The 72,089-nt window shown below is 46.4% G+C and overlaps 1 protein-coding gene across 3 annotated transcripts; it reads right to left on the minus strand.

Annotated features, from left to right (window-relative positions):
* Positions 1 to 4,089: 4,089 nt before the first annotated feature.
* On the minus strand, positions 4,090 to 48,665 carry LOC144597922 (ubiquitin-conjugating enzyme E2 D3-like). Of its 3 annotated transcripts, XM_078407731.1 has the most exons (8): positions 48,278 to 48,665; positions 39,600 to 39,663; positions 31,097 to 31,128; positions 30,922 to 30,999; positions 29,744 to 29,849; positions 27,498 to 27,591; positions 19,706 to 19,740; positions 4,090 to 4,717 (listed from the first exon to the last, which is right to left on the minus strand). In XM_078407731.1, the coding sequence occupies exons 1-8, from the start codon at positions 48,299 to 48,301 to the stop codon at positions 4,704 to 4,706; spliced, it is 447 nt and encodes a 148-aa protein (XP_078263857.1). In that variant the 5' UTR covers positions 48,302 to 48,665; the 3' UTR covers positions 4,090 to 4,703. The 3 variants fall into 3 exon arrangements, with proteins under 3 accessions (XP_078263857.1, XP_078263876.1, XP_078263867.1); XM_078407750.1 differs by lacking the exon at positions 30,922 to 30,999; XM_078407741.1 differs by lacking the exon at positions 19,706 to 19,740 and having other exon boundaries at positions 48,278 to 48,662.
* Between the last annotated feature and the right edge of the window lie 23,424 nt (positions 48,666 to 72,089).

Below are 72,089 nucleotides of genomic sequence, written 5' to 3' on the forward strand. Positions count from 1 at the left end.
GTTAAATATGTTAAACCAGCGCGTCCCCGTCACCAGCGCGTCCCCCACACCAGCGCGTCCCCCACACCAGCGCGTCCCCGTCACCAGCACGCCCCCCACACAAACGCGTCCCCCACACCGGCGCGTCCCCCACACCAACGTGTCCCCCACACCGGCGTGAAAAAGTTTCTTCTCACCTCGGTTTTAAATGGCCTCCCCCTTATTCTAAGACTGTGTGGCCCCTGGTTCTGGACTCCCCCAACATTGAACTGATGGCTTTGGGTCTCCGCTTATGCTGTGTGCCCTGGGGATTCTCACACGCCGCTGTGGTGGCTGTTTAACTCTATGTTTAATTTCATGTGGTTATGTATCTTGTTGCTTTTTTGTAAGACTGTTGGCAAATCAAGTTCCTTGTATGTTTACATACTTGCCTAATAAATTAATTACAATTACTAGAAACATCCTTTGCACATCTTCACTGTGAGAGGATTTGAGTTTAGTAGCAAGGTGGTCCTACTGCAGTTGTACAGGGCCCTGGTGAGACCGCACCTGGAGTATTGTGTGCAGTTTTGGTCTCCTAATTTGAGGAAGGACATTCTTGGTATTTCGGGGGTACAGCGTAGGTTCACCAGGTTAATTTCCGGGAAGGCGGGACTGACATATGAAAGAATGGGTCGACTGGGCTTGTATTCACTGGAATTTAGGATGAAAGGGGATCTTATAGAAATACAAGACCAAGTGGACCCGTTGGGACCAAGTGGACCCGTTGGGCCCAAACCTCTCCTGCATTGGTGCAGCACCCTCTCCTCTCCCCCCCCCCCCCCCCCATCCTTTCCCCCTTCCTCCCAAGGAGATAGATTTAAACTTTAAAAAGTGAATAACTTTGGCCTATTTTATCACTTGCATCTAAGTAACTCTAAAATCGTACCACCACTAAAGTCAGACTAATCGACCTGTAATTTCCTTTCTTTTGCCTTGCTCCCCTCTTACACATTTGTGATTTTCCGGCCCTCTGGAACTATTCCTGACTAGTGATTCTTAAAAGATCACTACTAATGCCTCCATAAAGCCCACAGCTACCTCTTTCAGAACTCTGGTGTGGTCCATCTGGCCTATCTTCAAATCTTTCTATCTTCAAATTAATTCAAGACTTATCTATCGTCAAATCTTTCAGCTTCCCCACCACCTTCTCATTAGGCAGTGACTGCACTCACTTCTGTCCCGAGTTGAATGTCTACAATTGCCAGGCCACTCCAACCCAAATAGGTTCTTGGCCAAGCAATGTTACACTTGCAAAGAGAAGGACTGTGACATTATGAAACCTTATTGATTTGAGTGTAGGAGTAGAGGTCCTTCTGCAGTTGAATAGAGCCCTGGTGAGACAACATCTGGAGTATTGTGTGCAGTTTTGGTCTCCTAATTTGAGGAAGGATATCCTTGCTATGGAGGCAGTGCAGCGTAGGTTCACGAGGTTAATCCCCGGGATGGCGGGACAGTCATACGAGGAAAGATTGGAAAGACTGGGCTTGTATTCACTGGAGTTTAGAAGGATGAGGGGGGATCTTATAGAGACGTATAAAATTATAAAAGGACTGGACAAGCTAGATGCAGGAAAAATGTTCCCAATGTTGCGGAGTCCAGAACCAGGGGCCACAGTCTAAGAATAAATGGGAGGCCATTTGAAACCGAGGTGAGAAGAAACATTTTCACCCAGAGTTGTGAATTTGTGGAATTCTCTGCCACAGAAGGCAGTGGAGGCCAAATCACTGGATGAATTTAAGAGTTAGAGCTCTAGGGGCTAGTGGAATCAAGGGATATGGGGAGAAGGCAGGCACGGGTTACTGATTGTGGATGATCAGCCATGATCACAATAAATGGTGGTGCTGGCTCGAAGGGCCAAATGGCCTCCTCCTGCACCTATTTTCTGTGATCTGGACCCTTCCCTACCTCTGCCATTGTAAAGTTTGCCTCCAGTTGTTCCAATCAATGTCAGTGTCTGAACAATTGCAACCAGAAAATGTACAGAATACTGACATGAGAGGAGGTGGGAGTGTTGGTGCTCCAGAAGAGGATGGTCCTCAAGACCTGGAGCATTTATCCCAGTTTATTGAGAGATTTGCAGGCGCCTTGTCAAATATCTTTGTGTCTTCTCTAGCCTCACAAGGCCGGACATTGTCACAAGGCCGGGCAGTAACTAATGTTACCTAAAGGGAAGTATTAAAATCCAGGGAATTATAAGCCAGGTAGCCTCACACCATAATGGAAGGGAAACTAATGGAAAGGACTCACTCTGGATAGGATAGAATTTATTCTCATTTGGAAGAGAATGGGTTAATTAAGGACAATTGGCATGGCTTTGTGCACAGCAGATCATGTCTTACTAACATGATCAAGTTTTTGGAGGTGATTGATGACAGTTAGGTGGATGTTATCTACATGGATTTTAGTGAGGAAAAAGTCCCCCGTGCTCAGGTGACACAGATTAAGATGCACATGATTAATAGTGACTTGGTCGTAAGGATGCAGAAGTGGCTTACAGATAGAAGACAGAGGATTGTGGTGGAAGGATAATATTCAGGCTGGAGGTCTGTAATCTTTGTATCATCTGCAAACTTATGTTTCAGGTTGAGACCCTTCTTCAGACCGATGAAGGGTCTCGACCCGAAAATCACCCATTCCTTCTCTCCAGAGATGCTGCCTGCCCCGCTGAGGTGTCCACCTTCGATTTAACCCAGCATCTACAGTTCTTTCCTACTCAAGATTGCTGGCGTCGCGGGCTGCGGGGAAGATTGAAGCATACAGCAGGATATAGATCAGCTGCAGAAATGGCAGATGGGGTTTAATCTGAGCATGAGGCGTTGCACTTTTGGGAGGTCCCCCCAAAGTGTTTTCCATAGGTTACAATATCTACAGATATCTGTGTACGATTAAATAAAGTTGAAAGCAAGAACTGTAGACTAAGTTTACATTAAACCATAACTGCCAGGAAAGAAATGAAATTAGCAATGCAAATTAAAGCTCCAGAAATTAAGGCTAAATATTTTAAATGTTTGAAAGTAAAATCCAATTTTGCTACAGTCCAGAATACATTTCTAGATAGCTTTGAAACCCTTGCTGCATCTTTATTATAGTAACATTTTAATTACTGCCTTGAGATTTACAGTTTATATAAAAAATCATGTTCCAAATTCTTATACCAATAATATCTACACACCAAAAAGATTTAAAATTGAAGCACAAGTACTGATTTTCATAATTCTCTTCCTTCTTCCTCGTAGACAAAATTAAATCACAGATTCTTTCGAGATTGTAAACACAAATGTGGAGAAAGTGAGCGACTGTTGAAGATGGGAACAGATTCATTTCAGGTTACAGCTTCTGGCTTCCAATAATCAAATCATTATTTAATAATAACGAGCCAGTCTCTCAACAAGACTAACTGTAAACATCATCATCAATCCCACAATATAGCTTTGAGCAAGTATATAAAATATAGCAGCAGAAGACTGCATGTTACATATTGTTCAATCTACACCTGAATCCAAACTATGCTTGCAGATGACAATTTCTGGAACTACATTTTTGCTTAAATTTTCAACTAAAAAAAGTATTGTGGCCCGATGTAGGCATGAACACAATGTATAATAGGATACTCCAAGAACCGAGAGAGGGCATTAAAGCATTTAAAAATTACTGGCTTGCATTGTTTGGCAAAACTGTTCCAATACACCATGACAAGCCGTTCAAGGTCGCACCCAGTTTTCATAAATAACCTTAAAAGCTGTCAAGTAAAGATATTATCATAGCTGTACCTTACAAGGTTGTACCCCATTCATCCAGGCTGCTCAAACAACGGTTAATGCAACTTTATTGAACAAAAAACCCAATGAATACAAGCTATGAGTTGATCAGTCTACCGAAAGATGAGAACCGTAACTCAGTGCCATGTAAAAGTGTTGTGGAAAACAGATCAACTGATAGTTGTATTTATATATTTTAAAAGCAGTACTGTAAATGAAATTTACAAAATGATTTGAGTTTGTTCGCTTGAGGAGGAAGATTAAGAGACAGTAACTTCCATTTCCATTCTGCGCAAAACCAACAAAAACCTTCAGTCATTCCTTTTATTAACATGCATAAAATACAGCATATATTTTAATTAATGCCGACATTATAACATTCTGAACCAATCCACCATCCATAACAAAAGTTATGAGCATGAAGTAAATAGACTCAAATACCATTTTATTCGGGGAAAATGAAAGATGCTGATCCATTAATGCAGCAATCCCTTAATAATGAGGATGACTCATTTAACTTCACATATAAATCAGGACTGTTATTTCAATGAGAATGCTTTAAAACTCATAACCAGGTTATTATGAAGGTATTGGCCACTTAACACATGCTCCATATATAAAGGAGGTCAAAATTTCAGATGATTGATGAAACTACATTAGAAGTCCAGAGTGGTCGCTCCAAGCACAAAGTACTGAACTGCCTTCTCACAAGAGCATGTGAATGGGGTGGAGCAGGAAGGGCAAGGGGGGCCGGGGGGATTAAGACGTGGAACGAGGAGCATGAAAGATGTGACCTTACAAGGGGGCAGCCAAATAGGAAAATCATAAATCAGTAATTTAAAAGTTTATTGCAGCTATGATGCAAGATATTTGAACTCCAAGGTATCAGGTATCACATTGCATATTTCTGAGTCCATTCTCGCGCTAGTCTGTTGTACCTGTAAGTAAAAAAGAGAGAGGCATCAGTTTACATTTTGCTGGATTTGAATGAAAGACAAACACTTAACATCAAGTTGAACCTCTGAATTTGACCATAAATACAAGCACATCGAGGCAATAGAATATATTTAAGCACCAACATATAAAGGGGGTGGTGGCTGGGGGAGGGGAGAGGGGGGCTGGGAAGGAAAAGATTCAATCATCTATTAACCAAAAGTGAAGGAAAATGTTCTTCAGCCTTTGTTGCTGCCTCAAGCTGTAGCTCAAAGTCTGAACCACAGCCATGCAGAATGGACAAAAAAACAAAATATTATCAGGCCACCAATTACTTCATCTCAACACATTGTTTCCATTGCTGAACCTCCTTGAAGTAGGATTCCACTTTCATTCCAAGCTATTCTCCCCTCATCATTTAACGTTTAATCAACATTCGTCGTCGTCGTGGTTATCCCCCGAGGTCGAGGATGATGGTTTACATTTCGTTGTGTTTATGAACTCTCAGGTGGCTTATGAGTCCAATCCTGGCTTTGAAAGTTCTTCAGCATTCAGGGCAGGTAATTCCAGATGTCAGATCGGGCTTTGGTTGTTGCTGCCTCCCTTTCCGTTTACTTCTCTTCTAATTCTGCGCCTCTGTTGGCCTCGAAGGTCGCTGTTCCTTTTTGGATGATGGTTGGCTAGAGTTTCCTGTCCTTGACATTGGCTTGCCAGTTTTCGATGTGGATTTCACATTTCTTCATGCTGGCTTTTAAGGCATCTTTGAATCTCTTCTTTTGTCCTCCTTTTTTACGTTTGCCTTCTTTAAGCTGGGAGTAGGTTTGCTTTGCCAGACGCTCGTCTTCCATCCGAACAACATGACCGCTCCATCTTAGTTGGTTCTTGATGACGAAGGCTTCGATGCTTGATGTTTTGGCTTCATTCAGCACGCTGACATTGGTTCTTTTGTCTTCCCAGCTGATATTTAAGCTGCTTCGAAGACATCGTTGATGGAACTTTTCAAGTGCTTTCAGATGGCGTTGGTATATTGTCCAGTTTTCTGATGTATACAGGAGTGTTGGAATCACCACTCTTTGTACATGCTATTCAGACAGAGCCTCTTCATTACATAGAAGGCCCTTCAGCCCACAATATTTACCCCAAACATAATACCAAGTTAAACTGATCTCAACTGATCTAATACCCTGCTATTCCTTGCATTTCCATGTGCCGATCTAAAAGCCTCCTAAGGAATTTTAACAAGCTCAACTAATTGGAAGACCATCTCAACACTTAAATGGCAAACTTCTTCATTTTGGCCATTGAAGTCAGTTATTCACAAGTACAACTGGGTCCTCAGCTCACTTTACCCATACTGACCAAGTTGGGATTCTGGGCTAGTCCCATTTGCCTGCATTTGGCCCACTAAACCCCTCCTCTTCATATATCTGACCAAATGACGTCAACGTTGTAATTGTATCCACTTCTATGGCTTCCACTAGCAGCTCCTTTCACACCCCCCCCCCCCCAATATTTCTAAACTCCAGTGAGTACAGTGCCAGATCTGTCATCCGTTAATCATCCCCAGGATAATTCTCATAAACTTCCTCTGGACCCTGTCCAACGTCAGCACATCCCTGCTCAGATACCAGGCCCAAAAGTGCTCACAAAGTACAACATCTCCTATGTTTCAGGGTTATATTCCATTTGCATTCCTTGCCAGCTGATCTAGCGTTTGTGAACGTATTTCCACTTCTGAGATCTGTGAAACACCAAAACACAATCCCAATAGGTGACAAAGTTGCAGAGTAGTTGATGCTGACCTCTGGTGCCTTGTGTTCCCCAACAATAATGGTTTGCCCGCAGACATCAGTTTCCTGCCACATCCCAAACATTGGTCAACTGGCAGCTATAAATTATCATAGAAAATAGTGCAGGAGGAGACCATTTGGCCCTTTGAGCCATTCATTGTGATCATGGCTGGTCATCTACAATCAGTAACCCGTGCCTGCCTTCTCCCCATATCCCTTGATTCCACTAGCCCCGAGAGCTCTATCTAACTCTCTTTTAAATTCATCCAGTGAATTGGCCTCCACTGCCCTCTGTGGCAGAGAATTCCACAAATTCACAACTCTCTGGGTGAAAATGTTTTTTCTCACCTCAGTTTTAAATGGCCTCCCCTTTATTCTTAGACTGTGGCCCCTGGTTCTGGACTCCCCCAACATTGGGAACATTTTTACTGCATCTAGGTTATCCAGTCCTTTTGTGAAATCACTGTTGTGAAATCCAGGAGAAGTTAATGGTCAAATGAGAATAGGCTACATGGAAATAATAAGTTATAGGACTGATGGGAGTGCTCCAAGAGGAAGCATAGACTCAGTGGGCCGAATTACCACGACCGGCATCTTAAAACAAAACAAAAGTACATTCCAACAGCAAAAACAAAGGTAACACTAATTTATTGCAGGCCTGACTCATGGAATTTTGCAAATTGTTTTCATATCTAAAAGTTTAATTTTACAGATAGATCTCTGCTTGACTATTCAGGTTCACCACAGTGCTAGATTGCATTTGTTCAACGACTTCCACATCTGAACACCCGAACTACATTCTTAGCCCGAAAGCAGGAATGTGCCACACAGATGGTTCATTTATTCTGCAGAAAATACCCATTTGTTGTGAAGGATGAAAGGCAGCCGCAGAGATATGTGCAAAGATCAGGGGTATAACCCGAGAAAAAATGAACTGTTTATTTTGGCAGGAAAAATAAAATTAAAAGCAGCACTGATCTATCGGGCAAGAGATTGTGAAAGTGAAACACAAAGCGATGTGGATGTTCTTGGTTCTTGGTCCTCCAAAATATTCCAAATGGAATTTAAACTGGATGTGGATGTTCTAGGATACGATTCGCAAACGACTGGAACCAGAATATTGTAAGTAATAAGCTGCCATTAATTGCAAGAGATATTGAACACAATGCAGATCCTGCCCTGTTCCACTATCCATCATGATCACAGCTCACCTTCAACCCACTCGCCATATCCCTCCATTTACTTAAAATATAAAATCTGTCAACAATATCTGTCAACAACCAAGTTGCCATGCCCAGCAGGAAGAGAATTCCATGTTCTACCAGGTTCCAACGGAAGGAACGTTTCTTGATCTCTGTCCTAAAGACGCAATGTTCAGGGCAGTGGAGTCGACACCCAAAACACCCCACTCTGATTCCTTGATTTCTTGTGTATCCGACTCCAACGGCACCAAAATTGTTCCGTCTCCAACTTCACATCCCTGGGCTGGGGTCAATACCCAAAACACCCGACTCTGACTCACAGCCCTGGGCTGGGGTCGATGGCCAAAACGGGGATAGGGCCAGTGTACACCTGGAACATGGATTGTTCAACGTACCTTACAGAGAGGCAGGCATAGCTAGGGCCCATTGGATTTGGAGGAAGTGAGAGTCGTCGAAGGAGATGTTGTTGAGAGTAAGGACCAGCTGGGCAGAAGAGTGTGTTCGTAGTGGAAAATTAGCTGGTTCTGCAGTCGAGGAAGAAACGGAGGGCTCCAAGACCTTCTTGGTGGGGGGATGGAGGTGTAGAGTGACTGAACATCCACAGTAAAGATGAGGGAGTGGGGGCCTGGAAAGCGGAAGTCATTGAAGAGACGAAGGGCATACGAGGTATCTTGGACATAGGTCGGGTGGTATTGGACCAGTGATATAGGATGGAGTCAAGGTATGTGGAAATTATTAGACTACCCCAGGAATGCGTAAGATGACTTGAAGGGAAACATATTGTTTAGAAGTGTGTGACAAAGGAGGGGGTTTGCCAGGGTGAAGGTGGAGAGAATGTTTCCTGTTGTGATAGAATATAGAATTAGGGGTCACTGTTTAAAAATAAGGTAGCCATTTCCCTCCTCCATTTAAAACAAAGACTGGTTTACGCTAAGGTCTATGAGTCGTGGGAACTCTTACAAAGTGTACTGCAAGAGAGCCAAGGGCGGCACGGTGGCGCAGCGGTAGAGTTGCTGCCTTACAGCGAATGCAGCGCTGGAGACTCAAGTTCGATCCTGACTACGGGTGCTGTCTGTACGGAGTTTGTACGTTCTCCCCGTGACCTGCGTGGGTTTTCTCCGAGATCCTCGGTTTCCTCCCACACTCCAAAGACGTACAGGTACATACGTTAATTGACTGGATAAATGGTTTTTTTAAAATTGTCCCTAGTGTGTGTAGGATAGTGTTAATGTGCGGGGATCGCTGGGCGGCGCGGACTCGGTGGGCCGAAGGGCCTGTTTCCGCGCTGTATCTCTAAAAAAATCTAAAAATATATTTTTCAGGTAGACGTAATAGTTTCTTGATGGAAAGGGGGTGAAAGGTTATGGCATGCGCTGCCCTGCGTACAATCCACACTCTAGCCCGGCTCTCCTCCATTGCTGATGTACCTCTGCTACTTGGATAAAGATACTTGCAGTCATCGTGGACTTGCAGCAGCACTTGGACGCAAAATATCAAACCTGGACAAAATGTATCATTTATGAACTGCAACTCCTTTAGACCAAGTTTGGTACAGTAATTAAAACACTACCAATTTCAACCAATTCTGGCCAGCGAGTCAAACTATAGACTGCAAAATTCAAAGACGTTACATTACTTTTTAAAGTATCCCACAGTAAACAACGACTGCTTCAATTCCCTCTCCACACAAAAATAGAGTTGATACAGAAAATCCTAACAGACAAACTGGCAGATTCCAAACATAATGCAGTTAACCTTAAAATATTCATACAGAAAGCAAACGGTGAAGAAATAAAATGTAGTAGGAGACATTATGACTGGTAGAACTGGGAAGGGGGAAGGGATGGGGAGAGAGAGAGAGAGAGAGAGAGGGAAAGCAAGGGCTATTTGAAGTTAGAGAAGTCAATGTTCATACCGCTGTGGTGTAAGCTACCCAAGCGAAATATGAGGTGCTGTTCCTCCAATTTGCGCTGGGCCTCACTCACTCTGACAATGGAGGCGGCTCAGGACAGAAAGGTCAGTGTGGGAATGGGAGGGGGAGTTATAGTGCTGAACAACCGGTGAGGTTGAAGGAGGTGCAAGTGAACCTCTGCCTCACCTGAAAAGACTGTCAGGGACTAAAGAATAAATGCGTTATAGCAGGACGCGTTAAAAAGGCAATAAAAAATAAACCCATCTTTAAGATTTATTTCTAGAGGGATTGAAATGGAAATAATATCAAATGACACATAGGAACATACAAGAATTAACTGCATATCTGTCCGTTATTGACGATTACATCGAGTCTACATTTTCTTTTAAAATTACACAAGGTTTTAATGGAATTGATATTGAATATCATTTCCATTTGATGGAAGAGTAAAATAAAAGACCAAAAAAATGAGATCCAAAAGATAAAAAAGGATTCAAACAAGGAGCAATAGAATTTGCTCCTACAGCGAGTAATTGAACAGCAGAAATGCAGAAGATAGAGAAACAAGACAGAGGAAGGATCAGAAGGATAATACTGAAAGAATTAGATAAGACAGAGTGGGAAGCAGCTCCAATGACTGCATACAAACAACTGCTTGGACAAACTGGACCAAGCTGGCCTACATCGGCGCTATTTAATCTTCTTATTTACCTCACCTACAAGCCTCTAGAAATACCAAGACCAATGTCTTTTGAAAATGTGTCAAGCTTCAGAATTATGAAATAGGAGTAACTTTTACTATATTCTACTACCCATGACTGCAGTAGAAAAATATAGATCAAAATCGTTAGTCTATTACTTACAGCAAAATTATCTACAATTATAACATTTGCTTTTCACCGTGGAATAGTGTCCAATCCTTGAGCCAAACTCAGATGAAGTGTGACAAACAAAATTGTATTGGGATGTTGCATGCACCGAGCCTCAAACTGATTGTTCAATACACATTCCCAGAAAAGCCTGCTGGATCCCTTGTCTCTCCTTGCTGTCGTTCATCCCCGGTCTCTTAACGTATCATCAGTTAGCAACATTTAGCACAATAAGTCTTCCATTTATAAACCTCGGGTTTTAATATTTGCAGGCATCCCGCCCAAGAGCTTTGCATACTATGCATTCCACTGCTTAGTTTAGTTTAGAGATATGCCATAGAAAACAGGCCCTTCGGCCCACTGTCCGTCTGACCAATGATCACCCGTTTACTAGTTCTATCCAACACACGAGGGATAATGTACAGAATGCATGGTCACAGAGAGAATGTGCAAACTCCATACAGACAACATCTCAGGATGGAACCCGGGTCCCTGGGGCTGCAACTGCCTCACCCTTTTGCTAGTTTGTTACACCGATTAACGTTGAGTAGTAGTTTTTTCCGTGAGTAGTAGCTCTACTCAATAACCAAAAGTCTATAGTCTCTTTTTGCTCTGGTTTATTTCACTCACATGTTTAAACTGTATTGTTGTATTCTTAATGTTTTAATGTTTTATGCTTTATTCTTAATTGTTTACTGTATGTTCATGTTGTTACTTGCGAGTGGGGCACCAAGGCACATTCTTTGTATGTGTACATACTTGGCCAATAAACATAATCATTCATTCATTCAAGTATAAAAATCAGACCTACTAAATGTTTCATAATTTTTGGTACCAGGGATTTGGTAGTGTACTTTTAAGAACGGAGTATCAGAATGATGTGATTTGTGGCATGTGATATATTTATTTCCTGATCACTCTCGAGAATATGTGTGCGTATGCGCAGTGTACTTTTAAAAAGTAAAGACCGACACTGGCAACAGCGTACTGGAAACCTGCGCTTTGTTTCTATCTACATGCCACTGCCGTAATATCTTACAAATGGCGATGAAGATCGGATTGGAGTTTGTGAACTCAACCTTTAAATTCGATGCAGGATTGTTTAACATTTTAAACAGCAAATACGGAGCTGTGTTGCAGTTGTTTGTGAACTAGACATGATAGGCCGCAGATCCTTCTATGCATGGGACTGTAGTGTAAAACAGCAGCTGTACGAATCGTCTAGAGATCGTCAGGCTATCTTTGTGTTGTATCTACATGCCAAGATGGTGTCCTTGTGATACATCGGCCGACCAGGGACTTTCGACAAGAATAGGGTAACCTTTACTTCGTACTGTGAGCGAATGGAAATGTTTTTTTAATGCAAATTACATTATTGAAGCTGAAGAAACAGAGGATGGTGGTCAAGTGCAGGTAAGAGCACAAAGCGAGGCTATCCAGGAGCACAAAAAGGCCATTCTATTAACTGAAATTGGTCCTGAGTTTATGCAACTCTCACTAACATCCTAGCCCCACAGAAAGCAAGACATGTTTCATTTGAGACTGTTGTTTCTCCACTTGGTGCTCATTTCAACCCTAAGCCCATAGAAATTGCAGAAAGTTGCAAATTTCACCAGCAACCTGAAGTCTGGTGAGACAGTGGGTGAGTACATTCTCACATTGAAGAAGTTGTCTCCACACTGCAATTTTGGGACATTTCTGGATCGAGCTTGCACGATAGATTTGTATGTGGAATGCTGGATAAGCAAATCCAATAAAAATGACTGAACACACCAGCTCTTACCTTTGATTTGCATGCAAAACTGCCCTGGCCATGGAGATGGCATCTCAAAGTGCAGATGAGTTTCAACCAACACATTTTGGCAAAAGTCAAAAGGCAGTTCAAAATGAAAACATGACAAGGCAGGGAAAAGACCTTCACAGCAAAGTTCTAGGGAAAGCACAGATAGGTGCTATCGATCCAATGGTCAACACAAACCAAACAAGTGCCAGATGAAGAACTGCTACAACTGTCAATAGAAAGGCCATATTGTATCAGCATGCAGAGCACCACCCCAGGACAAAGCAAAACAAAAGGATCGACAAAACCAAACGCGTGGGATTCATAACCTCGAAGAACACTCAGAGAGTGATGAACTTGAATGGTACAGATCTACACTAAAATGGTGGGTCTGGAAAAAAAGACTTCCAGACAAAGGTGAAAGTGAACAATCAATGCATTACTATGCATATTGATATGGCTGCTGATTGCACGATTATAAGCAAAAATAACTATGAATCCAAGTTTAGCAATCTCTGAATCAAATGTTCAGTTGAAATCTTACTCTGGAGAAGTATTGGAGCTATGTGGAGAGATAGTTTGTGATGTACAACACAAAGGCAAGACTCTGAGGTTGCCTATAGTTGTCGTGAGCTATGTCAATAGGTCAACGTTGATGGGCAAAAATTGTCTCTGCTTACTGAAACTAGACTAGAAATTTATATTCCAAGTCGAAGCGCAAACACAACTAGATTAGTTGTTCAAGGAGAGCTATGTTCAAGGAGAGCTACGACGGCACAAAGGGTGAGCAAACACATATCACGATTCGGCCCAAAGTGGAACCTGTCTACTGTAGACTGCGACCAGTACCATATTAACTGAAAAGTAAGGTAGAAGCCAAAATCAAAAAGTTGGAACAAAACGGTGTACTGGCTAAAACAGATTGCAGTGATTGGGCCACATCAAAAGTAGTGGTTCCAGGGCATTTTCTAAGCTACATCCATCACATGCATATGCTCAGCTAAATGTTGATCGTCAGAGCCAGCAGTACCTCACAATAAACACACACGCGCCTGTATTCCTACTCCCTATGGTGTGAATTCAGCACCACAAAAATCTTCCAAGCTACAATGGACAAGATTCGGGAAGAAATACATTGTTTGAGCAATCAGGATGACTTGCTGATTGCGACTGCGACTGAGGAGAATCTGGAGATACTCAGCGGCATTGAAAGGGCTTGATGATCACAATGTAAAGATGAAAGGAAGCAAATGTGCATTCTTACAGTCCGAGGTAGTGTATCTTGCTCTGAAAGTGGATCAAGGTGGACTACAACCAGTGAAGGAAAAACCTGAGGCTATAACAAATGCCCCAACCCCCCCGAATGTGCCTCAACTTCACTCCTTCCTGAGTACGGACAGTATTACAGGCACATCTTACCCCAGTGAGCAACAAAGCCAGCTCCTCTTCACAAGCTGTTGAAAAAAGATGAAAACTGGGAATGGCCTGAAGAGCAACAAAATGCATGTAAGAAAAGCTTGACCAGTCACCGCATGACTACAGCATTACTTTTTCACTACGATACAAATCACGAGTTAAAGTTAGCTTGTGATGCGTCTAGTTGTCGGGTAGGAGCTGTGATTTCATGGAACATGGACAAGGACAGCCTATAACATTTGCATCAAGCATTTACCAAGAGCGAGTGTAATTATGCACAAATCGAGAAAGCCCTTGCTATCATCTTTGGGATCAAGAAAATTCAACATTGTGGGCCGAATCTGTTCATATAATCTTTTCAAATGTGTAACATGCTGCAGTTATATCCACACAATCAGGTTTTGCACATGATTTTAGGAAGCATCCTGAAATGATGAGCACATGAATCATGCTCTTTCCTGATGATGTTTTTTAATTTAACCAAGGTAGTTTTGACTTTATAAAAATGTTCACTTTCCAAAGCACTTAGAAAAATTAACCTTTTTAAAATAAACTCTCAGCCTCACAGGATTGCTACTGGTACTTTGTTGTTCACAAAGCACACATTTAGATGTGCAAACAGAACACAGAAGCCCCTCAGGACTTGTGGGAAGTAAAACTATTGCAGCCTTTAAAGCAAGAGTTATCATGATTGTTCAAATTGCCTTATTCACCAGAATGCAGAACAATGTAATTTTTACTTGCTGCAGGTGTACAGGTCTGCAGCAGACCCGATCTCTCTGCCCAAAACGCATTGCGGGAACACCTAGACAAGGACTCCCATGTTAGTTATCAACTGTTCTTTTTTAATCTCTCACCTCGACAGAGATGCGATCTTTCTCCGTGTCGTATCTCCGTCCCCACTACAGCCTAACATCGTGGATTGGTGCGGCCTTTCCTGGAGACCGGCCCGGCGCTTCACGCTGCGGGCGCGGCGCGGACGTTAACATTGTGGAGCTGCGATCCTTTGCCGAGGATCGACTGTGGAGAGCTCCTGTGGACATTAACATCGTGAAGCCCGCGCGCGGTCTCTGGTACGAAGAGGCCGACTCGGGAGCTCAAATGCTGAGTAGAGTGTTTCAATCCGTCCCGACGCCGGAGTTTCAATCATCCCAACGTGAGGGCCACGGACAGTTCAACAGCCCCGACCGCGGGTGAACAAAGAGGAAGGTGATTGAACTTTATTACCTTCCATCACAGTGAGGAATGTGGAATCCACTGTGGTGGATGTTTATGATAATTTTATTTTATGTGGCTGTGTCTTGTTGCTTTTTACTTAGTATGGCTGTATGGTAACTCAAATTTCATTGTACCTTAATTGGTACATGTGACAATTAAATTGAATCTTGAACTGTAGCTCTACCTTCAACATGATAATCCCATCCAAACTCATCACCAAACTCCTAGTCCTAGGAGTCAGCACTCCCCTCTGCCATAGGATCCTTAACTCACAGACCACAGTGAAGAGAGGTGACACCACTTCCTCCACCATCATTCTTAACACCTGTGCCCCACCATGCGTCCTCAGTCCCCTACAACACCCCCCAGTACACTCATGACTATACAGCCAAAATTGGCTCTAATTCTATCTACTTTGCAGATGTGGTGGGCTGGATCACAAACAATGATGAGGCCGAGCACAGAAAGGAGATAGTACTCAGAACAATATCCTATACCTCAATGCCAGCAGGATGAAGCAGCTCGTCATTGACTTCATGAAGCATGGTGAGAAACACTCCCCAATTACCATCAAGTAGAAATGGGCGAGAGCTTTGTTCCTTGGCACTATTGCCATGGACAAACCACATTGATGGTCAGCATGGAGAAAATGTTACGTCAATTCTAACCGTGTGAGGTCTGTCAGCCAAAAAATTAAGCAGCCACCTTCAGATGAAAGTGTGCACTGGGGGCATATACGTAACCAGCCTGGGAGAACTAAGGCCCTCTAGTTTTGGATTCCCTTACTTTGGGATAAAGACTGTGCATGTAGTCTATCTATCCCCCTCATAATTAAATACACCTCTAAGTTCACCTCTGAGCTTCCTCACTCCAAGGAACAAAGTCTAAGCCTGCCCAGCCTCTTCTCATAGCTCAGACCCTCGAGTCTTGCCAACATCCTCGCAAATCTTCTCTGCACTCTTTGCATCTTAATGGCATCATTCCGGTAGAATGGTGACCAAAGCTGAACACAACACTCCAGGTGCCGCCTCACCAATGAATTGTACAACTGCAAAATAATGTCCCAACTTCTATACTCAATTCCCTAACTGAAGGCCAGCGTGCCACAAGTCTTCTATCTGGAATGCCACTTTTGGGGAATTGTGTACTCCTAGGTCCCTCTACTCTACAACATTTCCTAGGGCTCTACCACTTAGTTTGTGAAAGTCTTGCCCTAGATTAATCTCAGATTAAATCTCTCAATTAAACTCTTTTAGCCATTTCTCATTCCACTTGCTGCTCATCTGATCAAGAGGTGGCACAGCGGCAGAGTTTCTGGCTCACAGCACCAGAGACAAGGGTTCCATCCTGACAAGTGCTGTCTGTATTGAGTTTTGTACTTTCTCCCTGTGACCTTCTTGGGTTTTCCCCAGGAGCTCCGGTTTCCTCCCACACTCCAAAAACATACAGGTTTGTAGGATAATTGGCTTGGTAAAATTGTAAATTATCCTCCGTGTGTGTCAGATACTATTAATGTGCGGTTATCGCTGGGCAGTACGGACTCGTTGCACCGAAGGGCCTGTTTCTGCACTGTGTCTCTAAACTAAAGTAAAGATCCCACTGTAATTCATGATAACCATCTTCACCATTTATACCACATATTTTAATGTCATCTGCAAATCTGTGAATCCTGCCAAGTACATTAGGCAGGTACATGGATAGGACAGGTTTGGAGGGATGTGGACCAAGCGCAGTGTAGCTGGGACATTGTTGGGCAGTGTGGGCAAGTTGGGCCGAAGGGCCTGTTTCCGCACTGTATCACTCTATGCCAAGCACATTTTCATCCAAAACATACAGTGCCCTCCATAATGTTTGGGACAAAGACCCATCATTTATTTATTTGCCTCTGTACTCCACAATTTGAGATTTGTAAAAGAAAAAAATCAAAACATACAATGCCCTCTCTAATGTTTGGGACAAAGACCCATCATTTATTTATTTGCCTCAATATTCCACAATTTGAGATTTGTAATAGAAAAAAAAATCAGTGGTTAAAGTGCACATTGTCAGATTTCAATAAAGGCCATTTTTATACATTTTGGTTTCACCATGTAGAAATTACAGCAGTGTTTATACATAGTCCCCCCATTTCAGGGCACCATAATGTTTGGGACACTGCAATGTCATGTAAATGAAAGTAGTCATGTTTAGTATTTTGTTGCATATCCTTTGCATGCAATGACTGCTTGAAGTCTGTGATTCATGGACATCACCAGTTGCTGGGTGTCTTCTCTGGTGATGCTCTGTCAGGCCTGTATTGCAGCCATCTTTAGCTTGTGCTTGTTTTGGGGGCTAGTCCCCTTCAGTTTTCTCTTCAGTATATAAAAGGCATGCTCAATTGGGTTCAGATCGGGTGATTGCCTTGGCCACTCAAGAATTGACCATTTTTTAGCTTTGAAATATTCCTTTGTTGCTTTGGCAGTATGTTTGGGATCATTGTCTTGCTGTAGAATGAACTGCCGGCCAATGAGTTTTGAGGCATTTGTTTGAACTTGAGCAGATAGGATGTGTCCATACACTTCAGAATTCATTATGCTACTGCCATCAGCAGTTGTATCATCAATGAAGATAAGTGAGCCAGTACCTTCAGCAGCCATACATGCCCAGGCCATAACACCCCCACCACTGTGTTTCACAGATGAGGTGGTATGGTGCTTTGGATCTTGGGCGGTTCCTTCTCTCCTCCATACTTTGCTCTGATATAAGTTAATCTTCATCTCATCTGCCCACAAGACCTTTTTCCAGAACTGTGATTGCTCTTTTAAGTACTTCTTGGCAAACTGTAACCTGGCCATCCTATTTTTGTGGCTAACCAGTGGTTTGCATCTTGCAGTGTAGCCTCTGTATTTCTGTTCATGAAGTCTTCTGCGGACAGTGGTCATTGACAAATCCACGGCTGACTCCTGAAGAGTGTTTCTGATCTGTCAGACAGGTGTTTGGGGGGTTTTCTTTATGAAAGAGAGAATTCTTCTGTCATCAGCTGTGGAGGTCTTCATTGGCCTGCCAGTCCCTTTGCGATTAGTAAGCTCACCAGTGCTCTCTTTCTTCTTAACGATGTTCCAAACAGTTGATTTTGGTAAGCCTAACGTTTGGCTGATGTCTCCAACAGTTTTATTCTTGTTTCTCAGTCTCATAATGGCTTCTTTGACTTTCATTGGCATAATTTTGGTCCTCAGCAGTAAAAGTTTCCAAAGGTGATGGAAAGACTGGAGGAAAGACTAGGTGCTGAGCGCTCTTATACCTGCATTAAGGAGGCAATTAAACACACTTGAGCAATTACAAACGCCTGTGAAGCCATGTGTCCCAAACATTATGGTGCCCTGAAATGGGGAGACTATGTATAAACACTGCTGTAATTTCCACAAGGTAAAACCAAAATGTATAAAAATGGCCTTTATTAAAATCTGACAATGTGCAGCACTTTAACCACGTGATTTTTTTCTATTACAAATCTCAAATTGTGGACTACAGAGACAAATAAATAAATGATGGGTCTTTGTCCCAAACATTATGGAGGGCACTGTAGTCAACAAATAGTATTCTGATGCAAGTGTTCTTATTCATCTACAGCTGAATGTGGTGCAAGATTTTGTTTAATTTAATTTTATTTAATTGTAACTTCTTACTTTGAATAAGTTTCTAGAAGGCAATAATTGAGGGTTTTCCAAAAGCATTGGAAATTGAAGGATTTCCATGGCCAGATTGCAGTGACAATTCAGCAAGTAAATGTTTTTTTTTACCCACATTTATAATTGGAGGGTTGTGTCAATTAGTCATACAGCTTGCAAACAGGCCCTTTGGCCCAACTTGCCCATGCTGACCAACATGCCCAATCTACACTAGTCCCAACTGTCTGCATTTGGCCCATATCCCTCCAAACCTACCCTATCCATATATACCCGTCTAAATGTTTCTTAAACATTGAGCTAGTCCCTGCCCCAACCACCTCCTCTGCCAGCCATACTCTCACTACTCTTTGTGTAAAAAAGTTCCCCCTCAGGTTCCTAATAAATCTTTCCCCCCTCCCCCACCTTGAACTTACATGCTCTGGCTCTCTATTCCCCAACTCCGGGCAAAAGACTGTGTTTACTCTATCTATTCCCCTCATGATTTTGTTCACCCCATGTCCTGCGATCCAAGGAATAAAGTCCGAGCCTGCTCAACCTCTCCCGATAGATCAGACCCTCAAGTCCTGGCAACATCCTGGTAAATCTTCTCTGAACTCTTTCAAGCTTGACAACATAGTTCCTATAACATGGTGGCCAAAATTGAACACAATACTCGGAATGTGGCCTTACCTTCTTACATAACTGTAACATGACCAAACGTCACCCATTCCTTCTCTCCTGAGATGCTGCCTAACCTGCTGAGTTACTCCAGCATTTTGTGAATAAATAACCTCTATACTCAATACCGACTGATGAAAGAAAATGTGCCAAAAGGCTTTATGACTACCCCATCCAACTGTGACATCACTTTCAAGGAACTATGTACCTGCACTCCAAGGTAGCACCATTCCACAACACTCCCCAGAGCCCTACTGTTCACTGTGTGAGTGAGTCCTGCCCATGCTAGACTCCCCAAAATGCAACACTTCACATTTCTCTGTATTACATTCCATCAACCAACTAATTTAGAAACTTTTGAGATTTTATAGTAGGGGCTATCTTGAAAACCCAGAGTACATTCTTGAAAACACAGAGCATTTAATGCAAAAGCAACAAACAAAGATTTAACCAGATTGCAACAGAATAAACAAGTATTTACCCTCAGTGCAGTGAAGACACGAGGAATTCCAAATGCTGGTTCACCAAAAAAGACAAAACAAAATTGTGGGTAAACCAGAGAAGAGATTATAGGTTGAAGGGGGCGGGAAGGAGGGGAGAAATGGGTGCGAATTTGCGAGGGGCACAGGGAAGAGGGGCAGACAGGAGGGAGGGGTGGGGATTGTTTCAATGTTATTTATCATAAAATGGAGAATTAAATGTTCATACTGCTGGTTTGGAAGCTGCCCAAGCAGATTATCAGGTGCTGTTCCTCCAGTTGTGTGTTGCCTCCCACTGCCAATGGAGGCCCAGGACAGAGAGGTTGGTACACGACACGGAGTCAGAGCGAGGCCACGAGCAAACTGAAGGGACGACACGGAGTCAGAGCGAGGCCACGAGCAAACTGAAGGGACGACACGGAGTCAGAGCGAGGCCACGAGCAAACTGAAGGGACGACACGTCATAGTCCGCTTGGGTAGCTGACATCCCAATGGTATGAACATTGAATTCTCAAACGTAAGGTAACTCAGCTACAAAAAAACAACCCACCCCACCCACCCATATTCCTTCCACTGGCTTCATAATTCACTCTTATCTCTTTATCTCACTTTTTGTTCATTCATCTCTGGCAATCTGCCAATGAAAACCTCCTCTCATCTGCATCCACCCATCCCTCACCAAGCTTCTATCTATCCCATCACTTCCAGCTTTCTGCTCCCTCCCACACCCCACCATAATCAGTATGAAGAAGGGCCCGGACACAACAAAGTTACCCATCCATGTCCTCCATGGATGCTACCAGACTCTTTGAATTTCCCAGCACTTTGTCTTTTTTGGTGCTCAGAAAGCTGACTAAGAAATAATCTCCACCCTAAAACCTCCCACAGTTCTTCAGCTCTAAATTATTATTCTTTGAAAGGAGAAATGTCAACATCAAAAGCATAATTTGAGTACTTTAAATTCCAACATCCAAGGGCAAAACAGGTTTCTCTGATCCAGTATTTCAAGAGGCATGGAAGAACCAAATTCAGCACAAACATCCAGATCTGTAAACAGTTAAACTGCAACATCATATTCAGTCCCAAGGACAAGCCTTGATAATATTCCTTGTGAATGCACCCGAGGTGTCCAAACCAATCAGGCAACCAACCACCTATTAGCACTGTATGGAAGATATAGACAACCTCCAGCTGGCTTCACGCAGGTTCTGGGAGAGAGAATTCTTAACTTATAGAAGGGTTGGCTCAAGTTGTAAATGTTGCCAGCAAATTGTCAGGATTAAGGCCAGCTTCCGTGGCAATGTATGGGCACTGTTTAAGAAATGAGTCAGTAATGCAAACTCAGAATTTTCAACGTAACCACCACATCGTATCCAGTGAGGGGGAAGAAAGGACAAAGAAGAAAAAAAATATTGGAGTGGAGTGCTTGCATATGTGCATGTGAGTCCCCTACCCCCCAACCACTATCACCTCCCCTGTCTGTAGAGTTTTTACGTTCTCCCCGTGACCTGCGTGGCTTTTCTCCGGGTACGTCTTCCCACACTCCAAAGACGTACAGGTTTGTAAGCTAATTGGCACGGTAAAATTGTACATTGTCCTTAGTGTGTAGGATAGTGTTAGTGAGCAGGGGGTGCTAGTCAGTGCGTACCCGATGGGCCGAAGGGCCCGTTTCCACGCTGTACCTCTAAACTAAACTACAAGTCTTTTGCTCCGTGGATCAGAGGGATTTTTTGCCCGTTACCACAATGGCTGCTGACTTCGGGACTTGACGGGGATTTTATGAAGTAAAACAAATTCTTCAATTGGAGAAAAAGATAAGCTAATATTTTCCTCCACGGACCGGGAATTGGTAAATTGACCTGAGATCCTCAAGAGTTCGGAAATGTCCCTTGTAACAATTCCAGATAAAAGGAATTTCAGGAGTAGCAGCTAAATGAAGCATTAACTGGGCTTTCCGTGGGAAAGACTGAACACAAATGCTGGGGACAGTGTGTACATCGATATCCTGGACCACACAATGAATCAGAAGCAGAGACTGCAGCATAGTTCAAGTACCCAGGGAAGGGGTAGGACAGTTTTAGTTTGCTAACTAATTAGGCGCAAGATTTGATGGGTCAAATTAGTCATTGCCATGTTGAACAATGGTCATGAAGTCTGCAGGCAACTTAGAAAAGCTAATTTTAATTGTTTCATGCTAATAACATAAATTCCAAATTTGTTGTAGGACCCCCATTAAAGCTCACTGGGATCTTTCACTTGTACTCGTCGAGATTTACGATGCAATTTTCCAACCCTGAGAGTGTAAAATTATGTTCAACAGAATAACTCCTTATCCACAGGCAAAAAAACTAATTCACAAAACACCCAAAAAAGCGAAGGCAGCCTTGAAGCAGGCTCTAATAATCAGAGGGTGATTAAAAATTGGCACAGGATAAAAGAGCAGACAAATGCTTTGTTACCAAAAGCAACGAGAGATAAGGCAGAATTTAAACTTTGAATCTTGATTTCCTTCAAACCCTCTTCTACTCTTTCCAACTCTGCCATTCCGTGCCAACCACACAATGATTCAGTGATCCCACCTGTTCAGAGCTGGCCACGGTGCAAGTATTAGGTCTGCTTTCTCCCTCCATTAGCACAGCCTGACCTTATGGATGTCCAATAGCCGACATTTAGAAATACTACACTATACCCTTCCCTCCTGTCCCTTAAACTGCTTACTGCCACTTCCTGCTCTCTCATTTTCAGATATTCCTTTGTCCCATGTCCCTCTGCTCACCTTCTTAGCAACTTAAAACTTTGATTTTCTTTTGACCCAAAACGTTAAGTGTTTCTTCCTCCATAGATGCTGCCTGACTTGCTCACTGCTTCAGCATGCGTGTTTATTTCAGTCATTTGTTTTCAATCTCACACATAGAAATGGCATTATTTGTAGAACTTAAAACCTATTTTATCAGCTCCGTCTTAAAAATCAATGCACGTGTCCAATCACTTTCCCCATAGTACAATGCACAATAATAATGTCTCAGTTCACACATCTCACCTGAATCTGGGTGGCATACAACCTAAAGGGGGCGACCCCCTCCGCACACCTGACTCAAGAGCAACCTCAGCTCAGTCACTTTGGGAGACGGTGGTGGTGAAGGTCTGATTTGCTGGGAAAAATTGGCTGCCTCCTTTAGTGACATGCAATTCCCAGGACAGACATACAATCTCCTCTAGCCAGCCTCAAGCAAATTAACAGGTGAATCCTGGATTGTTAGTTATTAAAGGACTCAACAAACTACAAAAGCGACCTTGCTGGAACAAGGCATCCTCACTGGAGCGCCGGAAGTTGGTCACGGCCGAAGTCCGCCGACAGGAGGAGTCGAGTAGGTGTGCCAAGGCTGTGTCGCAAGCTAAACAGGGCCAGTGGATGAGATGGAAGAGTGTGGAAAAGCGGAAGATCAGCTGGAAGGACATGTGGGAGATGGAGGCGAGCAGGATAAGCTTCCTCATTCGGGCAACCTATGATGTCCTTCCTAGCCCAAAAAATCTCAACCAATGGCTGGGCGAAGATCCATCATGCCCCCTGTGTTCAACACCAGCCACGCTTAAGCACATCCTCACTGGGTGTAAAGTAAGCATCTCCCAAGGACGGTACACCTAGAGACATAATCAAGTGCTCAAATGCCTGGCAGCGACTCTGGAAAGCAAGAGAACAACCAACAATGCCCTGCCGCCCAGAACAACCAACCCAGTTATGCCAATTGCCTTTGTTCGGGAGGGGGAACAAAAGCAACGGAAAATTCCACCAAGGACAAGGTTTGGACAGCTGGAGGCAGCCCGGGACTGGCAGATGCTGGTGGATGTGGACCAGTGGCTTACAGTTCCACCAGAGATAGCCATCACCAACTTGAGGCCTGATCTTGTCCTCTGGTCCAACTCTCAGCGCATGGTGTATTTTGTGGAGCTCACAGTCCCTTGGGAGGATGCTGTGCAGGAAGCCTTTGAAAGAAAGAAACTGCGCTACACAGAGCTTGCAGCGGAGGCAGAACAGCGGGGCTGGAGAGCAAAGATCTGCCCGGTAGAAGTTGGATGTCGAGGATTTGTGGCAACAGCTACCGTAAGACTGATGAAGGACCTGGGGATCAGCGGACAAGCCCTACACCAGGCTATCAAGGAAACATCACAGGTGGCAGAGTAGCCAGTGGTTCTGGTTGAAGAGGAAAGACCCAATCTGGTCTCCCAAATAAGCCGGCTAGGCAGATGTAGAGGGGGGTGGTTCTGGGACGCCAGAATGCACTGCTGAGCCTACTGGAGACGTCGTAGGTCCAATCAGCGAAACGTCGATGAAAGTAGGTGCCCACTTGATAACCCCAATGACGTGTCTGCCCAGCCTTTCTCAACATCGGAGGAGCATAGGTGAGTGCATAAGCCTCCCATCACCACCGGGAGCAAATTGACATTTGGCACTTTGGATTTCTAACATCTTGTCCTGTGTATTTGGAAACACTACTGGAGGGAGGTCCAGCAGGCCCTGCCCGGGAGGTCTAGACACAAGAGTCACAAGGTAGGAGAGTCTAAAACTACCTTTAAAGTAAGAGGGGAGTGTTTCCAACTTCTCCCACAGAGGATGGTGATATATAGAATGAGATGCCAGAGGAGGTGGTACGGCAGTACAAATATCACATTTAACACATTTGGACAGGTATAGATGTAGGAATGGCTAAGAGGGATATGGGCCAAACACAGGCAAAAGCAGATACAAGGAACTGCAGATACTAGTTTACAAAAAAAGACAAAGTGTTGCATTAACTCAGCGGATCAGGCAGCATTTTGGGAGAATGTGTATGGGGAGGGGGGAGATTGACATTCTGGACCTCAATTCTCTTATTCAGTAGCAGCTACCCTCTGGCTTCCAAATACGGTGCTACCATCTCCAGCTAAGTTCCGTATCAATGAGTCACAAGTGAGTCTGAAGAAGGGTCTCGACCCAAAACGTCACCATTTCTTCTATCCAGAGATGCTGCCTGTTCCACTGAGTTACTCCACCACTCTGTGTCCATGTTCTCCCGAGATGCTGCCTGTCCCGCTGAGTTACTCCAGCACTCTGTGTCCATGTTCTCCAGAGATGCTGCCTGAGCCACTGAGTTACTCCAGCACTCTGTGTCCATGTTTTCCCGAGATGCTGCCTGTCCCGCTGAGTTACTCCAGCACTCTGTGTCCATGTTCTCCAGAGATGCTGCCTGAGCCACTGAGTTACTCCAGCATTCTGTGTCCATGTTCTCCAGAGATGCTGCCTGTACCACTGAGTTACTCCAGCATTTTGTGTCTATCTTTGGTGTAAACAGCATAGTTCTTTCCCATACAATCACAGGTGTTTAATCCCAGAAGACAATAAATGAAATTACATAAACCTTGGATTTTAAAACAAATCAAAGAACAGTGAGACTATTAGATGATTGTCTGAAGAAGGGTCCTGACCCAAAATGTCACCTATCCATGTTCTCCAGAAAAGCCGCCTGACCCGCTGAGTTACTCCAGCACTCTGTGTCCATGTTCTCCAGAAAAGCTGCCTGACCCGCTGAGTTACTCCAGCACTCTGTGTCCCTGTTCTCCAGAGATGCTGCCTGGCCCGCTGAGTTACTCCAGCACTCTGTGTCCATGTTCTCCAGAGATGCTGCCTGACCCGCTGAGTTACTTCAGCACTCTGTGTCCATGTTCTCCACAGATGTTGCCTGTCCCGCTGAGTTACTCCAGCACTCTGTGTCCATGTTCTCCACAGATGCTGGAGGGGGCTGCTCAGACATTCTTTATTCCCAACTAGATCAAGTGGACCCATTGGGCCCAAACCACTCTTGCATGGTGCAGCAACCTCTCCTCTCCTCCTCCCCATCCCCCTCCCCCTCCCCGCCCCCACAACCTCCCTTATCCTCTCTCCTCCCCCCCCTTCCCTAGGAGATAGATTTAAACTTTAAAATGTGAATAACTTTAAAAATATAACACTGATTTCAATTAAACTTCATCCATTAGCACCAAGGGATGACAGCGAGTAAGGTGGGCCTAAAATTGTTGCGCTATCGTGTACCGTTTTGGCTGTAGTTCAGGAACAAACAAACAATCAAGGGTTTTAGTATATAGATGGAGGCAATAACAAGCTCAAGATTCTCCTGGATTTTCTTCAAAGGAAGAAAGGCAGAATCTCACTAACAGATCATGGGGCAACACTCGAACTACACCTCACCTCACGCCCTCACACCAATGCTAACTTCCATACGTGAACAACAGTTGTCCCTTGTAAGAAAAGTATTCAGGATATTTAGTCAATGTACCATTTAGCATTACAGCACCAAATAATTCAGACATCCAATTTTACAGGTAATGGATTCTACAATCTTTTTCTCATCCAGTTTAGTGACCAATACCCACAAAGAGAATTACTTGCCTCTCACAACAGCAGGAGTTAGAAGCAGTCCGTGACCTCTGAAGCTAGTTTTGCTATTTAAAAAAACAGGCTGATATGATCTTAGCCTCAGCTGCACATTCGCATCTGCTCTGCATAACCCTCAACTCCTGCAGTCACAAAAGTCGGTCTCTTATTCAGTAGCAGCCTCCCTCCAGCTTCTAACCGCAGTGCTACTGTACCCCACCCACTACGTTCTTCATCAGCGGTCCAGGCTCCAGTGTTTTATTCCACCAGAGGCCAAAGAATTCAACTCATTGCATAAACCTGGGATTTTAAAATAAACCAAGGAACAATGAGACGAGTAGATTATTGTAAAATCCACAAGGCTAACTAGACCATTCCAGTTCACCATCCTTACTCATTTCAGCCTTTACACAACTCTGAACCAACCTGTGCAATTGATCAGAACTACCTGCACATTTCAGGGACAATGAGTCCACTTGGTCTGAATAAATAAAAGTACTGCAGAAAATGCCACAGAGCACAAGCTGAACATTGACTTCTCTAACTTCAAGTAGTCCCTGCTTTCCCTCTCTATCCCCTCCTCCTTCCCAGTTCTCCTACTAGTCTTCCTATCTCCGACTAGATCCTTTCTTTGTCCCGCCCCCTCCCCTGACATCAGTCTGAAGAAGGGTCTTGACCCGAAACATCACCCAATCCTTCTCTCCCAAGATGCTGCCTGAACCGCTGAGTTACTCGAGCATTTTGTGTCTACCTTTGGTTTAAACCAGCATGTGCAGTTTTTTTTCCTACACAAGCTGATCAGAGCCAATCTTTGCAAGATGAGCATTTCACTGGAGATTTCAGCTGGAAAGGGTGCAGAGATTTAGAACCTTTCCACACAGAGGGCGGTAGGTATACAGAACAAGCTGCCGGAGGAGGTAGTTGAAGCAGGTACGATCACAACATTTAAAAACATTTGGACAGGTACATGGATAGAATGGATAAGGGCCAACCGCAGCCAAATGGGACTAGTGTGGATGGGGTATCTTAGTTGGCAAGGGCAAGTTAGGCCGAGCTAACATGCCATGGTGTATGACAATGACTATTATGGGAATGAACCACAACTAATTTTATGGACAATCAGTTCTCAATGCATCTTAAAGTGCCAACTTAGTGATGAACAGCGAGTGATTTCTAATACATCCTCAAAGATTACAAAGTACCAGAAAACATTTAATGAAATTAATCTCCATGTGGGGTTAACATCATATTCCTCTAAAATATTTTTTTAAATTAGAAAGATTCCTCTATGCATGTAATCATTTGATATAAAAATAGACAAACACCAGCATCAAAGACTTCATTCAAAGATAATATTGAACGGTTTTCCTTTCAAAGATACTCACTTTTCTCTATCTGATTTGTAGATACGTGCAATCTCTGGCACTAGTGGGTCATCAGGGTTTGGGTCACATAACAGCGAACAAATGGACAATAGAACTGAAATAGATATAGAAAGAAATTCAGTTTTGTTCTTCAACCAACATCTTTTGCCTTGCTCATCCAACATTATTTAAAGGTTACAGCACTATGAAATGTAACCAATTTTTCTTGGGAAATCTCCATATAGTTGCATACTATCCGGAAGGCTACTGCAGGTAAACTAATCACGGCTGAAATGAACATTTCCCAACATGTTAAAACTTGAAAAGCGTTTACTGAGATATTCATTAAATTGGTGAAACAGACAAAACACTGTGGCATCAATTGGTAACATTGTACTGTTGCCAATCCCTTCCCTTTGACCTAGACAAGAGACTGAAGCTAGAGGAAGGAATGTAGGTGGAAGGGGAGGGGGGAGATATGTGCATGTCTAGGTGGAGCACGCGGTGGGGTGATTGAGGAAAAGGGGGGTGGGGGAGAGATGGGGAGGGAGAGGAGTTTTGTAGATACCATTGGGTTGTAAGCTACCCAAGCAGAATATGAGGTGCTGTTCCTCCAGTTAGCATGTAGCCTCACTCTGGCATGGAGGCGGCCCAGGATACAGACGTCAGTATGGGTTTAAATGGTTAGCAAACGGGAGATCAGGCAAACTGCTTGGGATCCATTGATGGAGGCGAGGGCGGAGGTATAGGGACAGGTGTTAAATCATCTGCAGTTGCAAGGGAAAGTATGGGGAGGGGGTGGTTTGGGTGGGAAGGGATGAGTGGGCCAAGGAGTTGCAGAGGGAGCGGTCTCTGCGGAAGATGGAAAGGGGTGGGGATGGGAAGACATGACAGACGGTGGGATCGTGACGGAAATGCCAGAGGACGATTTATTGGATGCGGAAATTACAAGGATTAAGGGAACTCCATCCTCGCTCTAGGGCAGGGGATAATGAGAGCAGAACTACAGGACAAAGAGGAGGCACAAGTGAGGGATCCATCAATGACAAATTGGGAACGTATGGATGATGTTAAAGAGAAGGAGCGCACAGGAGAAGGTACTGAAGTCTACATCAGAGGTAAGAGGACAGAAAGTTAATAAAGGGTTAAGAATCTAGGACCAGGCAAAATGCGGGCCAATTCGAGAAGAGGGGTGGTGAACTGAAGGTGTTATATTTGAATGCATGCGGTATACGAAAGAAGTTGGAGTGCAATTAGAAATTGGTAGGTACGACGTTTGTGGGCATCACAGAGATGTGCCTGAAAGAGGATCAGAATTGAGAGATGAACATCCAAGGATACAGATCCTTATCAAAGAGAAAGACGTGAGCAGATGTGGTGGCTCTGATGGTAACAAATGAAATTCAGTCCCTGGCATGGGATGACATAATATCAGAAGATGTAGAATCCTTGTGGGTAGATCTAAAAAACTGCAAGAGTAAAAAGACCTTGATGGGAGTTATGTACAGGCCACCCTATAGTAGCCAGGATGTAGCGTGTAAACTACATCAGAAAATGCAATCGGCATGGAAAAAAGGCAATGTTACAGTGGTCATAAGGGATTTCAATATGCAGGTAGACTGGGAAAATTAAATTGGTAGGAAAAAAATTGCAGATGCTGGTTAAAATAGCATGAAGCTGCCAAGACTAGAAAATTAGAGGCGATGAAAAAAGGTCAAACGAGCTGTTATTTTTCCTGGAGCAGAAGAGGCTGAAGGTAGGCGCAGGTGAGGTGTATACAATTATGAAGGGGTGAAACAGAATACTTGGGAAGCACTCAATTCCCCGAGCAAGGACCACGAGACTTGTGTAAGAAGGAACTGTAGATGCTGGTTTAAACCGAAGATAGACACAAAAAGCTGAAGTAACTCAGCGGGACAGGCAGCATCTCTGGAGAGAAGGAATGGGTGCCATTTCAGATCGAGACCCTTCTTCAAATTCTATGAGACTTGGATTGCTATCAAAACCGCAGCAATGGACTGGAACGGTTCCACTTGTAGGTTATCATCACCATCCTTGCAAGGACAAATAGTGACGGACAATAAAATCCAGCCCTGCAGCAACAACCACACGCAATGAACCAAAACGCAGAACATAGCCAATGGCCCGGATGACTGACACGTGATCAATTTTAAATCCCAACATCTGCGAGGATCTCAGAAGACTCCCTTGATTTGGCATGTGCAAAACAGATGAAGAACTTCAAACAACTTAAAATGTCACGGTACCTTTAGAAACAGTTAACGCAGGGGACCACTGTGACCGTAGAATATCAAGGCAGATGTTGCCATTACTGTTAATATTTGGGTGATAAATTCTTGTTGTAAATGCAAGCTGAAAGCAAAAAAAAAATCAGAATAATTTTCCACTGGTAACAATGTACATCACAATGCACAAACACAAGAAAAACAAAGTAACTCAGTGAATTCAGCAGAATCTCTGGAGGCAATGTTTCGGGTCTGGATCTTTCCTCAGAACTTCATTCCAGAACTTTTCTTCAGTAAGCAGTACCTACAATTCCTTGCATCTCACGATGCACACAGGTTTACCTCATTTTATTGAAATAACTAATTGAACCTGATTCACTGTAATAGAGTACTTTAACCAGTCAAACACCAAAACCAAAACCATGCAAAATTTCAATTGCTGCAACTTCAGAAATATACATTTTTGAATCTGAGCTGACCTGATGATTCTGAAGACTTGAGCAAGTAACTGTGATGTGACAATTAACCATTAATAGAGTGAAGAGCAGAGGAGAGTTCTGGTGTCCAAACAACACACCTCAGCTCCACAACAGATTAGTCAATCACCTTACTCTTTTGTTGAGATGGCTATTGTTTGACCATGTTAAAACAAAACAATTACAACCAACAGCTGTCAACTCCAATAATCCAATATTTTGGTTGGCCAAGAAACTTAGCGGTTTGACAAACTCCCACACCCCCTTGAAACTCAACAGGTTGACTGGAAAATGTATAATACTGCAAAACATAATTAAGAGACCCTGTGTCCCAGATCCAAAGGGCGCTGGGCTCGCAGTTTTACTGCATCTAGAAATGTTTTGAAAAGGTAGATGTAAATTACCTGGGATGAATTGAAACGGTAGATGTAAATGATGTAATAGCATGCTGCCACAACGTTAGTTTTATAGGTCGTGCTGCCATGAAGGAAACAGTAACACGCAGAATGTAATTCTTACATTTATAAGAAGGTCCAAGGGGCCTTCAGGTGTGAGTCAGTGTCGAGCGGGAGGGGATTCCCATGCCCCCTCACCAGGCACCATCTCCAGAAGAACCATTAGTCCCCAAAATGCTTCAAAGTTTAATCAGTCAGTGCTTAAATAGTTTTAAAAAAGTTAACACTTTGACGATTAATTTTTATAGATGACAAATGCCATACTTGCCTTAGGTGGTTTAAAAGGATAGTCCATAGGAAAATTAATTGCCAAGAAAAAGACTCCACCCTGATACGGACTGTCATTCTAGAGAGATAAATACAATGAATTGTACAAATTCATACAATGAATTGTACCCCTGAACAAATAGCATTTGTATATCAAACTTTGAACAAATACTTACAGGTCCCATGATTGTTGCTTGCCAGTGAAATGCTAATAAAGAAAAAAATAGGGATCATCAGTATGAAATACAAAGAAGCCTGGACTACTGCAAACTCCAGATCCAGAACAGATTAACTAAAACAAATTAATGTGTTTGTACAATTGCATCCTACATTCAAAGCTTAGTCTACAGGCAGCTGGAATGAAAAAATTGCTGACGGAAATCTGAAACACACCCAACATTTGGAGAAAGTGCTGAAGAGATTTCAACCTTAAATGTTAACTCAGTTTCCCTTTCCACAAATGCTGCCTGATCTGCTGAGTGTTTCAGAGTTCCTGCTTTTATTCTGGTCTACAGCCATGCTGACAAACTGCATCCCAGACATTTCAGCAAAGTTCTACAGGATGGTCACCGCTAGCATTCTCTTCTCCACATGGCCCAACAGGGACCACCTTAAGTAACCACTCAACACAGCATCATCAATGTCGAACAAAGTAATTGCCAGAATACAGGAATGTTTTGTAATTGAATGGATAATTTTAAGACTGAAGCCTTACAATGGAACAAATTCCAAGGCCAATCCAGTAAACAAACATTGAGAAAAATATAAAAACACTTCCACGGACACCATCGACTGCCCAGGCTGACTCATTTACACAGGCTGTACAGTAAAGGAAGCACAGAGCAGTCACCAAGATAAACAATAATACCAACAGCTGCAACACTAGTTATTTAATTTCAAAGCCGCAATTTTACATATCAATCTCCACAATGTAACTCGGTGTACCATCAACGCAAATTTATGGTTGTGAAATCCATGTACAGTGAGGAAGCTTAGACCAAAGATGCCATAAATGCTTCAGGTAGTCTTTCCCAAGTCTGATCTTATGAACTGACATCACAGTTCTAAATTACCCATGTCAAGATACTATCGCTCTCTCTCTCTTGAGGATTTTAGTTAACGTTATTATGTACAAAGAATCATTGTGTTAGAAATGGAAAATGTCTTTGTTGAACATCTGAAGCACAGAAAATGCAAGACCATTTCCAAGGAACAAGGAAAACCATATCTTACAGACATAAGGTACTGTAGATGTTGGTTTACAAAAAGGTGCTGGAATAACAGCGGGTTAGACAGTATCTCTGGAGAACATAGATAGGTGACGTTTCGGGTCAGGGCCCTTCTGACTAATAATAGTAGGAGCCAAAAAGCTGGGAGAAAGGTGAGGCAGGACAAAGCCTAGCAAGTGATAGGTAGACTCATGTGAGGGGGGTTTTGATTGTTCGGTGGGTGGACAAGGGACAAACTCAATACGTCTAAAGCCTCAATGGAAAATAAGATTAAAATAAAACAAAACAATAGACAAAAGGTGCAGGAATAGGCCATTCGGCCCTTCGAGCCAGCACCACCATTCAATGTGATCATGGCTGATCATTCTCAATCAGTACCCCGTTCCTGCCTTCTCCCCATACCCCTGACTCCGCTATCCTTAAGAGCTCTATCTAGCTCTCTCTTGAAAGCATTCAGAGAATTGGCCTCCACTGCCTTCTGAGGCAGAGAATTCCACAGATTTACAACTCTCTGACTGAAAAAGTTTTTCCTCATCTCTGTTCTAAATGGCCTACCCCTTATTCTTAAACTGTGGCCCCTGGTTCTGGACTCCCCCAACATTGGGAAAATGTTTCCTGCTTCTAACGTGTCCAACCCCTTAATAATCTTATATGTTTCAGTAAGATCCCCACTCATCCTTCTAAATTCCAGTGTATACAAGCCTGGTCGCTCCGGTCTTTCAACATACGACAGTCCCGCCATTCCGGGAATTAACCTAGTGAACCCCTCAATAGCAAGAATATCCTTCCTCAAATTTGGAGACCAAAACTGCACACAGTATTCCAGGTGCGGTCTCACTAGGGCCCTGTACAACTGCAGAAGGGCCTCTTTGCTCCTATACTCAACTCCTCTTGTTATGAAGGCCAACATTCCATTGGCTTTCTTCACTGCCTGCTGTACCTGCATGCTTCCTTTCAATGACTGATGCACTAGGACACCCAGATCTCGTTGTACGTCCCCTTTTCCTAACTTGACACCATTCAGATAATAATCTAACTCCCCATTCTTACCACCAAAGTGGATAACCTCACACTTATCCACATTAAACTGCATCTGCCATGCATCCGCCCACAACCTGTCCAAGTCACCCTGCAGCCTCATAGCATCTTCCTCACAGTTCACACTACCACCCAGCTTTGTATCATCTGCAAATTTGCTAATGGTACTTTTAATCCTTTCATCTAAGTCATTAATGTATATTGTAAATAGCTGCGGTCCCAGCAACGAGCCTTGCGGTACCCCACTAGTCACTGCCTGCCATTCTGAAAAGGACCCATTTATCCCCACTCTTTGCTTTCTGTCTGTCAACCAATTTTCTATCCATGTCAGTACCCTACCTCCAATACCATGTGCTCTAATTTTGCCCACTAATCTCCTATGTGGGACCTTGTCGAAGGCTTTCTGAAAGTCGAGGTACACCACATCCACCGGCTCTCCCCTGTCAATTTTCCTAGTTACATCCTCAAAGAATTCCACAAGATTAGTCAAGCATGATTTCCCCTTCGTAAATCCATGCTGACTCGGAACGACCCTGTTACTGCTATCCAAATATCGTCTTTTAAAATTGACTCCAGCATCTTCCCCACCACTGATGTCAGACTAACTGGTCTATAATAAGCACTGGAGGAACTCAGCAGGTCAGGCAGTATCTGTGGAGGGAATGGACTGGTGACATTCAAGGGAAAGTGTCCCAACCTAAAACATCTCCTACTCATTCCCTCCACAGATGCTGCCTGACCCGCTGAGTTCCACCAATGCTTTGCTCAAGATTCCAGCACCTGCAGTTCCTTCCTTGTATATCTTCATAAAATTAATATAAACTAGGTTTGGTGGATAGGGAACAGCAGGGAGCCATGTGAATTATTCTGTCATCAAGACCAAAACACTACATTTGTACACAACGTATTGGTGCCTACAATGGAGGGAGCTATCTTCAAAGATAATATTCTGCCCCATACCACTCCTAAACAGACTGGACAAATAATGTATTCATATTTTATGCATACAATAATACAGGTAAAAGTATGCCGGACTTAATAATTCTGAACATACCCAAACAGAAATCTGCCTGTACAGTCAGAGTTGTTCAGCATGGAAACAGGCCCTTCAGCCCATCTTATCCCAAGATGGCATACCGGGCCAGTCCCATTTGCCTGCATTTGGCCCATAGCCCTCTAATCTCTTCCCATACATATATCTGTACAGATATTTTAAAAAGTCATCATTGTATCTGCTTCCATAGTTCCCTCTGGCAGCCCTTTCCAGATATGGACTGCCCTCCATAGAGTGAAAAAGCTGTTGAAGTCTCTCTTAAATTTCTCCCCTCTTACTTCAAAGGTCTCAAAGGTATTTTATTGTCACGTGCACCAATTAAGGTACAGTGATATGCGAATCACCACACAGCCATACTAAAAAAGAAGCATCAAGACACACAACTACATAAAAGTTAACATAACCATCCACCACAGCGCATTCCCCACATTCCTCACTGTGATGGAAGGCAATAAAGACCAATCTTCTTCTTTATTCTCCCGCGGTCGGAGCAGTCGACCCACCCGTCCGGGCGATCGAAGCTCCCGTGTCGGGGCGGTCGAAGTTCCTGCGGCTTGGAGTTCCTAAAGTTGGTCTCTGACCAGAGACCACGAGCTCCGTGATGTTAGTCCGCAGTGCGGATGGAAATACGATACGGAAAAAAAAATCATCAAAAAAAAGGGGGGACAATCGCATCTCCGTGAAGATAAGAGATTAGACAAAGTTGCCCCTCACATAAAACAAGCTAAATCTGTGGAATTCACTGCCTCAGAAGGCAGTGGAGGCCAATTCTCTGAATGCATTCAAGAGAGAGCTAGATAGAGCTCTTAAGGATAGCGGAGTCAGGGGGTATGGGGAGAAGGCAGGAACAGGGTACTGATTAAGAATGATCAGCCATGATCACATTGAATGATGGTGCTGGCTCGAAGGGCCGAATGGCCTCCTCCTGCACCTATTGTCTAAAGAACACTAAAACATACATTTAACACATACAAACAAACAACAAAGGAAGGGACAGACAGACTGTTGGCGAGGCAGCCATTGTTGGCCCTCTCTAGTTTTAGATCACTCTACCCTGGGAAAACACAGTGTGTGAAGAGCGTTCACACGACCCCTCACGACCTTGTACACCTCAATAAGGTCACCCCTCAGCCTCCTACGCTCCAAAGAATAAAGTCCCAGGCCATCCAACCTATAACTCGAGCCCCTATATCCAGTAACAACCCGGTGAATGTTTTCTGCACCTTTTCCAAATTAATATCATTCTTCCTGTAGCTGGACAACCAAACTACACACAGTACTCTCATCAACGACTTGTACAGCTGCATCATGATGTCTCAACCTTTATACCTATCTCCATGAAGGCATGTGAGATAAATGCCTTCTTCACCACACTATCCACCTGACTCAGCACTTCCAGGGAACCATGGACCTGCACTTCTGGATGTCTCTGTTCTACAACACTCTCGGGGCTCTACCATTTACTGTGCAAGGTATGTCCTAGTTTGATATACCCAAGTGCAACTCAATTTTAGACGTTTGCAAAGAATACCTGGGACCTACTAGCTTAATATCTATGTTAAGAAGGTTGCTGGAGTGGATTCTGAAGGATATCTATTTACATTTGAAAGGCCAGTGGGTGATAAGCGATAGTCAGCATGGTTTTGCACATGGGAAAACGTGTCTCACAAAGTAACCAAGGAAGTTGATGAGGGCAGGGACTGCATTAACTTCATGCAGGCCTTTGATTACATTCCACATGATAGTCTGCTCTAGAAGATTAGATTGGACTGACTGGATAAAGATTTGGCTTCATAGGAATCAAATATTATAAAATTAGTAATTACTGGGCACCAAATCATTGAACAATGGCCACAGTTAGCAATTTGTAAGCAGTTTTTATAGACCCACAATGAGGAACAGGGCCTTTGACCCACAATGGGGAACAGGCCCTTTGACCCACAATGAGTGCCGAACATAAAACTACTGAGCGCATAATGCATTTTCCTTAATTCCTTGCATATCACCTGCCCATCCAAAAATCTCTTAAATGCCACTATCGTTTCTCCCTCAATCACCTTCTCCAAAAGCGCGTCCCAAATACCCATCGCCCTCTTTAAAAACACTTGCCCTGCACATCTCCTTTAAACTTTGCCTCTCTCAGCTTAAAGTTATGCCCTCTAGTATTTGATTGTTCCATCCTGGGGAAAAGGCTCCGATTGTCTATGCTATCAATGCTGCTCACAATTTTATATACTTCTATCAAGTAACCTGTGGCATTCCAGAGAAAACAATCCAAGTCTGTCCCGCCTCTCCCTGGAGCTAATATCCATCCCCCAAACCAAGCATTTTTTCTGGTAAAACTCCTCTGCACCCTTTTCAAAGGCTACACGTCTTCCTGCAATGGGATGACCGGAACTGCACACATTACTCCAAATGCGGCCTAACCAAAGACCAATAAAGCTGCATCATGAATCCGGACTTACACTCAATACCCGACCTATGCAAGCAAGCATACCATAAGCATTCTTTACTGCTCTTTCTACTTGTGTTGCCTTCTTCAGGAATTTATGGACTTGGACCCCAAGATCTGTCTGTACATCAATGCTTTTAAATGTGATGCCATTAATTGTATAGTTTCTCCTTACATTTGACCTCCCAAAGTGCAACACCTCATACTTGCTCGGATTAAATTCCATCTCACATTTCCTCGCCCATTTCTGTAGCTGATCTATAAGCCGCTGAATACGACAGCCTTCCTCACAATTCACCACCCCAGCAATCTTGGTGGCATCTGCAAACTTACTTACCTATATTTATGGCCACGTTATTTATATATATCACAAACAGTAGATCATAAGGTCATAGGAGCAGAATTAGGCCATTCGGCCCATCAAGTCTACTCCGCCATTCAATCATGGCTGATCTATCTCTCCTTCCTAACCCCATTCTCCCGCTTTCTCCCCATAACCCCTGGAACCTGTACAAATCTATCTATCTCTGCTGTAAAAATACCTATTGACTTGGCCTCCACAGCCTTCTGTGGCAATGACTTCCACAGATTCACCACCCTCAGACGAAATAAATTCCTCCTCATCTCCTTCCTTCCTCAAGGAATATCCTTTAATTCTGAGGCTGTGACCTCTGGTCGTAGACTCTCCCACCAGTGGAAACATCCTCTCCACATCCACTCTATCCCGGCCTTTCACTATTCGGTACGTTTCAATGAGGTCCCCCCCCCTCATCCTTCTAAACTCCAGCGAGTACAGGCCCAGTGCCGTCAAACACTCATCATAGGTTAACCCACTCATTCCTGGGATCATTCTTGTAAACCGCTGGACCCTCTCCAGAGCCAGCACATCCTTCCTCAGATATGGTGCCTAAAATTGTTCACAATATTCCAAATACGGACTGACCAGCGCCTTACATCCATTTTTTTTTGTATTTGTATCCTGTTTTATTTTGTTTTTGTATTTTAGTCTTGCAATTGCATTTGCCTTCCTTACTACTGATTCAACCTGCAAATTAACTTTTGGGGAATGCTACACCTGCACTCCCAAGTCCCTTTGCACCTCTGATTTCTAGATTATCTCCCCCATTTAGAAAATAATCTACACCTCTATTCCTATTACCAAAATGCATGACTCCACACTTTGTTATGCTGTGTTCCATCTGCCACTTCTCTGCCCACTCTCCCAATACAGGAGGTCCCAGCACAGATGCTGCAGAACTCCACTGGTCAGGCCTCCACCCTAAATATTACTGATCCACCACAAACCTCTGTCTTCTATCTAAGCATGTGAGTGAGGTAAAAAAGAAAAGAGGAAAATAGCCGGGCGCTTGCGGGGGTCAAAAAATTGGATCATTTTTTAAAATTTACACACAAAATTACCCGTTTCAAGCCTCTTTTAGTGCATTTCAAAGTAAAAATGAACATCACAAAATAATGTGAATATGTCACTGTATACTAATATTTTTTTTATTATTTTAATTAATTTAGTTATATAATCTTGCACTTAAATTTAATATTTGCTCATTACAGTTCCACCACTGATTTTATGGCACTCTTGGTTCCAGAGGTGCCACATTTTTGGGGAGACTTCCAGGGCAGGGGGATTTCAAGTAGGCTCTTGTAATTTTGTCCGGATTTCAACAATTAGCGACTTGAAATAGCCGGATTTCAATGATTAGCGGCTATTTCTCGCGGAACCCCTAACGCCCGCTAGCTTCCCTAACTAGGTACCCCTAGTGTTCCGGCGAACCCCAGTTGAGAAACGCTGCTGTACACCGTCTATTTATTTTTTCCTTTCTTTTTTTCGATCTGATTTCTCCGTTGGTAAACGCGATTTTGGCAAAGCGAAAAATGAGGAAATTATGCAAAAAGCACGGAAAAGTTCAAACGCAGAAAATTCACATGCCTGTCTATCAGTAAGCCAGTTCCGAATCCACACAACCACGCCACTGCTAATGCTGTGCATCGTGATATTGTGGATCAGCCTACCATGGGGGATTTATCAAATGCCTTACTAAAATCCATGTAAACAACATCCACCACCCTATCCTTATCAAACACCTCTGTCATTCCTCAAAAAATCAAATTAAGTTGGTATGGCACAACATGCTACACACAAGCCAGGGTGACTGTCTTGATTAAGTAATTATCTTCCAAATGGGAGTAAATCCCATACTGAAGAACCCTCCCCAATAGCTTCCTTACCACTGACATGAGGCTAGACTTCTCTTCTTAAATTAAGGAATATTAACTACTTTCCAGTCCTCCGGGACCTTGCCTGTGACTAGAGAAGATGCAAACGGTTGTATAAGAAAATAACTGCAGATGCTGGTACAAATCAAAGATATTTATTCACAAAATGCTGGAGTAACTCAGCAGGTCAGGCAGCATCTCAGGAGAGAAGGAATGGGTGACGTTTCGGGTCGAGACCCTTCTTCAGACAGGCTCCCGCAATCTCCTCTCCTGATGCTCTTCAAGAGACCACAATACCACTGCCTTCTTAATCTCAAAATGCCCCTGAGTGCATTATATTTTGGAGATCTTTTTTAAAAATCTGTCAGCATTGACCAATGTGGTTTCTAAAATGCTACAAGTCTTCAAGAGCAAAAACTTTATTCTTCAGGGAAGGTCGGTAGTTGGGGTGTTCATGTCAGCCACACACGGTGAGGATTCTAAGTGAGCCTAAGTGTGAAAGATGAGTGAACAATACCTGGTGCAATCAGGGCACTTTAAATATGGGATATATCCACTGAGAAGTTTCCTATTTCCAAATCAACTTCAATTACTGCACTTGATGTATGATCATACATTTATAAATTGACAAATTAATGCACACTTTTTAAAAAAAGTTCATTTGAAATACTCACCATCATCTCCAACTGGACCTGCAGAACACTGTGCCGGCGGATCACGAGCCAAGTCCAAAAGCTCCTAGATTCAACAATGAAAACAATTAGGTTCGGGAATTAAAAACAATCGTCAAAAGTAGTTGGTGGACATTACCTTACATGTTACAATTTTTTAATATAAAACAGTAAAATTGATCGTGCAAACTTCCGACATTAATACAAAACGGTTAGTGAACACATGTTCTGCCAGTTTCATGGTCACTTTTGAACCACACCAACTTTCTCTGGCAGAAGGTCATTTTTCATATTGGCGTGTTGCATTATTTACCTTTGATGCACAAGTGGTGCACACTTAGTTATCCTATGCATGACAACATGTGGTAACTTAGGCAAATGGATAGACAGGTAATAGCAAAAGGTGTGGGGAACATAATATTTACTGCAGAATACAAAATGTTGCCTTTAGAACATGGAAAACATGGCTCTTCCACCCATGTCTGCACTGAATATGATGCTACGATAAACTAATCTCATCTGCCTGTATTTGACCCCTACCCCACCACATCCATGTGCCCATCTAAAGTCCTCAAATCCACTCTCATATCTGCCTCCACCACCTGGCAGTGTTCCGGGTATCCACCACCCGCTGTGTAAAAAAGCTTGCCCCACACATCTTTAAACTTTGCCCCTCCCACCTGAAAGCTATACCCTCTAGTGTTGGACATTTCCATCTTTGGAAAAGGTTTTTGTTTGTCGATCCTATCTACGTCTCCCATCATTTTATACACTTCTATCAGGACTCCACACAAGCTTCAGAATTTGAGAAAAATGTCCATTATTCAATGTACACTTGTGTGGGGCATGTTTGCAGAAACCACGACCCGGAAGGGCAATAAGGCAGATTCAGAAAATTCTAAGATCTGCTTGCACCATCCAAATTCACAACTTGGAGTGTTAATTGTGATGTCCACATCGCAAAAAGGGGGGGGTGGGATGGAGGCTTAAAACAGATAAAGGTAGATAAATTCCTGGAACATGATCAATTTTATCCCAGGATATAATGGAAAACTAGCATTCCTCCAATTTGACGATCTAGAAAAAATCATCTACGCATTTATTTCCTCCCGCCTGGACTACTGCAACTCCCTATACACTGGGATCAGCCAATCATCCCTGCCCCGCCTGCAATTGGTCCAAAACGCCGCAGCAAGACTCCTGACGGGTACCCGTAAAAGGGACCACATCACCCCGATTCTGGCCTCTCTCCACTGGCTCCCAGTATGGTACAGATTCGATTTCAAGCTCCTCCTATTTGCTTACAAAGCCCTAAACAGGCTTGCCCCCCCCCACATATCAAAAATCTTCTAACCCACCATTCAAACTACAGGACCCTCAGGTCGGCCGACTTGGGGCCACTGACTGTCCCACGGCCTAGGCTTAAGCTCAAGGGTGACCGCGCTTTTGCGGTTGCAGCTCCTAGACTGTGGAACAGCATCCCACTCCCCATCAGAACTGCCCCCTCCATCGACTCCTTTAAGTCCAGGCTCAAAACCTACTTCTATTCCCTAGCGTTTGAGGCCCTCTGAGGGGGCGCTGTGAACTGTTTATGTCTGTGTGCTATTGTATGTTCTTTTTTAGTACCTGCACTGATGTACAGCACTTTGGTCAACGTGGGTTGTGTTTAAATGCGCTATACAAATAAAATTGACTTGACTTGACTTGAAAATGAATGCTGGCCCAGGCAGAGGTATAATAGCAGAAACAAGAAACTACAGATGTTGGTTTACAAAAAAGGACACAAAATGTTAGAGGAACTCAGCGGGTCAGGTAGTACCTCGGGAGAACATGGATCAGAGAACGTTTCCATCAGAAGAAGGTTCCCATCATCTTCCATGTACTCCAGAGATGCTACTTGACCCAATGAGCTCGTCCAGCATTTGTATAATTTTTCAGAGACATTTGATCATCGATAGCGATAGATGAAGTGGGGAAGACTGAACAGCGGCTATTTTAAAATGTTACCAAGAAAAGCCTCACATCAGCGGCGGAAATGTTAATGGAGGGGATTCTGAGAGACACAATTTACATGCATTTGGAAAGGCAAGCACTGAATAGAGATAGTCAGCATGCCTTTGAGTGTGGGAAATCGTGTCTCTCAAAATTGATTTGAGTTGTTTTTGAAGAGGTGACAAAGATTGATGAAGGCAGTGCAATGGACATTATACTTCAGCAAGGCTTTTGATAAAGTACCACATGACAGACTGCTATGGACGGTTGGATCACATGCGACCCAGGGTGAGCCAACCAAATGATACAAAATTGGCTTGAAAGCAGGAAAGAGAGTTATGATAGAGGATGATTTTCAGACTGGAGGGCTGTAACAAGTGGTGTGCCACAGGGTTCGGTTTACTGATATTACATATATTATCAATTTGGATGAGAACGTTTGGTGACGTAGTTCATAAGTTTGCAGATGACCTAAAATTGATGGTAGTGAGTGCACAGTGAAGGTGTCAGTGGGTGGAGGAATTGTAAATGGAGTTTAGTTCAGATAAATGCATGGTGTTGTATTTTGGCGAGAGAAACTAGAGCAGGACTAACACATTTAATGGCAAGGCCCTGGGCAGTGGTGTAGAACAGAGAAACCAAGGGGTGCAGGTATGTAATTTCTTGAAAGTGGTGACACTGGGTGGTGAACGTGGACTTTAGTATATCTGCTCTCATCAGTGGGGCAGGGGTGACCTGTACAAAAGGGACGGTTGCACCTTAACTGGAGGGGGACCAACATCCGAGCGGGCAGGTTTGCTAATGCTACATGGGAGGGTTTAAACTAGATTGGCAGGGGGGTGGGATCTCGTACACGACAGAGGCACATGAGAGGTTAGAGCTTGGTATGGAGGGTGGTGTGGGAAAGGCTAGTGGACAGAATAGGCAGGTGAAAGGCAGAGTGAGCAAGGAGAGTTGGTTTAAACTGCACGTATTTTAATGCAAAGTGCCTGACGGGTAAGGCAGATGAGCTTAGGGCATGGATAGGTACGAGCGACTGGGACGTTGTAACTATGACTGAAACATGGTTAAGGGACAGGACTGGCAGCTCAATGTTCCGGGGTACAGGAGCTTCAGGAGATAGGGGTGAGGGAAAAAGAGGGGGAAGTTGCATTGTTGTTAAGGAGGATGTCACGGCAATGATCAGAGGTGACATTACAGACGATTCGTTTAGTGAGGACATTGCGGGGAAACTAGAGAGGAAATTGCGGGAGCCCTGGTAGAAATTTTTGAGTCGTCCTTAAATACAGGAGGGTGGCAAATGTTGTGCCTCTTTTCAAGAAGTCCTGCAGGGAAAAGGTTATACAGGCATTTGGATGGGCAAGGGCTAATTAGGGATACTCAGCATGGTTTTGTACGTGGGAGGTCATGTCTCACAAATCTGATTGATTTTTTTTGAAGACGTGGCCAGAAAGGTCGATGAGGGCAGAGCTGTAGATGTTGTGTACATGGATTTCAGTATGGCGTTGAACAAGGTTCCACATGGCTGCTCTGGAAGGTTAGATTGCATGGGATCCAAGGAGTGATAGCTGAATGGATAGCAAATTGGCTCCATGGAAGGAAGCAGAGGGTAATGGTGGACGGTTGCTTCTCGGACTGGAAGCCTGTGACTAGTGGTGTGCCTCAGGGTTCGGTGCTGGGCCCGTTACTGTTTGTCATCTACATCAATGATTTAGATGAGAACATACAGGGCAAGATAAGCAAGTTTGCTGATTATACAAAAGTGAGTGGTTTTGCATACAGTGAAGATGGTTGTGAAATATTGCAGCAGGATCTGGATCGATTGGCCAGGTGGGCAGAGGAATGGTTGATGGAATTTAATACAGAGAAGTGCGAGGTGTTGCATTTTAGGACGTCGAACAAGGGCAGCACAGTAAATGGCCTCTGGGTAGTGTTGCAGAGCAGAGGGATCTAGGAGTGCAGATGGACACAAAATGCTGGAGTAACTCAGTGGGACAGGCAGCATCTCTGGAGAGAAGGAATGGGTGACGTTTCGTGTCGAGACCCGTCTTCAGACTGATGTCAGGGGAGTGGGTAGGACAAAGATAGAATGTAGTCAGAGAGTGCAAGACTGGTGGGAGAACTGGGAAGGGGAGGGGATAGAGAAGGAAAGCAAGGGCTATTTGAAGTTAGGAGTACAGGTGCATGGTTCTTTGAAGGTCAAGTCGCAGGTGGTCAAAAAAGCTTTTGGCACTTTAGCCTTCATCAGTCAGAGTATTGAGTATAGAAGTTGGGAGATCATGTTGCAGTTGTACAAGACATTGGTGAGACCAGATTTAGAATATTCATATCATATCATATATATACAGCCGGAAACAGGCCTTTTCGGCCCACCAAGTCCGTGCCGCCCAGCGATCCCCGTACATTAACACTATCCTACACCCACTAGGGACAATTTTTGCATTTACCCAGCCAATTAACCTACATACCTGTACGTCTTTGGAGTGTGGGAGGAAACCGAAGATCTCGGAGAAAACCCACGCAGGTCACGGGGAGAACGTACAAACTCCTTACAGTGCAGCACCCGTAGTCAGGATCGAACCTGAGTCTCCGGCGCTGCATTCGCTGTAAAGCAGCAACTCTACCGCTGCGCTACCGTGCCGCCCATATTGTGTTCCGTTCTGGGCACCATGTTATAGGAAAGATATTGTCATGCTTGAAAGGGTTCAGAAAAGATTTACGAGGATGTTGCCAGGACTAGAGGGTGTGATCTATCGGGTTGAGTAGGCATATTCAATGGTGCGCAGAACGATGAGGGGTGATATTATAGAGGTGTACAAAATCACGAGAGGAATAAATCAGGTAGATGCAGTCTCTTTCCCAGAGATGGGGAATCAAGGACATAGGTTCAAGGTGAAGGGGAAAAGATTTAATAGAAATCCGAGGGGTAACTTTTTCACACAAAGGGTGGTGGGTGTACGGAACAAGCTGCCAGATGAGGTAGTTGAAGCTGGGACTATTCCATGTTTTAAGAAACAGTTGGACAGGTACATGGATAGGACAGGTTTGGAGGGATATGGACCAAGCGCCGTAAGTGGGACATGTGTAGCTGGGACATGTTGGCTGGTGTGGGCAAGTTAGTCCGAAGGGCCTGTTTCCACAGTGTACCACTGTGATTCTCAGTCTGGTATTGGAACTGGAGTTGGGAAGCCAGGGTTCAGCTCCCCAACATGTGGGGAAGGCTACATTTGGTGTACTATGTATAGTTCGTGCCACCTTGCTATACAAAGATGTCATTAAACTGAAAAGAGTGCATATAATATTTAAGTAACCAGGGCTGAAGGTTATGAGTTCCAAGTAGAGGCTGGACAGGCTAGGACATTTTCCATAGGAGCTTGAGGGGGTGACCTTGTAGAGATTTATAAAATCCCATGGGGCATGAGGGAAAAGGTGAATAGCCACAGGTGGAGGTATCTAAAACTAGAGGGATTAGGTATAAGGTGAAGGGGGTACCTTTTAACTTGAGGGTGGACATGAAAATAGAAAGGTAGCATCAGCAACTGCCGTGTCAGAGCTTCCCGTGACTGTGAGCCTCAGATCACACAGGTCTGAGCACAGAAAGCACATCAATAACGTTAACATTCATCTCAGTTTGTTCCTTGCACTATATGCGTTGTTATGACAATGTCCATGGCTCAGGGCTCATCGCTGATATGGATGCATTGATGCAGACTTGATGTTGGTTTTGATGGTACTTGGCATTTTACCTGGCTGACCTGGGTTGCATCACAGCTCGTTTCCATAGCTAGGGTACAATCTGATTCACCACCACCCCATTGCAGACATTGAACTGTCTCTGGAACTGATGCGCTAATACTGAGGACTATATTTTCTGTATCATCCTCTCCACTCTATGTACAGTACTCGTTTGACTTGATGGTCTTTATGTATAGTATCAAAACAGCTTTTCACTGTAGCTCAGTATACGTGACAATAATACACCTAAACCATGCAAGGAAAGCAGAATTTTCATACCCTACATGAAAACATACCCAGTACCCTGATGGGCTGCAAATGTCTGGAACACTACTCCAGAAGCCAATATATGCTCAGCTGTGTGCAATGGCAAGATTGTAACTGAAGGAAATCGATTGATATTGGGGAAAGCGAAGCAGGTCAAAGGGCCAAATACCCTACCTATGCTGCAATACTTTGGAATGATAATACTTGCTCGACGTGTCTTTTTAGCTAATTGTAGTGCAGTATAAATTCAACTTCCTCATTCTCTTCACTGGTTTAATCAGTCAGAATATTTACAGAGAGGTCCATTTTTAAATGTCCCATTATTGCACTTTGCTTTTTCTTTCACCATTCCTTTTAAAGTATTTACAGTAACACTTGTTATAAGGGACCATGGGCGGGGGGGGGGGGAGAAAGAAATGGTGTCCTATTGCCGATTGTCCATTATAACCGAGCACGGTACTATCTGGAACAAACAACTGCAGATGTTGGTTAATACATAAAAGATGGTGATGAGGCCGAGTGGACAGGGTGACAGTAGGTGGCGGCAGCGGGGAGCGAGCGGTGACAAAGCCACCATCGGCATCAAGAATGGAGGGAGCTCCATGGTGACCGAGCGCATCTGTCATTGATCGCGGCCCAAAGAAAGCGCTGTCCCCAGGGGCTACAACGTGAGCCGCGTCAGCAGACCGTGCCGTGGGCAAAGAAGGGCACGCTGATGCACCGTGCCGGTCGAGGATGGGGTTGATGCTGAGGCTCTAAACAGCCAGGGAGCCGGCGATGGGTCAACATCCGTCCGCTATATCCAAAATCAGCTTTAAATCTGTTCAAACGAGTGTTTACTGCATATATTTGCTGAGAAAACCGTGGAGAAGCTAAGGTATAGCTCTATACTTTGCACAAAACTGAGAGGTGTTCTTGGGGGAACATAAAATTCAAAGCAGGCTTAGAACAGACACACTAACATTTGGCCGTATTGGGGTACACAGAGTCGGGGGTCTAAAATAATAGTATTTTGGCGCTGAGATCAAAAAACATTTTTCTACCCAGAGGGAAGTAAATTTTCAGAATTTCCCCCTTCACTCCAAGAAACATGTCATTGGGTTTCCTCAAGTCAGCTCCTTGAAATGTGTGGGGAAATTAGAGGACATATTAGTTCACAAAAACAGCAGACAAAAAATATCAGCCATGATCAAACAGAACAACCAGACACACCCTCTAGTGTTTTTATTCTTTAGGTAACAGACAAAATTCACTAAAGACCGAGAAAACAAAATATTTATTATGAATATTATCCCTCATAATCCTAACTTCCATGTTAAATTAAAAACTTGCATTAAGACCATTTAACTGGCACTTCCACAATTATCAAATAGAATTTCAAACTGTGACCAACTTGAAAGGTTTATAACCTAGCATTCCATGAAAATTGACATTTCCAACTTTAAAGAAATTAGTTTTTAAATTAAGATACAAGATCTCTTACACTTTGGAAAACCTACTGACAGACTACACCAAAGAGAAATTGAAGCCTGTCCACCTACGAATGATGTTCAAGCATTCATACTGGCAGGCAGGTAAACTTGGGAACATGCTGAACCCATCCTTGCATGTCACTCAACCCTCTGCATCCACAAACACACTCAGCACCTGATCCTCGTCGTTCACTCTGAGTTCCTCAAACTGAGATATCACCTCGCTTCACATTTTAACTCTATACTTCAGCCCTGATGTAAGAGGGAGTTTGAAGATTTATGATTGGCTATATGATTTATATAATAATGTGTTGTTTCAGTCTGGTTATTACTGCAAAAGGATTCCCTAACATGCCATGGTGCCAGAAATATGGAAGAAATAAAATGTTGGAAATAGTAAGTTAAACAACACCTGTGGGGAGAGAAAGAACGTTAACATCTCAGTGTCATGACATTTCAGAGTCCTGAGCATGTTCACTAGAGATGTTTGTAATCTTACATTTAAAGAATATATGTGACAAAACAAGACAGGTGATGCCATGGGGGGGGGGGGGGTCGGGTGTCTATGGGTGGGGGAAGAGATGGTGAGAGAAGTGGCCAGGATGTGGTGAAGCAAGAGAAGAGCCCAGGGGGAGGGGGGTGAAGGTGAGAGTCACCTGTGGACGAGGATGGGCACAGGGTAAAGGTTGGGGAGTGAAGGTGAGAGGAGCCCGTGGGTGAGGATTGGGGGATGGGAGAGGGTTGGAGGGTGAAGGCGAGCGGAGCCTGTGGGTGAGGAGGGGGGGGGGGGTGAAGGTGAGAGGAGCCCACGGGTGAGGATGGGGGGTGGAGGTGAAAGTAGCCTGTGGGTGATGGCTGCAGTGTGAAGGTGAGAGGAGCCCATGGGCGAGGAAGGGTGGATGGAAGAGGGTTGGGGGGTGAAGGTGAGAGGAGCCCGTGGGTGAGGAGGAGGGGGGGGGGGGGGGGTGAAGGTAGCCTGTGGGTGACGGCTGCGTGCGGTGTGAAGGTGAGAGGAGCCCATGGGTGAGGGTTTGGGGGTGAAGGTGAGGGCTTGGGGGAGATGACACCGTGTGTGGGGGTGGGGTGTTTAGCGGGGCCTGGGGTACCGGGCGGGGGAGGGGGTACTCGCTCCTCTGGGCCCGGCACTCCTCCCCTACCTCCCACCCGATGCTCGGGCGGCCTGTGCTGTGGCCCGCGGCCGCGCCCCCACATTACCTTGTTAATCCGCTTCAGCGCCATCCCGCGGGCCGGCGCCTCCCGCTCGGGATCGGGGTTGATGTGTCGAAAGCGGGTGTCCGCTGCTCAGTGTGAGTGTGTGTGAATGAATGAGCGGCCTGCGTTGCGCTGTCCGGCGGCCGGGGGACGAGCGGCCCGACCGAGGCCACGCTCTGTCTCTGTGTCCCGCTCCGTATCCGTCTCTGTCCGTCGGCCGGTCGGTCCCTTCCTTCACTCACTCGCTCCGCTCGCTGCTCCTCGCCACAAGATGGCGGCCGCCGGGACTACTTCCCGCCCAGGCTGCGCGCGCACCCGCCGCCGTGGGGGGGGAGGGTCCGCGCCCCCGGGCTGTACCCCTCCGCCTCGCACTCCACCGCCGCCGCTCTCCGCCACCGGGACTGATCGACAAACCCCAATGCGCAGGCGCCACGACCCAGCGCCGCCGCTGGCCAGAAGCGTTCAAGGCCGTTGACAGCAATGGAGGAGATGTCCGACAGTCCCACACAGATGTCCATCCGTCCCTCTGGAGATGTCCGACAGTCCTGATGAGATGAAGCAATGGAGAAAGGTGGAGATGTCCACCCGTCCTGAGGAGATGACCGTCAGTCCCTGAGGAGATGTCCACCCGTCCTGAGGAGATGACCGTCAGTCCCTGAGGAGATGACCGTCAGTCCCTGAGGAGATGTCCACCCGTCCTGAGGAGATGACCGTCAGTCCCTGAGGAGATGACCGTCAGTCCCTGAGGAGATGACCGTCAGTCCCTGAGGAGATGACCGTCAGTCCCTGAGGAGATGTCCACCCGTCCTGAGGAGATGACCGTCAGTCCCTGAGGAGATGACCGTCAGTCCCTGAGGAGATGACCGTCAGTCCCTGAGGAGATGACCGTCAGTCCCTGAGGAGATGTCCACCCATCCTGAGGAGATGACCGTCAGTCCCTGAGGAGATGACCGTCAGTCCCTGAGGAGATGACCGTCAGTCCCTGAGGAGATGACCGTCAGTCCCTGAGGAGATGACCGTCAGTCCCTGAGGAGATGTCCACCCGTCCTGAGGAGATGACCGTTAGTCCCTGAGGAGATGACCGTCAGTCCCTGAGGAGATGACCGTCAGTCCCTGAGGAGATGACCGTTAGTCCCTGAGGAGATGACCGTCAGTCCCTGAGGAGATGACCGTCAGTCCCTGAGGAGATGTCCACCAGTCCTGAGGAGATGAAGAAATGGAGAAAATGTACATCAGTCCCAGAGGAATTGCCCGTCAGTCCCCGAGGAGATGTCCAACCGCCCTGAGGAGATGTCTGTCCATCCCAAAGAAATGTCCATCAGTCCCTGAGGAGATGTCCGCCCGTCCCTCTGGAAATGTCCATCAGTTCTGAGGAGATGGAGCAATGGAGAAGATATCCATCAGTCCCTGAGGAGATGTCCATCAGTCCCTGAGAAGATATCCTTCCTCCCTCTGGAGATGTCCAACCATCCCTCTGGAGATGTCCGTCAGTCCTTGAGGACTCAAGAGATGTCCACACGTCCCTCTGGAGATGTCCAGGATTTGTAGGAAAATAACTGCAGATTTAAATCGGCAAAATATGAGATGCTGTTCCTGTACTCCCCCTCCCATTCCCAGTCTGACCTTTCTGTCATGGGCCTCCTCCATTGTCATAGTGAGGCCCAGCGCAAATTGGAGGAACAGCATCTCATATTTCGCTTGGGCAGTCCCTTATCTCACTGCTACCATCGGGCAGGAGGTACAGAAGCCTGAAGTCCCACACCACTAAGTTCAGATATTGCAGATGTAAAAATCTTGAGCAAAGCATAAAGAACTGGATGTCATCTGTGGGGTCGGCAGCATCTGTGGAGGGAAATGAACTGACATCATTTCAGATCGGGACCATTCTTCAGACAAACGACCTGCACAACTGTAAACTTTTCTAGGCAACACAACACTTTGGACCACCTCTTGCACAACCATGGTTTTACATAGAACAGTTCAGCACAGGAGCAGGCTCTTCAAGCCAGTGTCTGTGTCACACACAATGCCAAGTTAAACAAAAGCTGGAGTAACTCAATGGGTCAGGTCAGGCAGCATCTCTGGAGAGAAGGAATGGGTGACGTTTCGGGTCGAGAGCCTTCTTCAGGTTAAATTAATCTGCCTGCAGGTAATCCATAACCCTCCTTCTTCTTCTTGCGTTTGAGGCAGCAGAAGTTATGAAGCTGCTTCTGCTTCTGCTGTATCTGTTGTCGTTCAGCTGACTGAGGTCAGTTGACAGGGCTCACCACGGGGAGGTCGACAACATGAGCCCCAGAACCCTCCAATCCCTGCATATCCATGTACATATCTAAAAGCTTCTTAAACACCACTATCATATAGAAGCATAGAAAAATAGGTACAGGGGTAGGCCATTTGGCCCTTCGAGCCAACATTGCCATTCAATATAATCATGGCTGATCATCTAAAATCAGTACCCCATTCCAGCTTTTTCCCCATATTTCTTGATTCCTTTGACCCTGAGAGCTAAATCTCTCTTGAAAACATCCAGTGAATTGGCCTCCACTGCCTTCTGTGGCAGAGAATTCCACAGATTCACAACTCTCTGCGTGAAGAAGTTTTTCCTCATCTCAGTCCTAAATGGCCTACCCCTTATTCTTTAAACTGTGACCCCTGGTTCTGGACTCCCCAACATCGGGAACATTTTTCCTGCATCTAGCCTGTCCAATCTTTTAAGAATTTTATATGTTTCTATAAGATTCTCTCTCATTCTTCTAAATTCCAGTGAATACAAGCCCAGTCGACCCATTCTTTCATCATATGTTAGACTCGCCATCCCGGGAATTAACCTGATGAACCTACGCTGCACTCCCTCAATAGCAATAATGTCCTTCCTCAAATTAGGAGACCGAAATTGCACACAATACTCCAGGTGCGGTCTCACCTGGGCCCTGTACAACTGAAATAGGACCTCCTTGCTCCTAAATTCAAATCCTCTTGCAATGAAGGCCAACATGCCATTAGCTTTCTTCACTGCCTGCTGTACCTGCATGCTTACTTTGTACAAGCACACCCAGGTCTCATTGCACCATTCAAATAATAATCTGCCTTCCTGTTCTTGCCACCAAAATGGATAACCTCACATTTATCCACATTATACTGCTTCTGCCATGCATCTGCCCACTCACCCAAGTCACCCTGCAGCCTCATAGCATCCTCATGGCAGCTCACACTGCCACTCAGCTGTGTGCCATTCACAAACTTGGAGATGTCATATTCAATTCCCTCGTCTAAATCGTTAATATATTGTAAATACCTGGGGTCCCAGCACCGAGCCTTGCGGCACCCCACTAGTCACTGCCTGCCATTCTGAAAAGGACCCGTTAATTCCTACTCTTTGCTTCCTATCTGCCAACCAGTTCTCTATCCATGTCAATACCCTACCCCCAATACCATGTACTCTAATTTTGCACACTAATCTCTTGTGTGGGACCTTGTCAAATACTTTTTGAAAGTCCAGATACACCACATCCACTGGCTCTCCCTTATCCATTCCACTTATTACATCCTCAAAACATTCCAGAAGATTAGTCAAGCATGATTTCCCCGTCATAAATCCATGCTGACTTTGACCGATCATGTCACTGCTTTCCAAATGCATTGCTACTACATCTTTAGTAATCGACTCCAGCATCTTCCCCACTACCGATGTAAGGCTAACTGTTTTCCTCATTGGCTAATGTAAGGTTAATTCCCCGTTTTCTCTCTCCCTCCTTTGTTAAAAAGTGGAGTTACATTGGCTACCCTCCAGTACACAGGAACTGACCCAGTTGAGAGAACATTGGAAAATGATCACCAATGCATCCACAATTTCTAGAGCCACCTTCTTGAGTACTCTAGGATGCAGACCATCAGGCCCTGGGGATTTATCTGCCTTCAGTCCCAACAGTTTACCTAACACCATTTCCTGACTAATGTGGATTCCCTTCAGTTCCTCCCTCCCACCAGATCCTCAGTCTCCTGGTATTTCTGGGAGATTGTTTGTGTCTTCCTTAGTGAAGACAGAACCAAAGTACTCGTTTAACTGTTCTGCCATTTCCTTGTTTCCCATTATAAATTCACCTGTTTCTGACTGTAAGGGACCTACATTTGTCTTCACTAATCTTTTCCTTTTTACATATGTAAAGAAGCTTTTACAGTCAGTTTTTATATTCCCCGCAAGCTTTCTTTCATGCTCTATTTTCCCCCTCTTAATTAACCCCTTTGTCCTCCTCTGTTGAGTTCTAAATTTCTCCCAGTCCTCCGGTTTGCAGCTTCCTCTGGCTAATTTATATGCCTTTTCCTTGGATTTAACACTGTCCTTGATTTCCCTCGTCAGTCACGGTTGAGCCACCTTCCCCATATTATTTTTTCTCCAGACAGGGATGAACAATTTTTGGAGTTCATGCATGTGGTCTTTAAATCTTTGCCATTGCATCTCCACCGTCAAACCTTTAAGTATAATTTGCCGGTCTATCCTAGCTAATTCCCATCTCATACCTTCAAAGTCTCCTTTTGTTTAAGTTCCAAACCCTAGTCTCTGAATTAACCATGTCACTCTCCATCCTAATGTAGAATTCCACCATATTATGGTCATGGTTGCACAAGGGGCTCTGCACAACAAGACTGCTAACTAATCCTTCCTCATTACACAATACCCAGTCTAGTCGGTTTTTCTACATTTTAGTTTAAACACCCATCCCTTATACATTCCAGGAAAACCTCCTCCTCAGCGCTGCTACCAATTTGGTTGGCCCAATCTATATGTAGATTAAAGTCACCCATGATAATGCTGTACCTTTGCTACACGCATCCCTATTTTCCTCCCCAATCTCCCTACTGCTGTTTGGTGGTCTGTATACAGCTCCAACAAGCGTTTTCTGCCCTTGGCTATTTTGCAATCCTACCCATACCGATTCTACAGCTTCCAAGCTAATGTCTCTCCTTGCTATTGCATTAATCTCCTCTTTAACCAGCAATGCCACCCCACCTCCTCTTCCTTTCTGTCTATCCTTCCTGAATATCGAATACCCCTGCATGTTCAGCTCCCAGCCCTGGTCACCCTAGAGCCATGTCTCCGTAATTCCAACTTATATCATATTCCTTAACAACTTCAATTCATCCACCTTATTACAAATGCTCCTCGCATTAAGGCACTAAGCTTTCAGGTTTGTTTTTCTTATCTCCTACCTTTTCCTTCTGTCCACCTTTTACGGCCCTCTGTCTCCTTACATTGGTTCCCATCCCCCTGGCCTGTTAGGTTAAACGTGACCTTTCCTACATTCTCTTTCCCGTTAACTGCACGCATACGCTTCCACGTTGTTGACTCCACTCCTCCACTGTTTAGTTTAAACCCACCCGTGTAGCACAAGCCTCCTCCACTACCCCCGGCAGCACGTTTCTGGCCACACATTCCCTTTATACTTTGCCTTTATCGCCTTAAATCTTGGCCCTATAGTCTGATATTTCCACCCTGTGAAAAAGGAAAGATACTTCCACCATCTGACTATCTACCCTTCATACGCCTCTCATAATTTTATATACCTATCAGGTCTCACCTCAGCCTCTGACTCTCCAGAGAAACAATTTAAGTCTGTCCAACCTCACCTCTAATCCACTCAGCATTTTGGTAAACCCTCTCCAAAGCCTCCCATCATTTCTATATTGGGGTGACCAGAATTACACACAGTTCTCCAGGTGTGGACTGACCAAAGTTTTATAAAGTGTACAAGCGTTTATATTTGTTCCTTGCACTAAAGTCTTGTCTTTTTCCACGGTTTTTTTCTTTTCACTATCTTCTAGAATTTATATATAATTTGAAGGTAGACAAACAATGCTGGAGTAACTCAGCTGGTCATGCAGCATCTTGAGAACGAATGGGTGACGTTTCAGGTCGAGACCCTTCTTCAGACTGATGTCAGTGGAGGGGGGGACAAAGATAGGATGTAGTCGGAGACAGGAAGACTAGTGGGAGAACCGGGAAGGGGAGGGGATAGAGAGGGAAAGCAGGGACTATCTGAAGTTAGAGAAGTCAATGTTCATACTGCTGGGGTGTAAACTGCCCAAGCGAAATATGAGGTGCTGTTCCTCCAATTTGTGCTGGGCCTCACTCTGACAATGGAGGAGGCCAGGACATAAAGGTCAGATTGGGAATGGGAGGGGGAGTTGAAGTGCTGAGCCACCGGGAGATCAGGCTGGTTAAGACGGATTGAGCGGAGGTGTTCAGCGAAACGATTGCCGAACCTGCGCTTGGTCTCGCCGATGTACAGGAGTCCACACCTGGAACAGCAGATACAGTAGATAATCTCGACCTGAAACGTCACCCATTCCTTCTCTCCCGAGATGCTGCCTGACCCGCTGAGTTACTCCAGCATTGTGTGTCTATCTTCGATTTTAACCAGCATCTGCAGTTTTTTTCCCACACTTATATATAATTTGTTTCTGTTGTCTGAGTTAATGTGCCTGTGATGCTGCGACAAGCAAGATTTTTATTGTACCTGTACCTCACCGTACTTGTGCACATGGCAATGAACTCAACTTTACTTCTCTCAAGGGGACCCTTTACACATTTATTAAACCTGATTGAGATGGCTAGTTCCTGTTTGGCTCCATAACTTATTGGTCCTCGAAACTGTGGATAAGTGTGAGGTTATCCACTTTGGTGGTAAGAATAGGAAGGCAGATTATTATCTGAATGGTGTCAGGAACAGGGGATGTACAACGAGATCTGGGTGTCCTAGTGCATCAGTCACTGAAAGGAAGAATGCAGGTACAGCAGGCAGTGAAGAAAGCCAATGGAATGTTGACCTTCATAACAAGAGGAGTTGAGTATAGGAGCAAAGAGGTCCTTCTGCAGTTGCACAGGGCCCTAGTGAGACAGCACCTGGAGTACTATGTGCAGTTTTGGTCTACAAATTTGAGGAAGGATATTCTTGCTATTGAGGGCGTGCAGCATAGGTTTACTAGTTTAATTCCCGGAATGGCGGGACTATCATATGTTGAAAGACTGGAGCGACTAGGCTTGTATACACTGGAATTTAGAAGGATGAGAGGAGATCTTATCGAAACGTATAAGATTATTAAGGGGTTGGACATGTTAGAGGCAGGAAACATGTTCCCAATGTTGGGGGAGTCCAGAACAAGGGGCCACAGGTTAAGAATAAGGGGTAGGCCATTTAGAACTGAGATGAGGAAAAACTTTTTCAGTCAGAGAGTTGTGAATCTGTGGAATTCTCTGCCTCAGAAGGCAGTGGAGGCCAGTTCTCTGAATGCATTCAAGAGAGAGCTAGATAGAGCTCTTAAGGATAGCGGAGTCAGGGGGGTATGGGGAGAAGGCAGGAACGGGGTACTGATTGAGAATGATCAGCCATGATCACATTGAATGGCGGTGCTGGCTCGAAGGGCCGAATGGCCTCCTCCTGCACCTATTGTCTATTGCTTATTGTCTAAAAGCACTCAATAAATTTATTTTTGTAGCTACTCTTTCCAACTTGCCTAGTCCAATGTACGTGAAGAATAAAGTCTCCCATATTTATTACACTGCTCTTTGCAAACGTTCGTTATTTGTCCATATTTACACTTTCCTGAAATAAAAATAATGCCGTGGATTACCAACAGGTCTGGGAGCATCCGAGCAGTAGTTAACATTTCAGATTGTTGACCTTTGATCAGAGCCATGATCTTGCATAAAATACCTAGAGAGGAGGGATGTTTAAGGAGGGAATTCCAGAGGTCATGGTTGCAAATGATCAGAGTAAAATTGTGGGAATCGAGGCCACAGTGAAAGGAGCGACGGGATTGCAGAGGTTTTTACTGCTGGGGATTTACCCAAGACAATAAGTGGAAAGCCAGGGATGTAACTGAATACAAGAGTGAGGAGCTAAGCACTGAGCTGCAGCAGTGGTGAGGCACGGTTCAGTGACCAGGCAGGTGGGGGAATTATAGTTCAGAATACAGAACATCTCCCTTTCTCATAGATGCTGCTAAACATAAAAAGACAAACTGCTGGAGTAACTCAGCAGGTCAGGCAGCATCTCTGGAGAACATGGACACAGAGTGCTGGAGTAACTCAGGCAGCATCTCTGGAGAACATGGACACAGAGTGCTGGAGTAACTCAGCGGCTCAGGCAGCATCTCTGGAGAACATGGACACAGAGTGCTGGAGTAACTCAGCGGCTCAGGCAGCATCTCTGGAGAACATGGACACAGAGTGCTGGAGTAACTCAGCGGCTCAGGCAGCATCTCTGGAGAACATGGACACAGAGTGCTGGAGTAACTCAGCGGGTCAGGCAGCATCTCTGGAGAACATGGATAGGTGACGTTTCTGGTCAGGACCCTTCTTCAGACCCTTGAAGACCTTTGCTCACCTTTCAATGGGAAATTCTGAGCAGGTGATACTTACTGTATGTGATTTGAAATGGGACTTCTGACCCAAACTAAAATCTTAATAATGTGAAATCACATACAAGATAGTTAAGGAGATGGAAATAAGGTAATCAAATTTGGGTTTTTGGAACGGGATGGGTTCAGGGCATTTGTAATTGTTTATTTAATTCAAATTGTCTTCATGTTTATTCAGGAAAACTTTCAATGCAATTCACAGATATGGATAACATTAATTAAATAACTTCACAGTTTTCAGTGTTCCTCAGTTTACCAAACCCCCTGAATGTGATGTTTGGTTTTACTTTTTCTCGCTGTCCATTGCCTTTCTTGGCAAGCATTTGGCTCATATCACTCTAAACCTTTCCTACTCATGTACCATTCCAAATGTCCTTTAAATGTTGTCATAGTACCTGCCTCAGCTCCATCCTCTAGCAGCTCGTTCCATGCCCCCCGGTGGGGTCCCTCTACGCAGGGATTCTGCCCCTCTCCATCGGGGACCTGGGATGGAGGGTACTGCACCGAGGAGTCCCCTGCAACCTGTTCCTCTCGCGGTTCACAGACTCACCAGCCGCCTGCCACTGCTGCGAGCTGGAGGAGTCTGTGTGCCACGTGTACATGGAGTGTGTGAGTGTGTGTACCACGTGTACATGGAGTGTGTGAGTCTGTGTACCACGTGTACATGGAGTGTGTGAGTCTGTGTACCACGTGTACATGGTGTGTGTGAGTCTGTGTACCACGTGTACATGGAGTGTGTGAGTCTGTGTACCACATGTACATGGAGTGTGAGTCTGTGCCACGTGTACATGGAGTGTGTGAGTGTGTGTGCCACGTGTATATGGAGTGTGTGAGTCTGTGTACCACGTGTACATGGAGTGTGTGAGTCTGTGTACCACGTGTACATGGAGTGTGTGAGTGTGTACCACGTGTACATGGAGTGTGTGAGTCTGTGTACCACGTGTACATGGAGTGTGTGTGTCTGTGTACCACGTGTACATGGAGTGTGTGAGTCTGTGTACCACATGTACATGGAGTGTGTGAGGTTGCAGCCCCTGTTCCAATATCTAAAGGGGCTGCTCCTTGCCTTCTGGCTGCACTTCACACCCACCGCCCTCATCTCTGGACACTGCGTGCGTAGGGGAGAGGGTGGGTGGGGCTGAAGATGTCTTGGATGGGTTACTCTTGGGCACTGCGGGGGGTGGATTGTATCCTTGACAAGGTTGTAACATAGCTGTTTAATACTCAGTATAATTGTTTTACTTTGTACTACGTTTAGTTTAGTGTAGTTTAGAGATACACCTGCCATCAGGGAGTCTACTAGCCCCATAATCCAGCCGGGGATGGAGGGGACCGGTCGGGCGTGAGGAAGGGGAGCCGCAGACGGAGGTCGCTCAGGTGACCCCAGAGTCTGTTAGCACCTCAAGTATAAAGATGTCTCTCCAGGGCAGAGAGGAAGGGGGATGTACGAGAATCTTCCAGGGGGGAGGGGTGTACTGTGGTGGAGGAAGACTCCCGCCCTCTGGTTCCGGACCCCGTCCCATGCCCTGGAGGGGCTTCTGGAGTGGACAGTAATGGGAAACACTCGGGCGCAATGGAGCAGGGGGAGATTCCTGTTGGGAAGGGAGTCCCTTGCAACGCCCCCGTGAAACCCCAGGAACAACTAGGGTTGCCAACTATCTCACTCCCAAATACGGGACAAGGTGACGTCACCGCCCCGCGCCCCATGTGACCTCACCCAGCCAGCGGCCACGTGCTTCCGCTCCACCAATGGCGGCCACCCAGGCCGGGAAGCGGGTTGCTACGCAACCGCCGTTAAGCGGCGCCCGGGCCTCCGGACCTGCACTATCCAGACCTACAGTGTCCGGAACTACAGTGTCCGGACCTACAGCGCCCCCCCGGGCCTAATACGGGACAAGGGCGGTCCCGTACAGGTCAAGCCAATTTAGCCCAAAATACGTGATATCCCGGCTAATACGGGACAGTTGGAAATCCTAGGAGCAACCCACCCAGGACGAGGCGCAGAGCCCGCCCATGGAGTTAGGGGCGGTAGGCGGAGAGGGGGTAGGGGAAACCAGCCCTTCTCTCCCTCAGGACCTGGCACCAGTGGGACTCCCTGAGTCTGGAGCACCGGAGTCTTCTCTGGACTCAACGTGCAGAGAGATAGACCGCCCCCACTGCGCATCCGACCGATGGTCTTGACTCCCCGTGTACATCTAGGGTGGGGACTGAGGTGGAGGAGAGACCTGTGGGTGGGGACAAGATGACCACTGCATAGGGTGAGGCGAGAGTCCAAGGATGGGGGTGGTGACTCCATCATTAGCGAGCGGGTGGAAGGGACTCCTCAGACAGTGAGTCAATGGATGTTCTCGCTCCCCCCGACGCCACTCCACTCTTTCCAGTGGCGGAAGTCCGCGAGTATAGGAGCAAAGAGGTCCTTCTGCAGTTGCACAGGGCCCTAGTGAGACAGCACCTGGAGTACTGTGTGCAGTTTTGGTCTCCAAGTGAGAGGAAGGACATGCTTGCTAATGAGGGCGTGCAGCGTAGGTTCACCAGGTTAATCCCTGGGATGGCGGGACTGTCGTACGTTGAAAGACTGGAGCGACAGGGCTTGTATACACTGGAATTTAGAAGGATGAGAGGGGATCTTATTGAAACATAAGATTATTAAGGGATTGGACACGCTCGAGGCAGGAAACATGTTCCCAATGTTGGGGGAGTCCAGAACCAGGGGCCACAGTTTAAGAATAAGGGGTAGGCCATTTAGAACGGAGATGAGGAAAAACCTTTTCACCCAAAGAGTTGTGAATCTGTGGAATTCTCTGCCTCGGATGGCAGTGGAGGCCAATTCACTGGATGCTTTCAAGAGAGAGCTAGATAGAGCTCTTAGAGACAGTGGAGTCAAGGGGTATGGGGAGAGGGCAGGAACGGGGTACTGATTGTGGATGATTAGCCATGATCACAGTGAATGGCGGTGCTGGCTCGAAGGGCCGAGTGGCCTCCACCTGCACCTATTGTCTATGAGTGCATTATGATCACCGAAGGAGCCAAACATCGGCCCAGACTGGCCTCCCTCTGGTGGCCAAACTTGCATGGGCTCACCAGCTTGCTGAACCTCATCCTCAAAAAGGAGAAAGGCAGGGTTGTGAAGGGGAACGACCGGCTTCAGCTCAGGACCTTCTTGATCGACCTGGAAAAGGCTGGCGAGGCCCAGAGCAGCGTTGTTCCTGCTGAGGGGAGAGGGACCAGTAACATGTCCCTTGTAGCCCGGATGCGGAAGGCAAAGGGCAACTCCGCTCCACCTAAGATCCATCTGGGGAGGAGCGGCTCTGCTGTCAGCGGCCGGCCGGGGCACTGGTGAGGGGATGTGGTGCACTCCTGACATGTCCATCACCAAAGCCAGCTACAGTACATCGTGAATGGCAGCAGGGGGGTCTCTCAGCATCTCAACCGGCGGTCGGTGGCGCAGCGGTAGAGTTGCTGCCTTACAGTGAATGCAGCGCCGGAGACCCGGGTTTGATCCTGACTACGGGTGCTGTCTGTACGGAGTTTGTATGTTCTCCCCGTGACCTGCGTGGGTTTTCTCCGAGACCTTCGGTTTCCTCCCACACTCCAAAGACGTGCAGGTTTGTAGGTTAATTGGCTTGGTAAATGTAAACATTGTCCCTAGTGGGTGTAGGATAGTGTTAATGTGCGGGGATCGCTGGTCGGTGCGGACCCGGTGGGCCGAAAGGGCCTGTTTCCGTGCTGCATCTCTAAACTAAACCCTGAGAGATGGGAGATATGCGGTGAACATCCTGCAGGAAGCCCTCACCATCCCAGGAGACTAGTCTACCTGGCCCCTAGAGTGGGGTGGAGAGGTCTACATGAGCCCCCTCAGTTCCACTTCCAGTGGTGTGGCTATTTTGTTGACCGCCCTCCATTAGATTCGAAGGGGCAAATCCCCTGACCTGTAGGGCCTGACAGCAGAGTTCCTGCGCACATCCAGGACTACACCATGGTCCTGAGGGAGAGCCTGGCGACCAGAGAGATGTCTCTATCTCGACGGAGGGCTGTCGTGGTCCTTCTACCAAAGAAAGGCCATCTCCGTCTCCTAATGAACTGGTGCCCGGTCTCCCTCCTCTGCCCTGACCACAAGGTCTTTGACAGGGCAATGGCCAAATATCCGGCCTGAAATGGCGACTGCGTGATCCTCGGAGGAGTCTTCAACTGTACCCTCGAGGACGGAGACCGTCACGGTATCCAGCGCGGCCAGGAGTCGGTGAAGGAGCTCGTGGGCTCCATTGACTTGGTAGACACCTGGAGGAGCCTCCACCCCGACTCCAGTGCCGTCTCCAGGAGGTCACAGGGGGTGGTTCTCGCATCGACCGCCTGTACATTTCTCGGGCGTACGTCTCCCGTGTCTCGGCGGCCTCCATGCGGCCGGTGCCGTGCTCGGACCACCACCTGGTGTGGGCGGAGTTTACCCCGCTGTGCACGCGGGGAGGGTCCACGTACTGGCACTTTAACAACCGGCTGCTGGAGGATCGCCGCTTCTGGGACTCGTTTGTGAGGTTCTGGTCTACCTGGAAGGGGAAGCGGGGAGGATTTTACTCCCTGCGGCTATGGTGGGACATGGGCAAGGCCCATACCCGGCGTTTCTGTCAGGAGTACACTAGGGGGTCGACCAAGAGGCGCGGATCCAAGGTTGTTCAGCTCGGGAGCGAGCTGCTCCATGTGGATTCGCGTCTAAGTCAGACCAGCGGGGACTCGACCCTCTGGAGGGAACACCAGGAGAAGAAGTTCGCACTGAAGGAGCTGCAGTTACAGCAAAAGAAAGAACACTTCCTGACTGTACCCAAGGTTTGTTTTCAGTGAGGGAGAGCAGGCATCCACTCAGGGGAAATTATATGTTTGAAAAAAAAAGGGTAGACAATAGACAATAGGTGCAGGAGGAGGCCATTCGGCCCTTCGAGCCAGCACCACCATTCAATGTGATCATGGCTGATCATTCTCAATCAGTACCCCGTTCCTGCTTTCTCCCCATACCCCCTGACTCCGCTATCCTTAAGAGCTCTATCTAGCTCTCTCTTGAATGCATTCAGAGAATTGGCCTCCACTGCCTTCTGAGGCAGAGAGTTCCACAGATTTACAAGTCTCTGACTGATTTACTTTCCTCATCTCCGTTCTAAATGGCCTACCCCTTATTCTTAAACTGTGGCCCCTGGTTCTGGACTCCCCCAACATTGGGAACATGCTTCCTGCCTCTAACGTGTCCAACCCCTTAATAATCTTATATGTTTCGATAAGATCCCCTCTCATCCTTCTAAATTCCAGTGTATACAAGCCTAGTCGCTCCAGTCTTTCAACATACGACAGTCCCGCCAGGCTGGGAATTAACCTAGTAAACCTACGCTGCACGCCCGGATACGGGAGCCAAGATCGTCCCGTCAATGGAAGGCTCGAGGCCCCCGACCGCTGGAGGACAAAGAAGGGTTGAACTTTTTTTGGTCTTCTGTCACAGTGAGGAATGTGGAGGAGTCACTGTGGTGGATGTTCATGTTAAAATGTATTTTGTGTGTCCTGTTGCTTTTTATTGGTATGACTGTTTGGCAAATGAAGTTCCTCGTACATTGCAAAGCATACTTGGCCAATAAAGTATGATAGTGATTGTGATTTTGTGATTGTGTGTGATGATGGCCTGTGCAGTGTGAACACTCAGGTAATCTCACTCGTTCCTGAGCGTTCAAATCTCCGAACCAGGCCACTACCAGGGGAGGTGGAATGAGACATGAAGCTTTTACATCGGCACATGGATATGCAGGGAATGGAGGGGCATGGATCATGTGCAGGCAGAGGAGATTAATTTAACTCGGTATCGTGTTCAGCACGGACATTGTTCCTGTGTTCATGGCAGATGAATGAAACTTTAATCGGACTTTATCTTGCAGTAAACGCTGTACCTTTATACTGTATCTATACACTGTGGACAGCTTGATTGAAATCATGTGGGAAGAAACTGCAGATGCTGGTTTAAATCAAAGATAGACACAAAATGCTGGAGTAACTCAGCGGGACAGGCAGCATCTCTGGAGAGAAGGAATGGGGTGACTTTTCAGGCCGAGACCCTTCTTCAGACCAAAGATACTAGAGGAGCAAGATGGACCACTCCGTTGAAATCACCTATACTGAAGTGTGGTTCGCAACGGAGCGTAACGCCCGCCATTTTAGTAAGCAAATCCCCCCTCTCGCAGCGTAATCAGTGTTATGGGGAACAGTATGTGTGATGATACCATTAACATGCAGAATATATCTCATCTATCAATTCACAGATTTTTGTTATTTTTCTTTTTAAATGTTTCTGCAAGTTTCTGCCTACTAAAAAGGCGCCGTGACATACTACGGTTTTTAGGGTCTACGAGTGGTCTATCTTGTTCCTCTAGTATCTTTGCTTCAGACTGAATCAGGGGAGAGAGGGATACAGAGATAAGGAAAGGTAAGGTGTGAAAAGGAGACAAAGGGGATGGAGATCACGGAAAATGTAGAATAGATAATTGGAGGTAGCAACAAAGCAGAGTTAAAATGTAAACAAGGACAGTCAGACTAGTTGGAGAACTGGGAAGGAGAGAGGGAGGGAGCGAGAGGGAAGGCAAAGGTTACTTGAAGTTAGAGAAGTCCATGTTCATACCACTGGGGTGTAAGCTGCCCAAGCAAAATATGAGGTGCTGTTCCTCCAATTTGCGTTGAGTCTCACTCTGACAATGGAGGAGGCCCAGGACAGATAGGTCAGAGTGGGAGGGGGAGTTAAAGTGTTGAGCAACTGGGAGATCAGGTAGGTTTAGGTGGACTGAGCGGAGGTGTTCAGCGAAACGATCGCCGAGCCTGCGCTTGGTCTCGCCGATGTACAGAAGTTGACATTGACACCTGGAACAGCGGATACAGTAGATGAGGTTGGAGGAGGTGCAAGTGAACCTCTGCTTCACCTGAAAAGACTGTCGGGGTCCTTGGTCGGAGTCAAGGGGGAAGATATAGGGACAGGTGTTGCATCTCCGGATTATCGAGGAGACCCCAGAAAGAGCCTCATCTATGATGGAAGAGGGGAACCCCCGTTCCCTAAAGAATGAGGACATCTCAGATGTCCTGGAATGGAACACCTCATCTTGGGCGTAGATGCGGCGTAGACGGAGGAATTGGGAGTAGGGAATGGAGTCTGCAGGAAGCAGGGTGGGAAGAAGTGTAGTCTAGATAGCTGTGGGAGGCAGTAGGTTTATAATAGACGTCAGTCACTAGTCTATATCCTGTGATGGACACTGAGACCAAGAAACGGTAGGGAGGTGTCGGAGATGATCCAAGTAAATTTGAGTGCAGGATGGAAATTAATAATAAAGTTAATGAAGTCAGTAAGTTCTGCATGGGTGCAGGAGGTAGCACCAATGCAGTCGTCAATGTTTTTTTAAGATAACTTTTCATAGATAACTTTTCGTTATCTCGCTCTCCCCTGATTCAGTCTGAAGAAATGTATCGACCCTAAACGTCACCCATTCTTCCTCTCCAGAGATGCTGCCTGTCCCGCTGAGTTACTCCAGCATTTTGTGTCAGTCTGTCTTGATTGCAACCATGTATAGTCTTTTTGCTGACTGGATAGCATGCAAGAAAGAGCTTTTCACTGTACCTCGGTCAATATAGTCAATAGTCGTTTATTTGTTACATACACATAAATGTGTAGTAAAATGAAACATTACCCGCAGTTGAACAATAAGACCAATAAGATTAATCAATAAAAATGCAATAACACATACAATCACAACTAACACCAAACAAAAAGAAACATCCATCACAGTGAGTCTCCTCCAGTCCCTCCTCACTGTGATGGAAGGCCAGAATGTCTTTTTCTCTTCCCTGCCGTCTTGTCCCGCGGTCAGGCTGTTGGAGTTGCCACGTCGGGGCGGTCGGGGCTCCCGATATTGAAGCCCCCGCTGGGCGGTGAAAAAAAATCCCGCGGCCTATTTCAGGCCGCGCCGGACGGTGAAAGGTCCGCGGCGGGCCGACCCAAGCCCCGCGATTCGGGGCGGGCGGACACGTTGCCTCTGCCGCTGCCGGAGCTCCCGATGTCGGCCCCCATCCAGGGGCCTGCGGGCTTCCGACGTCCACGCGGCCCGCGCCGGAGCCTCCGGAGACGAGTCGCAGCCGTTCCCGCAGCATTCGCAGGCAGCCAGCGCCGCAGGTGGTGAGTCCGGACCGCGGGCTCTGCGAACCAGAGCCCCAGGTGGTCCCAGGTGCATGGCCGGTGGTAGGTGGAGCCCGCCGGTCCCAGGTGCATGGCCGGTGGTAGGCCGCAACGGGAACGGAGACACGATACAGAACAAAGGTCGCGTCTCCGTTCTGGAGAGAGAATGTTACAGTTACAGTTCCCGTTCCCTCCCACCCCCCCACCCCCCAAAAACATAACATACAACACTACATCATATTAACACTACAATTGAGACAAAAACAACAAAAAACACAAAAGACAGACGGACTGCAGGCAAGCCGCAGCTGCGACGGTACACGTGACAATAATAAACTGAACTGAACATAGCTAATCTGCACTGATTGCAACAGGCAGTATGCTCTCTATCATACGCCTGTAGATGTCCGATAGGATATTCAGTGGCACATCTAATCTCCTTCTAAGGTAGCAGAGGCATTGATGGGCTTTCTTTGTGATTGGATCTATATGCTAGGCTGACACAGATCTTCAGAGATGAGGAACTTGAAGCTGTTGACTCTCTTTACCATGGTCCTGTCGATGAAAGGAACATTTGGGCTACGGTCCGAATGCGGGAAAATGGGATTAAAATTAGACTGTGTTTGGTAACGGGCGGCACGGACACGATGGGCCGAAGGGCCTCTTTCTGTGCTGTAGGACTCTATGACTCTATGAAGGCAGGTTCAGGGATGCTACTGAAGTCAACCCCAGTCTTACCAATATTGAGAACATGATTGCTGTCTGGCACCACTAGGAGTGCCAACTATCTCACTCCCAAATACGGGACAAGGTGATGTCACCGCCTCGCGTCCCATGTGACCTCACCCAGCCAGCGGCCACGTGCCTCCAGACCTACACTGTCAGGGCCTAAAGCGGCGCCCTGGCCTACAGAGTCTGGGCTTACAGTATCCGGGCCTACACTGTCCGGGCCTACACTGCCTGGACCTACACTGTCTGGGCCTACACTGTCTGGACTTACACTGTCCATGCCTACAGTGTCCGGACCTACACTGTCCGGACCTACAGTGTCCGGACCTACACTGTTTAAACAGCCTACAATGTTTGGACCTTCAGTGTCCGGACCTACTCTGTCCGGACCTACACTGTTCGGACCTACACTGTCCGGACCTACACTGTCCGGGCTTACACTGTCCGTGCCTACAGAGTCTGTGCTTACAGTGGCCTACATTGTCCGGACCTACACTGTCCGGACCTACACTGTCCGGACCAACACTGTTCGGAACTACAGTGTCCGGACCTACTCTGTCCTTACCTACACTGTCCGGACCTACACTGTCCGGATCTACACTGTCCGGACCTACTCTGTCCGGACCTACAGTGTCCGGGCCTACACTGACCGGGCCTACACTGTCCGGGCCTACGCTGTCTGGGCCTACGCTGTCCGGGCCTATGCTGTCCGGGCCTACGCTGTCCGGGCCTAGGCTGTCCGGGCCTACGCTGTCCGGGCCTACCCTGTCCGGGCCTACACTGTCCGGGCCACCAATGGCGGCCACCCGGGCCGGGAAGCGGGTTGCTACGCAACCGCCGTTATGCGGCGCCCGGGCCTCCGGACCTGCACTGTCCAGACCTACAGTGTCCGGAATTACAGTGTCCGGGCCTACAGTGCCCCCTGGGCCTAATACGGGACAAGGGCGGTCCCGTACGGGACAAACCAGTTTAGCACTATATACGGGATGTCCCGGCTAATATGGGACAGTTGGTAACCCTAGGCACCACTCAACAAGATTTTCGATCTCCCTCCTTTACATTGACTCATCGTTACTCGTCCAACAACAGTGGTGAATTTAAAGATGGTGTTGCAGCTGCATCTGGCAGCGTAGTCATGGTGCAGAGAGCATTCATGCCACATGATACAGCTCAGTTATTTCCATGCATTTTCTCATAAAAACAAGATCACAAAGGCACTGAAAGAAACAGCAGTCTTGTTGACTGCAATGTAGAAGCCTCAGGGCAAGGCATGGATGTGATCTCAGTGACGAAAGTGGGAAACAAAGTTCCCATTCAGCAGTGACGATGATAGGTGGTGAGCAAGGTCTTGGGGAACTCAGAAGGGGAAGCAGACTCATGATTGTGGAATGAGTGATAAAGGTCACAGGGGAGGGCATAGAACAGTGGCAATCAGCCATAGACTGGTGGAGGAATGTGCTCTTATAGCACATGTTCAACAGGTGTTCAAAATCATAATCACAATCACACTTTATTAGTCAAGTATGTTTTGCAACATACGAGGAACTTCATTTGCCACACAGTCATACCAATAAAAAACAACAGAACACACAAAATACATTTTAACATAAACATCCACCACAGTGACTCCTCCACATTCCTCACTGTGAGGAAAGGCGAATAAAAGTTCAATCTCTTCCCTTCTTTGTCCTCCCGCGATCGGGGCCTCGAGCCTTCCGTTGACGGAACGATCTTGACTCCCGAAGCCGGCGGTCGATCCCTCTGCATCGGGGCGATCAAGCTCCTGCATCGGGGGGGATCTCAGCTCCCCCGCGCCGGGTGATCTACCCCGGGTCGGGGCTGATCAAACTTTCTGCGACTTTGGAGCTTCCCGACATCGGTCTCTACCCAAGACTGCGAGCTCCTTGATGTTAAAGTCCGAAGGCTGCACTTGGAGCGTCGATCGCAAGGGATCGCAGGCTCCGATGGTAAGACCACGCCCCGCGGTGGGGCTCAAAGTCAGTGTCGAGCAAGGCCGCCAGCTCCACGATGTTAGGCCGCAGAGCGACCGGAGATACGACATCAGTCACCGAAAGTAAGCATGCAGGTACAACAGGCAGTGAAGAAACCTAATGGCATGTTGGCTCTCATAACGAGAGGAGTTGAGTATAGGAGCAAAGAGGTTCTTCTGCAGTTGTACAGGGCCCTGGTGAGACCACACCTGGAGTATTGTGTGCAGTTTTGGTCTCCTAATTTGAGGAAGGACATCCTTGCTATTGAGGGAGTGCAGCTTAAGGTAACGAGGTTAATTTCCAGGATGGCGGGACGAAAGAATGGAGCGACTGGGCTTGTATACACTGGAATTTGGAAGGATGAGAGGGGATGTTATAGAAACATATAAAATCGTTAAGGGATGGGACACGCTAGATGCAGGAAACATATTCCCGATGTTGGGGGAGTCCAGAACCAGGGGCCGCAGTTTAAGAATAAGGGGTAGGCCATTTAGAACTGAGATAAGGAAAAACTTTTTCACACAGAGAGTTGTGAATCAGTGGAATTCTCTGCCTCAGAAGGCAGTGGAGCCCAATTCTCTGGATGCTTTCAAAAGAGAGTTAGATAGAGCTCTCGAGGCTAGCGGAATCCAGGGGTATGGGGAGAAGGCAGGATCGGTTACTGATCGGTTACAGAAGGGTTACTGATTGTGGATGATCAGAATGAATGGCGGTGCTGGCTCGAAGGGCCACATGGCCTCCTCCTGCACCTATTGTCTATCCATATAATTCAGGAAAATATGACGTCGGTGAAACTCACATCAGTGGTAGCCAAATTATTGGAAAAGACAAAGGCAAAGCATATGGAAAAAGATAGACTTTTGAGGAATGGTCAGCAGGGCTTGACATGCTGTAACAAATAATGAAGACAATGGTCAGCAGGGCTTGACATGCTGTAACAAATAATGAAGACAATGGTCAGCAGGGCTTGACATGCTGTACAAATAATGAAGACTTTTGAGGAGGTGACGAAGCTGATTGAAGAGGTCGGCAGTGGATGTTGTCCACCTGGACCTTAACCATAATCGTAATTTATAAGCCAAGTATGTTTTGCACCATACAAGGCATTTGGTTTGCCATACAGTCATACCAAAAAAACAACAAGACACACAACTACTTGGGTTCCCAACTGTCCCGTATTAGCCGGGACATCCCTTATTTTGGGCTAACCCTTGTCCCGTATTAGGCCCGGGTGGCACTGTAGGCCTGGACGCTGTAGGCCTGGACACTGTAGACCCGAACACTGTAGGCCCGGAGTAGGTCCGGACAATGTAGGCCCAGTCAGAGACACTGTAGGTCCGGACAGTGTAAGTCCGGACAGTGTAAGTCCGGACAGTGTAGGTCCAGACAGTGTATGCCCTGACACTGTAGGCCCAGTCAGTGTAGGTCCGGACAGTGTAGGTCCAGAGGCCCGTGCACCGCCTATTGGAGGTTGCATAGTAACCCGCCTCCCGGCCCGGGCGGCCGCCATTGTTGAAGCAGGAACACGTGGCCACTGGCTGGGTGAAGTCACGTGGAGCGCGGGGCAGTGACGTTATGGCGAGTCCGAAAACTTGTTGGTTGTAGAAGAAGTTTATTGCAGCCGCAATATTCGAATACAGAGTTAAACAACAAGGTAAAGGACAACCATCAAAAACTTACTGTCTTCTTCGAAGACTTCGCCGAACTGAACTTTTCGGGCGCCAAAAGCGCACATGACCACGCTGGCCAATCAGAGATGTCGCTCCCTGGACCAATCCCCATGGTCGCGTTCACACGTGACCTCGCTGGCCAATCTGAGGGTTCGACGACCTGGACCATTCTCTATGGTCGCTACATGACCCCCCCCAGAACCTGAGGTACGGAACCTAGCAGGGAGCCGGATTTCGCGACCATAACGAGTACGGAGAGGGACAGCCTGAACCACAGGAGCCGGGGGTTCCGGACTTGGAGGAACTGCCGGAACGGGGGGTCCTGGAGGAACGGCCGGAACGGGGGGTCCTGGAGGAACTGCCGGAACGGGGGGTCCTGGACTGAGCGGAACTAACGGAGGTCGGCCTCTCCTAGGGGTTTGACCGACCAGGACTGGTTGATCCGGATCCAAGTGTGCAGGTTAGAGCCGGGACACCGAGACGAGCTCACTCTTGCCGCACATGTCTAAGGTGAAGGTAGCCGTTCCCTTACGCACTGATGGGACTGTAGGCAGCTGGTCTGAAGGGTCCGGAAACAAATCTCCGGGTACTCGAAGTGTCGAGCCATATACTAGCTCCGCGGACGACGCACCGAGATCTAGCTTAGGAGCAGTCCGGATGCCCAAAAGAACCCAGGGGAGCTGGTCTACCCAGTCCGGGCCTTCAAGCCTTGCACTGAGGGACGCCTTAAGTTGACGGTGGAACCTTTCTACAAGTCCATTTGCCTGGGGGTGATATGCAGTAGTGGGTTGTAACTTGGAACCGTACAGTTCTGCGAGCGCGGCCCAGAGGGACGAAGTGAACTGCGGCCCCCTGTCAGTGGTAATAACTGCCGGGACCCCGAAACGAGCTACCCAATGGAGGGCCAAAGTCCTGGCACAAGACGCTGATGAAATATCAGACAATGGGAAAGCCTCTGGCCACCGGGTGAACCGATCCACCACCGTGAGGAGGTGGGTGTAGCCCCGGGAGGAAGGCAAAGGCCCGACTAAATCCACGTGGATGTGGAAAAAACGAACTGCTGGGACCTCGAAATCCTGTACGGGGGGCTGGACATGGCGCTGGACTTTAGCGGTCTGACAGGGAACGCAGGAACGCGCCCAACCCGCTACCTGTTTCCGTAGGCCATGCCAGACAAACCGAGCTGCTACCAAAGCAGAGGTGGAGCGGATGGACGGGTGCGCCAGCCCATGAATGGCATCAAAAACCCGGCGCTGAAGGGAGGGCGGTACTACCGGCCTGGGACGGGGAAGAGAAACATCGCACCAGACTTTTGTGCCTTCCGACCCGCAGGCTACCTGAGCCAACTTCAATCCCGAAGTGGTGGACTGGTATGCCGAAGCGGTATCCGCTAGAAGCTGTGCCTCCGCAAGCTCCTGGGGATCCACCTCGCAGTCCACCGCCGAAATAGGGGAAAAAGCAGGTCTAGACAGGGCGTCAGCAACGGCATTAAGCTTACCCGCGACATGACGGACATCGGTGGTAAATTCGGAGATAGCAGTCAGGTGCCGCTGCTGGCGGGCCGACCATGGGTCAGACAATTTGAAAAATGCAAATGTTAATGGTTTGTGGTCCGTAAAGGCCACAAATGGGCGGCCCTCAAGGAAGTACCTGAAATGACGAACAGCTAAATAGAGGGCCAGAAGCTCTCGGTCAAATGCGCTATACTTCAGCTCAGCCGAATTTAGTTGCCGGCTGAAAAACGCCAAAGGCTGCCAACGGCCACCGACCTGCTGCTCCAAGACCCCGCCCACCGCCACGTCAGAGGCGTCAACCGTCAGGGCCGTGGGGGCGGAGGGGCTCGGGTGGACCAACATGGTGGCGTCTGCCAAGGCTGCCTTAGCTGCTGTAAAAGCCGACTCTGCGGCCGGGGACCATATCAACTCTACCGGTTTTCCCGCAAGGCACTGGAAAAGCGGGCGCATGACCCGCGCAGCTGCCGGAACGAACCTATGGTAGAAGTTAACCATGCCTACGAACTCCTGTAGTCCTTTTACTGTGGTGGGCCTGGGAAATGCCCGGATAGCCTCCACCTTCTCGGGCAAAGGGGAGGCGCCGGCAGGGGTAATTCTGTGCCCTAGAAAATCAAGAGAAGGGAGGCCGAATTGTCACTTGGAGGGTTGGATAATGAGCACGTGGTCTTGGAGCCGCTGGAACACAGTCCGCAAGTGGACCTGGTGATCCTGCACTGAGGGGCTGGCGACCAGGATGTCATCTAAATAAATAAACAAAAAGGGTAAACCCCGGCCCACACGGTCCATCAGTCGTTGGAAAGCCTGTGCCGCGTTCTTTAAACCGAAAGGCATACGCAACCATTCAAACAACCCGAACGGAGTAATCGTTGCAGTTTTCTGTATGTCCTCCGGTCGCACCGGAATCTGGTGGTATCCTCGCACCAAATCGATTTTGGAGAACACCACCGCTCCTTCCAGCCCAGACGAAAAGTCCTGTAGGTGCGGTATGGGGTAGCGATCAGCCGTGGTGACAGCATTGAGACGCCAATAATCGCCACATGGTCTCCACCCCCCAGATGCCTTGGAGACCATATGCAACGGCGAGGCCCACGGGCTGTCGGACTGACGGACAATTCCCATTTCCTCCATCTTCCTAAATTCCGCCCGTGCCACCACCAGTTTGTCTGGCGGTAGTCTCCTGGCCCGAGCGAAAACGGGAGGGCCTTCGGTGCGGATGTGATGGACCACGCCGTGCTTGGCCGAAGGCGTGTCAAAACGTTGGATGAGCAGCTCTGGAAACTCCACCAGGATCTCAGCATACGAGTCAGG

Source organism: Rhinoraja longicauda, chromosome 1 (assembly GCF_053455715.1).
Source record: "Rhinoraja longicauda isolate Sanriku21f chromosome 1, sRhiLon1.1, whole genome shotgun sequence".
Lineage (NCBI taxonomy): Eukaryota > Metazoa > Chordata > Chondrichthyes > Rajiformes > Arhynchobatidae > Rhinoraja > Rhinoraja longicauda.

Excerpts from the sequence above, each read along its gene's own strand:
- LOC144597922 (XM_078407731.1), bottom strand. The coding sequence starts at position 48,301 with ATGGCGCTGAAGCGGATTAACAAG. Across the intron at positions 29,850-30,921 it reads ATCCTTTTAAACCACCTAAG|CTTGCATTTACAACAAGAAT; the intron begins GCAAGTATGGCA and ends TTTTGCTTTCAG. Across the intron at positions 19,741-27,497 it reads TACAAATCAGATAGAGAAAA|CATTTGGAATTCCTCGTGTC; the intron begins GTGAGTATCTTT and ends TTGGTGAACCAG.